The following is a 72089-nucleotide window of genomic DNA, read 5'->3' as shown; positions in this document are numbered from 1 at the left end:
AAGGAGCTGCAAGTCCAAATCAATTTAAGTCATTAAATCTACTATCAAAGTCTCCTAACAAAGTATGTAGCACTGGCACAAGTTCATAAAAATTTTCTCTCAGTGTCTCTTTTTCTAGATTTAGTTCATTTATAGTTAGTGCAACATTCAAAAAGTGCGCTAGTGACCATAGCCTTATCAACTACAGCAGCTATCTTTAACGATCTACACGGTGTCAAAAACTTCATTACTGTGTGTCTACAGTGCAAAGTTGTATCAAGACGATGAGATGCTTTGTAAGGTCAGTTAGAAATGCAAGACGTAATATCTGCTTCGGCTCATTGAACCTTTTTACTGGTGTTCCTTTCGTGAATAATAGGCCCCCTGGCCCAGCAGCTGTTGTGGCTGAGCACGTGAAGGATAATTTGGAAAATATTTCGAGTAGATTTCCCCACCATGCTATAATTCTGGGTGGAGATTTTAATTTGCCAGATACAGACTGGGAGACTCAATAGTTCATAACGGGTGGCAGGGACAAAGAATCCATTGAAATTGTTTTAAGTGCTTTATCTGAAAACTACCTTGAGCAGTTAAACAGAGAACCGACTCGTGGCGATAACATATTAGACCTTCTGATGACAAACAGACCCGAACTATTTGAAACAGTTAACGCTGAACAGGGAATCAGCGATCATAAAGCGGTTACTGCATCGATGATTTCAGCCGTAATTAGAAATATTAAAAAAGGTAAAAAGATTTTTCTGTTTAGCAAAAGTGACAAAAAGCAGATTACAGAGTACCAGACGGCTCAACACAAAAGTTTTGTCTCAAGTACAGATAGTGTTGAGGATCAGTGGACAAAATTCAAAACCATCGTACAATATGCGTTAGATGAGTATGTACCAAGCAAGATGGTAAGAGATGGAAAAGAGCCACACTGGTACAACAACCGAGTTAGGAAACTGCTACGGGAGCAAAGGGAACTTCACAGCAAACATAAACATAGCCAAAGCCTTGCAGACAAATAAAAATTACGCGAAGTGAAATGTAGTGTGAGGAGGGATACAAGACAGGCGTTCAATGAATTCGAAAGTAATGTTCTATGTACTGACTTGGCAGAAACTCGTAAGAAATTTTGGTCTTGTTTCAAAGCGGTAGGCGGATCATAACAAAATGTCAAGACACCCTGTGACCAGAATGGTACTGAGACGGAGGATGACAGATTAAAGGCCGAAATACTAAATGTCTTTTTCCAAAGCTGTTTCACAGAGGAAGACTGCACTGTATTTCCTTCTCTAGATTGTCGCACAGAAGACAAAATGGTAGATATCGAAATAGACGACAGAGGGATATAGAAACAATTAAAATCGCTCAAAAGAGGAAAGGCCGCTAGACCTGATGGGATACCGGTTCGATTTTACACAGAGTACGCGAAGGAACTTGCCCCCCTTCTTGCAGCGGTGTACCGTAGGTCTCTAGAAGAGCGTAGCGTTCCAAATGATTGGAAAAGGGAACAGGTCATTCCAGTTTTCAAGAAGGGACGTCGAACAGATGTGCAGAACTATAGACCTATAGCTCTAACGTCGATCAGTTGTTGAATTTTGGAACACGTATTATGTTCGAGTATAATGACTTTTCTGGAGACTAGAAATCTACTCTGCAGGAATCAGCATGGGTTTCGAAAAAGACGGTCGTGCGAAACCCAGCTCGTGCTATTTGTCCACGAGACTCAGAGAGCCATAGACACGGGTTCACAGGTAGATGCCGTGTTATTTGACTTCCGCAAGGCGTTAGATACAGTTCCCCACAGTCGTTTAATGAACGAAGTAAGAGCATACGGACTATCAGACCGATTTTGTGATTGGATTGAAGAGGTCCTAGATAACAGAACGCAACATGTCATTCTCAATAGAGAGAAGTCTTCCGAAGTAAGAGTGATTTCAGGTGTGCCGCAGGGGAGTGTCATAGGATCTTTGCTATTCACAAAATACATAAATGACCTTGTGAATGACATCGGAAGTTCACTGAGTGTTTTTGCAGATGATGCTGTGGTGTATCGAGAGGTTGTAACAATGGAAAATTGTACTGAAATGCAGGAGGACCTGTAGCGAATTGACGCAAGGTCCAGGGAATGGCAATTGAATCTCTATGTAGACAAGTGTAACGTGCTGCGAAAACATAGAAAGGTAGTTCCCTTATCATTTAGCTACAAAATAGCAGGTCAGCAACTGGAAGCAGTTAATTCCATAATTTATCTGGAAGTACGCATTAGGAGTGATTTAAAATCGAATGATCACATAAAGTTGATCGTCGGTAAAGCAGATGCCACACTGAGATTCACTGGAAGAATCATAAGGAAATGCAATCCGAAAACAAAGGAAGTAGGTTACAATACGCTTGTTCTCCCACTGCTTGAATACTGACTGCTCAACAGTGTGGGATCCGTACCAGATGGGGTTGATGGAAGAGGTAGAGAAGATCCAACGGAGAGCAGCGCGCTTCGTTACAGGATGACTTAGTAATCGCGAAAGCGTTACGGAGAAGATACATAAACGCCAGTGGAAGACTCTGCAGGAGAGACGCTCAGTAGCTCGGTACGGGCTTTTGTTTCGAGAACATACCTTCACCGAAGAGTCAAGCAGTATATTGCTCCCTCCTACGTATATCTCGCGAACAGACTATGAGGATAAAATAAGAGAGATTACAGCCCACACAGAATCATACCGACAATCCTTCTTTCCACGAACAATACGAGACTGGAATAGAAGGGAGAACCGATAGAGGTACTCAGGGTACCCTCCGCCGCACACCGTCAGGTGGCTTGCGGAGTATGGATGTAGATGTAGATGTAGAATACGCTATGTCTTTCTGCAAGTTGAAAAAAACTTTCTCAAACACCTTGACTCCAGCAGGGTACTTCACAAAACTACGGCACATGGACACAGATACACTCTATCTCTTCCATTAAGGACTTAAACTGTCGATATCCCAAGCAGTACGATCTCAGTTTAGTAACGGTCTTTACAGCAACGTCCATGATGGCAGTTATTTTCGCACATTACCAGCAGATTAACACAATGCAGGATGCAGTGTATCGCTGTATTTCCCTGTATATACCAATGTTTCCCCATTTATTTCTTAAAAAATTGTACCTCAGTCGTTTCAGGAGCTCCATCTGAATATCGACGTAAGTTTTTCCCAGCTAAGCCATACTATTTCTGCACAACACCCCAGACGCCAGTTTTCAGCAAGACATACAGGACCACAAGTTGCTGCACGAAGACGTGCCATCTTGGTATCACAAGATGTCAGCCTTTTGCCCTGGTCCGCTAGATCACCAGACTTGTCGCCTATCGAAAATGTGTGAGATATAGTAAAAGGACGGCTGCAGTACTGTGACTCAATGCCAACCACCACAGATGAACTCAGGACCCAGGAATTGGAGCACGGATGACTATACTACAGGATGCCATTCGTGCCTTATACGCAACCATGGCATCATGCATAAAACAAGTTATAAGGACCCTTGGCAGACCCTGTGCCTACTAGGCAACAGGACACATGCTGAACCGAGGTGACTGAAATGCTAATCATTTCTGCAGAACATACCAATGTAGATGCCCTATGAATATGAACGTCCCTTCTCTCGTCATTCATGGTGTTCTATTTTTTCTGATCATGAGTGTATTATACTGACGACTGTAGCTAGATAGGTGAAATATATCAAGTATTAATCATTAAAAAAGTATTCAAAAGCTTGCTTACTTTCATTTTGGGAGATACTAGGTCTGTACACCGGTCTGTTCTTGTTATTTGTGTTTGTCTGTTCTGAATGTCAGGGTTCGGTCACTCTAATGGAGATATCGCCTTCAGTTCAATTTTTAATCGAATATAGAAATTGTGGTTACATTTCATATGCAGGAAACTGTTAAGTAAAATAAGATATAAACTAGATAGAAATAATTCTTTCCACTTACTAATGTCTGGGTTACCTGCCGTTGATTGTCTACAATCAAATCACCTTCCCGATTCTGGCCAGTTATGAAATAATAACTAGATTATTATCGAGCTATATTGTTAGACCCTGCCACGTGAAATGATCAGACTTACGAGGTAGCTGCCTCTAAACCGCGTGAGACAGACTGTGTTGTGTAGAAATCGTTTGAACCAGTAAACCGTGAAAATGAGTAATTGATATCTATGAGTTAATGCTGTTGTTACTCGATACATAAACCCAATTTGAACCGTTTTTCCCTTTGGAAGCGATAAGATTTCTAGACGTTATAGTCTCAATAGTGGAAGAGTAGCGCAATCTTAAACGTATGACCAGCATAGAAACAGTGTTACCAGGGCATATGAGGAACACCTTGACTGAATAAAGAATTAACGAAATTCAAATCAAAAAAGCGCCATCAAATCGATAAGTTTGTAGCTGCCTGAGAAGTACACGATTTTTATTGTATTAAACGTTGTAAACTCAATAAAAAACCAAGGAACATGCCCAGTTCTCTGGATGGGGCAGTAATACAGTTTAGAGTACAAGAATCAAGAAATATATTTTAGATTTCCTTTACACGCTTGAAACGACATTCCATACTTGGACTGCGTCGTATGTTATCCAGAGACGCTCTACATGAAAGTGAATTCTACATTTAACCCTATTTTAAACATAGTTTTGTATTAAGGACATTAGTAATAGTATAGTGAGGTATGTAGCACAATTTTGATATCAAACTGATACGCAAATTATTGAAATTGATCAATTAATAACCTCAACCCACGCCCATCCAGGCCCACCCCCGCCTTCAGCCACGCCCACCCCCACCCCAGATGACATCACAGGTTTTTCTCAGCTGCAGGAGTGCCCCAGTCCCCTCCTACCCCTACCCCGCCTACACCCCGCCCCGTCCACCAATCTACCTTATTGGCGGGAATTTCGAATGTTGGCGGTAATTTCGAATGTTGGCGGTAATTTCGAATTTTCGTGAGAATTTCCTTGTCCCAGTGCTGTGCTTAAATCCCACCCCATCCCACACCTGGGAATTCTTGGGAAATATAAATTGGCGGTCCCCTTTCCAGGACTCGAAACACCTGGATGGAAAACCCAAGTGCACCTCTGTAACTCAATTAAACCACCAGAGGTGCCTGGAACTGACGGGAAATTAAAAATGGCTGTGTCCTTTCCAGGAGTCGAATCCTGATTCTACTGAATGGAAAGCCCAAGTCCACAACCAAACACGGAAACTGTCCAGAAGTGGGAGGGGACGTTAGGTAAGTATACTTTATTTATTTTTGTCGGGAAACTGACGCAAGGATCGATCCTATCAACATAATTAATCACAAAGATTGGGCCTAATTACACAACCATATGCAAAATGAGTTACTGTTCTAATTACGTTTCGAAATTGTCATGAAAAAAACCAGCACTCGTAATGAACAGGTCATAATACAACACATGTCCTAAAAGACTGCAGGGTGCAGAGGGGGTGGTAGTTCAACGTGCAATCTTCTTGATGTATAATCACCAACAGCCGAAAACCAAAGCCTCCTCACCTTCCCTGACGGCTCCCTCTTCCCCCCTCTAGGATGCACAATAGAGCGTCTCGCGCCCCCGCTACCACCATCTAAGCCTCTAAGGCCTTTGCCCGCACTCGGCTTTCCACCATCTGGCCGCCGCCTTAAGGCGACGCTCCTATCCATGCACAATAGCGTGATTAGTCAACTAAACAATAGGAGATAAAAGGACGACCACCTCAAGACCAACTTGTTTTTCTAAAATATAGCGACAGAGCGGCTGTGTCCGGTGACCACCACAGCAGACACGCCTCCTCGCCCTCTCGCCCAAGGGCAGCCCGCTGTTCGGTGATGGAGAACAATTGTATCTGACGTCAACGTATCTACAATCAAGCATCTATTAAAAAAAGGAAAACACATTTGCGACCATAATAAGTGTCCTCTTTCCACGAAAATTGGTACATTCCATTTTCTTTTAGTTTTATGAGAAAAATCGTTATAGTTTTTACGTTCCAATGCAGTCGCAGCTCATTATTTTGTGATATGCAGCGAAGTGTACCACCACCCTTCACAAATGATGAGCAGAGACATGCCCACCCTGTGTAAAATGAGGAAAAAAATTTCAAATACTTTGATGCGAGAACTACCGATCACCATAGAAGGTCCTCGTTATTTGGAAACTGTCATCAGACTGAAGAGAAAGCTAGAATTTAAACTCCAAAGGAAAATAACTCTACATTAAGCAATTTCTTCGAGCTTGTTGAACAAATTACGAAACCTGAGAGCGTCTCTCTCGTTCAGTGTCTGCGAATAAACTGAGATGCTCTTGAATTATAAACATTGCAGGCAATCTTTCACGCCATTGGCACACATATCGGAAAAAAACACATTCATTTAGCGTTTGATAACAAGAAGCTATAATTCAAGAGAACCTAGCTCTTAAGTACACTATGACAAGTACCCTTTTACCAATTCGATGCTATATCCCATAGCGTTTACGAAGCAGATCGTGAGAGCTTATATCGCCCTGTGTAGGGGGCGATTGGAATTTCGGTAAAAGATAGCAGCAAAAAAATAAAAAAAAACCGCTTGTGAAGAATAATTCTGTGGTGCCCTAGCCATCTCTTCCAAATGCGAGGTGGCACGTCATTGATATCAATTTGATAGGCTAATTAATTAAATAGGCCATGAGAGTCACTTCGTATGGCGAGTAACTTTTTTTCAGCAACCGGATTACACTTGACAAGCAAGACAACTTGGAATCCACGGAGGGAACACGATGTTCTTTTCAAGGAACACTATCGAGAAATGACATCTGATGCTGACCACAGAGGGATTTTACAACACACAACATACATTTCGGGTAAGGACCGTGATATTGAAGAACACGATCAGAACGCCTCAGTTACCATCACGCTGCATAAAAAGTGGTTTTGGCTACAGGCACACATGGTTTCAGGCAGAATTGCTGTCCGCTATTTGGAATGAATTCTATCCATTCAACCAAAAAAATTTGCGTGGGATCCGGCAGAGACGTCTTTTAATAAATACAGTCACTGGTGAATCATATTCCTGCCACTCTCGTATCTCTAAACTAGTCACATACGTTTCTCTTTTTTTTCGAACCTATGTTCTAAGGATGCCATACACACCACAACTGTTTTTAGAGAGTCGCTCTGCGTTTTGTAACTGCTCCTAACTCTCTGCTCGCCCTCCCCGCAGCTTAATCCATATGATAGTCCGAATTTAAGTCTGACCTGTACGCAAGTCAGAGAGCGCTATATCTAAACCCCCTGCATCCTGTGGGAAAACAGGACGAGTTGAGTTAATGAGACAGTAGCGTTTATGACCACTCGGTGGAAATGGGAACATGGCCTCATTGCTCTGACAACCATATACAATGTGTACTGCCAGCGTCAAAGGAAGCTTTCCCTACAACACGAGGTAGCTGAAGAGATAGTACGAGAAGTTACGGTGGTGTTTTTTGTTGGGAAAATTAGGAAGACTACACATCATAAATGGCATAGACGAAGACTTTGTGACACATCTCCAAACTACATACAGGTAGTCCGAAGGAGATCTATGTCTCTCAGGGTGCATTCATGTCTATCACCCAATCAAATGTAGCGATCCTATTAATTATACACGTATTGGTTCATTGGAGTAGGTTGTTCGTGATCAAATTCGCTTCCACAGACAGGTGTATAATTTCATCACCTGTACTGTATTTTGACCATATCGAACAGAACATCAATCACACAGGAGTGTTCTTGACTTGCTCCTTCATAAGCAGTCAAATACAGTGTTTTTTCTCGGTTGTAACACACCCAATAAGTGTACACCGCCACACACTTTGTTTTCTGTACGATGACTTAGACACCCATGTCAGCTGCTGCTAAACCGACATCAACACGTTTTGATCCCCTGGCTCTCACAGAAAAGTGAACATCGCATGGCATAAACTATACAGCTACCATACCAGAGACTGGTGGAAATAAAACACAGACGTAATGTTTCTCATTGACAAAAATGAGGAAGAGATAGCAAGGTGTGGAAACTGGAAGAGTTTGCAGTATTGTAGTGCGGTTCCAGCAATTATTCGAAAGATATTACCTGTATAGCTAATCTCATCTTCCCACGAAAGGCTAGCGGATGTCTTGGTGCTAACACTTGTCAGACAGCACAAATAAAAAGAGGTACTTTTATATTATTGGTGAAACAAAATAAAAAATAAAAATAAAAATATGTGTATGGTATCGCAGCATATGGAAATAGGAAGCATCTGTAGCAATGAGTAATGCTTCCAAACCACTTAATTCAGGTGATGACCTCTACATTTAATCCCACGGTCCACATCAACAAGGAGCAAATATCCAGTGTTCGTCAAGGTTCCCTCCATCTCAACGGAGTGGTGTCAGTCTATCTTTATGCGGTAATCAACAGTATACCCAGTGGTCAGTTGGGATTGGAAAGATGCCATTGGTATGGAGCGAGGTGCAGATATACACACTGCTATTGATAGTGAGCTCAGTTTTAGAAGTTCTACCCAGAAGTCAGAGGGAGCAATATCCACCACATTTTGCAACCCGTGTAGAAACGGAGTGAACTGAGTTAATTCTATAGGAGCGTGTTTTGACCACTGGTTGGAAGTGGGAACATGTTGTCATATCTCCACCACCCATGTACGACGTGTAATGTCAGCACCAGATGAAGCCTTTTCTTGCAAGATTGGAGCAGGTGGCCAGTGATCGACGTCGCATGCACAGACCCGTGTAAGTTTCGTTGTCTGTACCTTATTCCACATATTATCAGTCGCAGGAGAGGGACGTTGTTTTGCTGTTTGATACACCGCTTTTTCTTCTGTAATACGCTTTGTACACTGCCATACATTTTTTTCCGCCACGACTTCGATGTCTGTGTCACATTCTAAACTGTCATTAACACGTTTGGTCCACTGACTCCCTCAGGAAACTAGATACCGCACGGTGTAAATCACATTATGTGGTAATCAACCACGTACCTGGACTGTTGGGATGGAAAAGACATCATCGATGCACTGTAATAGTTCGCATCATAGTTGATAGTGCGATCAATTTTAGTAATTTTATCACAATTTCAACACCGACCAATGACGCGGTAGCACGCTCACCAATTTCTGTATCATCGCTAAACAGCCCCTCCACTACCTTGCGAGTACCATCGTGAATGTAAGAAGATGACTGTGCAGTATGTTCACCAAATGTTAATTCTCGAACATATACCAGACAGCTTCCTACAAATCTCTAGCACTTCGATCATAGTGCATGACTTACGATCTATCTCTATGTGGATAGGAGTCACAGGACATTCTCGCATTCTTAGGATAAGGTTAGAGACCGAAAGAGCTCCTCTCATTGTCTTTGACGAACGCTCCCTGCAGCTGACCAGAAGTAGAACGCTACGTTCTACGTTTCGTGTAGAAACAGTGGAAACAGAGGCTGTAACTGCTGTCCCACGCCGAATCAAGAGCACAAGATATCTCCAGATGCACGAATTTCGAGGAGGTTAGCACCCCTTATCAGTGTAAAGCAGAAATGAAACTGTTGTGATGATACAACAGACGGTTAAGAAGAAGAAAGGGGTGGTTTTTATGCATTATGGAGCTCCAGACGGACGTTTTTTGCTGCGTTTTATGTAACTCAACTGCGCTAGCAATTCTAAAGTATTGTTTTAGTGTGTGAGGTCATTACCAAGAAGGTATAAGTAAGAGAGAACATAAAGACATGCACTCCTATGGCTAAAGTGTTCTTCACTTAAAACACGCTATAATGTAGGATAGTTGTTGTTTCCAACCTATTAGTCGTAAGGAATGCAACGGTGTTATTATCCCAATGTAGGAAATATACTTCCAGTACATGACATACATTCTCCTTGCAGATATCTCTGCGACATACTATGGTAATAAATTGTAAAATTAAAACCTACTTCCTCGAAACATCGATTCCTTACGATACACGTACAATATAGCTTTCCAGAGGTGTATAGCCCCCACTACTCACATCCGATCACGGTTCAGAAATTATACTATGCTCGCCTCAGTCCTATAAAAATGATCGTTAGTAATGGGGAATGCCTCTTACAAAAAAGGGACACACGCATAGCAGTCGTGTTCGATATGTGAATTTACACGTCATTTCGCCCTAGCTCTGTAAACAGGAATCTGTCAAGCAGATGTATACACGGACATTGTAGTACCTCACAAACACCTGCCACTTACTTTGAATCACCGTAGTTATGAAACTGAAGAGTCGATTTCATGCCTAAGTTGCGGCAGGAGGAATGGAGTACGTCGCATAAATCTTCGTTCGTCTAGAGGAATGTGTAGAAACAGGATAAAAGTCCCCTGATGACCGAGAGGTTTGCTGTTAACGATCGGAAGTAGACAGAACACGTAGTTGTATGAGAGTCGAACGCAGGTCATGTCACACAACCGATACATCCCGACAGAGCAACGGAAATAAATGGTCAAATGACCTTCAGCAACATGTTCCTCTCTCTCTAGAATGCATAATCAGTCTACCATTAAATCCTACCCCGTTACAGCTCAGTCTCACCCTATCTCTCCACCCACTCTCTGTCATACTTCAACGCAAATGCAAGTATGTTTAGAGGCACATGGTTCTCATTTTTCCAGGAAAGCATCGAAGACAGCAGTCAACTCGCGTGTGTCACTGTTACCTCAGCAGCATACTGTAGAATGTTACTTCGATGAAAAATGAAAGATTGTATTCCCGTTTCCCGGTGCTTCCATCTCCCCATTTTCCCACATTCCTCTTGCTGTCGTATACTCGTTCCCATGTACAAGAATTGTTCTGCATCAATTATTACAGTACATTGATGGTATCTCTTCTATCCCAACAGTCCAGGTACGCGGTTGATTACCACATAATGTGATTTACACCGTGCGATGTCTAGTTTTCTGGCGGAGTCAGTGGAACAAACGTGTTAATGTTACTTTAGAATCTGACACAGACGCCGAAGTCATGGCGGTAAAAGTGTATGACAGTGTACAAAGCGTGTTTCAGCAGAAAAAGCGGTGTCTCAGACAACGAAACAGCCTCTCTCTCCTGCGACAGATAGCATGTGTGATAAGGTTCTCATACAGTACAGGTGACAAAACTTTTACACCGGTCTGTGCAAGCGACATCGATCACTGGCCACCTGCTCCAATGGATAATTATCTGTATGTTTAATACGTTCGCCACATATGCCAAATGCCGGCACCTAGACGGTATTCGTTTTCGACATATCGGAAGAGAGAGATGCGGAAAAATCTATCGGATGAAATTAAGGGAGCTTTTATAGATCGTAATTTTTCTATGCTGAATGACACAGAATAACGGTGATAGAATGTTTGGGTGATAGATGTGAATGGATCCTGAGGGACCCGGATCTGTTTCGATGTTGAGAGTTACTAATTTTCCTAGCAACAAACACCACCGTAACTGTTCATTCTGTGGTCGTGTTGTAGAAGCAGGCTTCATTTGACGCTGACCTTACACATCGTACATGGGTGGCTCTGAGAACAATGGGACTGAACATCTGAGGTCATCAGTCCCCTATAACTTAGAACTACCTAAACCTAACTAACCTAAGGACATCACACACATCCATGCCCGAGGCAGGATTCGAACCTGCGACTCAGCGGTCACGCGGTTCCAGACTGAAGCGCCTAGAACCGCTCGGCCGACCCGGCCAGCTAATCATGTACATGACTGTAAAATTAAGGAACAATACTTTTCGAAACGGAGCTCCGAGACATCCGCCAGCCTTTCGATGGGAAGATGAGATTAACTGTACAGGTAATCACCTTCGAATAATTGCTGGAACCGCTTTTCAATACTGCAAACTCTTCCAGTTGCCTTAGGTTGCGATCTGTTCCACATTTTTGTCAATGAGGAACATTGCGTCTGTGTTTTATTTCTACTAGCCTGTGGTGTGGTAGCTGTACAGTTTTCTGTGAGAGCCAGAGTATCTAAACGTGTTAATGTTTGTTTAGCAGCAGCTGACATGGGTCTCTAAGTCAAGTAGGAAAAGAAATGTACGGTGGTGTACACTGATTGAGTGTGTTACAAATGAGAAAAAAAACCATGTATTTAATTGCTTGTGAATGAGCAACATGGGAACCCTCTCGTGTGACTTATAGTCTGTTGGATATGGTCATCCTAAAGTACAGTTGATGAAATTATATACCGGTCTGTAGAAGCGACTTCGATCACGAACCAATTGCTCCAGTTAATTAATGCCTGTATATTTATCAGGATCATCACAGATGTTTGGATGATAGACATGAATGCACGCTGAGCGACACACATCTCCTTCGGACTACCTGTACGTGGTGTGGAGATGTGTCACAAAGTCTCCGTCCTTCCTCTATGCCATTAATGATGTGTAGTCTTGCTAATTTTGACAAGAAGAAACACCTCCATGACTGCTAATACTATCTGTTCTATTACTTAGTGTTGCAGGGGCGTTCGTTTGGCGCTGGCCGGACACACTGTATACGGTTGGCACAGCTATAACACTATGTTCCCATTATCGCCAGATGGTCAAACACCCTCCTGTCGCGTTAATTCAATTCGTCCTGTTTCCCCACAGGATGCAGGAGGTCTTACATATAGCGCTCTCCGACTTCCGTACAGGTCAGACTTACATTGGGACGATCACATGGACAAAGCTGCAGGGATGGCGGGGCAGAGATTCAGGAGCAGTTGTACAAGATGCAGAGGGACTGTCTATAAACAGCTCTGGAGTTCTCTGTGAATGAAATCCTAGCAGTTAGGGTCGAAAAGAAAAACAAGAAAGGCGACACGTTTCGAGATACTAGAGTGGCACGAATATAATTCGCCAGTGGCTGTAATCATTAAAAGACATGTCTACAGGATAAAACGCAAATATGGGGTTGAATGGATCGAATTGATTCCAAATAGCAGACAGCATTTCGGACAGGATTTCTGCCTGAAAGCGTAACATTATCTGCGACCTTGTGTGCCTGTAAACTCAAGACCGCTTTTTTAGCTGGGTGAAGGTAATTTAGTTGTTATGGTCGTGTTCTTTAATAGCGCGGATCTTACGCGAAATATATGTTGTGGGTTTTAGCATCCCTCTGTGGTTAGCCTCAGATGTCATTTGTCAATTGTGTTGCTCGAAAAGAACATCGTGTTCCCTCCATGGATTCAAATTTGTCCTACTTCGCGGGTGTAATCTGAATGCTGAAAAAGAGAACATTCCTCGCCATACAAAGTGACTCTTATGATTAATTTCATTATTTAGCCTCTGAAATTGATAGCAATGATGTGACGCCTAGCGGTTGGAAGACATGGTTAGGGTAACACGGATTGATTCTTCACAAGTGTTTCTTTTTTTTTTTTTTTTTTTTCGTTGCGGCGATATCTTGTGATGAAATTTCAATCTCCCACCTTCACAGGTCGAGATAAGCTCTCACGATTTGTTTCGTTAGGCTGGAAATCCGAGTTTTGAGGGCCATCAGGACCCTTCTCAGGATGGGCGGGTTTATGATATTTTCTTTCTAGGACTGTCGTCTGAAGGCAATCCACGTATCGCAAGTGACGCAGAGGGGGTGCGTCTACTGCGAGTGTTCGCCAGACACTGCCCAGGTATGGTACTTCAAATGGTTCAAATGGCTCTGAGCACTATGGTGCTTAACATCTGAGGTCATCAGTCCCCTAGAACTCAGAACTACTTAAACCTAACCAACTTAATGACATCACACACACACATGCTCGAGGCAAGATTCGAACCTGCGACCGTATCGGTTGTGCGGTTCCCGACTGAAGCGCCTAGAACCGCTTGGCCACAACGGCCGGCAGGGGTGGTGCATGGGGCTCTGTCACTATATTTTAGACGAACAAGCTGCGCTTGAGGGGGCTGTCCTTTTATCTCCTATTGTTTGGTTGACTACACATGCTGTTTTCTAGGGGTAGAAGCATCGCCTTTGGGCGGCGGCCAGATGGTGGAAAGCCGAGTGCGGGCAGTGGAACTTGAAGGTGGTAGTGGGGGCAAAGAGACCCTTGGTGGAACATCGTAGTGGGTGGGGGGAGGGGTTGGAGGAGGCGTGAGGGGAAGTGAGAAGGCCTTGGTTTTTGGCTGTTTGCAGGGGCGGCCCAAATGGCCTGCGCAGGTAGGCGAATATTTCGTCGTTCTGCGCATGACGTCAGCATAGGAGCACGTTGTGTCGAGACGCCAAAAGAGCTGTTTTACCGGTGTCGTTGTTTTGCTTTAGTTTGTGGTGTTGTTGCGGTGATTTGTAAAAGTGTTGCGTTAAAATGCCTGGGTGTGCTGTAACAGGGTGTCTGTCGTACAGCCAAAAGACAAAAGGCACGGATATAATATAATATTCGTTCCCAAATTAGATCAAACGACGAATAACATTAATAAAAATCACATCAAAATTTTAATTGGAGACTTCAATGCCCAGTTAGGAATGGAAAAGAGATATAGAGACATAATAGGGAAATGGACAGCACAAAGAAGAACAAACAAAAATGGCATAAGACTAGTGGAATTTTGCAGAAACCATGACATGATCTCAAAGTCGACGTATTTTAAGAGAAGACCAAGTAAACTAAAAACCTGGAAACATCCGGACTGGAAAAAAGGAGAATGGCAACTGGATCATGTCTGCATGGACAAGAATTACCACAAGGAAATTTACAATGTGAAAGTACTGAGAGGGACAGATACCAGATCAGATCATTACATGATAAAAATTAAAATTAAATTAACCCCATTAGCAAAGAAAAAGTCCCACCAGAATAAGAAGAGAACCTATGACCCTCATAAACTGATACAAAATGAGGATTATGAAGCACAAACCAGGGATACAAAAATAACAGATGATCTGCAAGAAATAATTCCCAAATTGAAACAAATAGCTGAACAAGTTGCCCCTATAAATCCAAGGAAAAAACACCAGTGGTGGAACGATGAATGTGATGAAGCAGTGTTGGATCGACACCAAGCCTGGTTAAGGCATCAAAATGAAAAAAACAGAAAAATCATATTTGGAACTCACAAAACAAAGGAAGACAACACAAAAAATAATAAGGAGAGTTAAACGTCAGTACCAAAAAGATATATTTCTAATGATAGAAACAAATAGTGAAAAAACAAACTCAAGAGACTATTACAAAATATTTGGCAGACAGTTACAAAGATATGATCCTCCAACATTAATGTTAAAAGATAAAGATAATAACCTAGCCCATAGCAATAGTAAAAATACAGAAATTCTAGCAGAAACGTTTAACAAGTTACTAAATTGTGAAGATCCCCCAGAACTTCTTCAGATAAACACAGAAACCCCAATTAAAACACCAGCAGGAAATATAAATCCACCTACAATTAATGAGGTCTACAGAGCTTTGAAAGAACTCAAAAACTACAAAGCAAGTGGAGAAGATCAAACGTTTGCTGAACTTTGGAAATATGCAGCAGAACCAGTAAAGATAGCATTACACCCAATGCATAGTAAAAATCTGGAATGAAGAGAAATTACCAGAAAATTGGACAACTGCTATAATACATCCATTACATAAGAAAGGAGAAAAATCAAATCCAGACAACTATAGAGGAATTTCCCTTTTGGACTGGACGTATAAGATCATGACAAGAATACTATACAACCGCTGTAAAGATCAACTAGAACTGGAACTGGGAGAATATCAACGAGGATTTAGATCCTGGAGAAGCTGCCCAGAACAGATAATCACCTTGAAGTTAGTTATGGATATCTACAAAAGAAGGCAAAAACAACTAGTCATAACCTTTGTAGATTTCAAAAAGGCATATGATTGCATCCATAGATCTTCAATGATGAAAATATTAAGGAATTTGGGACTTCATCCTAAATTAATAAAAATGATACAGTTAACCTTAACAAACACCAAATCCAAAGTAAAATTTAGAGGAGAAATATCTGAACCATTTACGATTAAAACAGGGTTGAGACAGGGAGATTGTTTATCACCATTGCTATTCAATTGTGCTCTTGAATATGTAATGAGAGAATGGTACAAGAAAAATCCTATGAATATTAAAATTGGAACTAAGAAAGATAAAATAAACCTAAATTGCTTGGGATTTGCTGATGACCTAGCATTACTAGCTAATAATATTCAGGAAGCCACGAAACAAATAACATGCTTACAAAATATAGCACAAAAATTAGGACTCCAGATATCATTTGAAAAGACTGAAAGAATGGTAACGGATCCACTTGTAATAGATCACATCACAGTGAACAATAGGGAAATTAAAATAGTGAAACAATTTAAATACCTGGGTGAAATTATAACACATAAATTGGACGAGAAACCTGCATGGCGAGCAAGAACTAATAAAATGATAAAAGCTCAAAAACTAACATGGTCTACGTACAATAAAAAATGTCTATCAATTAAAACAAAATTAAAGCATTACAAGACGGTGGTTCAACCAGAGGTTACATACGGAAGTGAAACTCTTTTTAAAGTCACCCAGAAAAGCAGAATTGACAAAATTTTAAAAGTAGAGAGAAGAATTGGTAGAACATGCATAAATAAGAAATATCAAAAAGCTGGGCAATGGCGGATAGTTCCAAATGAAGTGGTATACAGAGAACTGGAGCCCATCACCGATACTATACGAAAGAAAAGGATCTCTTTTTGTGGTCACATTCTGAGGACACCAGAAACCAGACTATCAAGGAAAATTGTTGAGAAACTCTGGAATTTGAAACAACAAGGAGGATGGCTTAAGGGAATAAGAGAGGATATGGAAGAACTGGAAATAACTCTGGATGATTTGCAGAACAAAACGCCAAATTTAAAGAAGTTGAGGGACACAGAAATAAGATTTAAACCAAAAATTGACAAACGACATACAATGAAAAGGGTATTTACAGATGAGGAACGACTAAAAGCATCGGAACGAATGAAGAGATACTGGGCCACTCGGGAGGGGAAAATACCAAAGAAGAGGACCAGAAATGATTGACTGAAGTGGTCCAATGAGGCCGTAAAAGCAGAAGAAGAAGAAGATTCGTTCCCAAAAGACGTTAAAGTGCAGAAAGCCTGGATTATGAAGTGCCACCGAAAAGATCGCTTCAATATTGCGGCGTCAACTGTTTGTTCATTGCATTTCACATACGATGATTATCTACGTGACTTGCGAGCAGAACTTCTCAATCTACCACCGAAGAAAACACTTAAACCAGATGCAGTGCCGAGTGTGAATATACCAGGAAGTGCTCCCAGTGTTAGTGGAAATTCAGGCCCTGATGACACAGTTTCTCCGAATAGGGCAGACAGGTTGCAGGCAAGAAAGATGAAGAAAAATGCAATTGAGCACCTGGTTAGTGTCTCCGAAAAAAAGAAAAATAGGCCAGTCAAGAGCGACAGATGACTGTGACACTGATTGTAAACAGATCAGCGAACTCTGTAAACGTATAGAAGAATTAGAATACAGGAACCGCAGACTGACAGCTATGTGTGCAAATCTCAGGTGTAGTGAGAAGCGTTTGAAACTCAAAGTGAAAGCTTGTGGTGAGAAAATAAAATATCAACAAAAGTGTCAAAAGAAGCAAGTGCAGGAGAAAGTGACTCAAATATTAGGCAAATTGTTTTCAAAAACACAGATAAACTGCTTGTTAAGTGGAAAGAAACGAGCAAAATGGCAAAGGGAAGATATTTGTAAAGCGGTTACACTTCGTGCTGTGTCTAGGAAGTGTTATTTGTTTTTAAGAAATCAGGTCGGTTTCCCACTTCCAGGACTGTCATCACTTAAGAGATGGACGTCACGCTCTTTCAGATGCTTTCCTGGTGTGCTGACAGACGTTTTGCAACTAATGAAAGCCCACTCATCGGTATTGACAAAAACTGAACGTGTGTGTGTGCTATCATTCGACGAAATGAATGTAGACAGCAATATTATTTATGATCCTGTTGAAGATCGTGTTGTAGGGCCACACAGTAACGTGCTATTTGTTATGGTACGTGGTTTGTTTTCTGGATGGAAGCAACCCATTTACTATGATTTTGACACACAAATAACAGCTGATCGGTTAAACAGTATTATATGCTCTGTACAAGATGTTGGTTACGATGTTGTTGCGGTAGTGTGCGACCTTGGAACAAAAAATCGATCTGTGTGGAAAGATTTTAATGTGACAGAAACAAATTCCTGCTTTTCCAATTCCCAGTATGAAAAGAAACGAATCTGGATGTTTTCAGATGTTCCGCATTTGTTTAAATTAATGGGGAACCACTTTCTGGATGACGGACTAAAGCTTCCAAGTGGGAAAATTGTTAATAAATCTATTGTAGAAAGACTGCTCGCACTAGATAGGAGTGAAATGAAGTTGTGTCCTAAACTGTGACAGTTTCATCTCAGTGTCAAGGGGAGGGAGCGTCAAAGGGTTTATTTGGCAATGCAACTTATTTCGAGTACCACAGCGAAAGCCATGAAGTGCCTAATACCTGAAGAAGAGGAAGCATAAAATTTTTTTCAGTTAGCAAACGACGCATTTGACTTTATGAATGCTCGGAGGTACAATAAGAATGTGTTATCATGTGGTTATGGGATACATAAGGATGTTCAAGAAAGAATAGTGAGAGAACTGTATACGTGTGCCGAAAAAATGCGCGTAGGCAATGCAAATCACTTGCTCCCATTCCAGAAAGGCATTATGACAACTGTTAGGTCATTATTTGGACTATTTTCAGATCTTCAGCCACTACAAATAACATATTTTAACTGCAAGATTGAACCAGAATTTTTTCTCACAGATCAGAGGAATTGGTCATATCCATTTGAACCCTTCTCCATCAGAAGTAAAATATCGATTACGGCTGTTACTGCTGGGACACAATGCTCATGACATTCCTCTGTCAAGTGACACATCAGTAGAGGCATGAGTGTGACGGATTTTTGACGTCACATCTGTTCACAGGAATTTTGCCTGACATGTGCGAAGCACTGCAAATGATAGATGGTGAAAAAGAGCTACGAGATATTAACTTTCCTGTTCAACCTGCACCAGAAGAATCTGCTGTCAAAGAGGGATGTGACTGCTCTGCAGAAGGATTCCGTTACCTGGCTGGCTACATAGCATATCGTGCAAAGAACTGTGACAAGACACTGGGAACGCCGTCTGCTGATATTTTAAATCCTCCAACAATTGAAAATTATGGTTGGATTGAATTTCTATGTCGCGGTGGGTTTATAGTTCCAACAGATGAGTGGCTACATAAGGTGTCTCAGTTTGAACTAATTTTTAATGAATTTAATGGATTGGATAGTATTTCCAAGGAAAAAAATGTAGTGAAAACAATATGCACAGCTGTCCAAACTAAATTTCCGGAATTTTCGTCACACGTTATAATTCATCCGTATGCGGTTCCTCAATACGAAGCATAAAGTGCAGAAAGCAGCAGCAGCACAGAAGCGGAAATCAAGACAGTGGCACTCTTCTTCTACTGCAAACTTCTAAACAGGTAAATCAACTGTTTTGAATAATATCCTGAGAACTTATTGGTGTTATAAGTAGTTGCTTGTCCTTAGTAAGAGTCGCGTGCTGCGCCAGCCGCTGCCTTGCTTTGCTCCTACAGTGACGTCACTGCGCCAACCTCCCTTTTAAATAACCTTGGCTGTTTGTGACTGCATGTCGAGAAGAACGCACGTTCAACTATTACCACCTCTGTACTCTGCAGTCTTTTAGGACGACGATTTTCCTCATACATGTGCCGCTTTATGACCCATTCATTGCAAGTGATGATTTTTCCATGACACTTTAGAAGTTTAATTACAAGTGTGACACATTTGTTTTCCATCAGTGGTAGCGTGTACTGGCTTCTATTACCTGGGCTGCAGGATAGTTTTTGAGCAGGAATCTGTAGCGAACTCTGACGTGAAACAGTAGTTGCTCCTCTCTGTTCAATACATGCATCGTCAGCTGATCGTATTTCGTACCAAAATGGATAAAGATAGTACCTTACTCCCCTTCCTTATTCCTTCCAGATTGTAGGTGTAGCGTTTCTCTGAGTGTGTCTGTAGCTACTTTCGAGTAGTATTGCGAATTTGTCTCCCAGTAGGGTAACACCAGTTGTATGGTATCATCAGTTTTTAAGCTCTATTGTGATTTTATGCCATCCTTGTGTGGCACAATGCCTATGGTTTTTCAATTAAGCCCGATCTTTGTGATTACTTACATAATTAGGATTAATCTTTGTGTCAGTTTCCTGACCAAAAATAAATAAAGTAGGCTAACCCAACCTTCCTCTCCCGCAAGTGTTGAGGGTGCACTTGAGCTTTCATGCAGTAGAAAATGGTTCAAATGGCTCTGAGCTCTATGGGACTCAACTGCTGAGGTCATTAGTCCCCTAGAACTTAGAACTAGTTAAACCTAACTAACCTAAGGACATCACAAACATCCATGCCCGAGGCAGGATTCGAACCTGCGACCGTAGCGGTCTTGCGGTTCGAGACTGCAGCGCCTTTAACCGCACGGCCACTTCGGCCGGCTTTCATCCAGTAGAATCAGGGTTACAGTCCCGAAAAAGTGCACAGTGATTTTTAATTTTCTGTCAGTTCCAAACGCCTCTGGTAGTTTAATTGTGTTAGAGGGGTGCACTTAGGTTTTCCACCCAGGAGAACCAGGGTTCGAGTCTCGGAAAAGGAACTGCCGATTTTAATTTTCGATCAATTCCCGGGCGGGAGGTGGAGTGGGATGTCAGTACACCACTGGGACAAGGAAATTCCCAAGAAAATTCGAAATTCCTGCCAAAATTCGAAATTCCCGCCAAAATTTGAAGTTCCCGCCAATACGGCAGGTTGCAGGGATGGAGTGGAGGAGGAGGTAGGGGGAGGATGGGGCTGTGACCAACGTGCAGCTGAGAAAAACACGTGTCGTCATCCGGGGGCGGGGGTGCGCGTGGTCGGAGGCGGGGGTGGGGACGGGTTGGGCGAGTGCGGGTTGATTAATTAAATTAATTTTCATAAAAATTTGATATCGAAATTGCGCTACAAACCCCATTATACTACTAGTGACATTATATAATATTTGAATATCTTTTGTATGTTTAATTCCTTACAAACTATATTCGAATATTGTCAAAACACTATGTACAGGTAAATACTTGCCCATCTTACTGCATTGTTTTAATTATTAAAGTTGTGGAAACACCACATAATCACTTTATAATTAATAAAATGCAGTACATTTAGTATTATCTAGTATAGGTTACAGACGATTTGTGGCGTCATTAGTGTCGAAACGCACAAGAAACAATCCTCATACGATTACAGTTTATGAGATTGTTTAAGGTAACCATCTCAGTTATACAAGAGTTCTACATCGACTGTACATGCAGTGTTTAGCTTTGGATTGCGGCTATAATATTACACATAAATGAATTATCTACAGTACGAAATGTCACAAAAGGATAAGTTTTGTAATCGCTTCAGCTGTTCAAATAATATCTTACACTGCTGTCATTTTTCCTGGCATAGAACGTAAACCAGCTAATCAGTATCTTGTCAAACATATTCAACACTAAGTACAAACTATTTGACAAAGCTGTAACAAGAAATGGCTACGTATAGCAGTTACAACCTTATATAGTGGTTGTTGTTCTCTCATACTGCGAACAGAAACTTGTTCTCGGAAAAATTTTTACGCTGTCAGGTATTTCCAAATAGGAAAAGAGGGACACGATGACAAGAGGATTTGGATCGAAGAAACACAGTAAACATGCTCGAGCAAATACATGAATGTACTATTAGGCAGGTATTTCTATGAAATTATGAAGACCAGAACAGGACATTAACTATACGAAAACGTCACTATTTTGGCGAAAAGTGTTAGTATTTAAGACTAACTAAGAGAGTCTTCAAAAAAATATTTTTTCTAGGGGATTAGGTTTTAAAATAGTCATATTAAGCGACCGATAAGAGGAATGAGCAAATTTAATTACGAAGAGAGGGCACTAAAAATATATTTTTATGAAAAAAAGAATTTTTTGAAATCAAATGGCCTGTAGTTTATTTAAATGAAACTTGGATTTGCACACATTGCATTGTTAATAAATTCTGTAAAAGATAGACTACAAATAAAAGTGCTGATGATTATATGATGGTTAACGCTAGAGAGAGTTCCACGTGAAAAAATATTGGAGAGAATGTTGTTCTTACGTCGGTCTCTCTCTTTCTCAGTCATGAATACGTCGGTGCTGGTGATATGAACATAACTTCCGTTTGCCCCGTTTTGCAGCAGAACGTCACGACCCACATTTATTTAATTTTAGGTTTCTGCTTAGATGATATATTCTTCTGGTTTTCTAACGTGGGTTGTCCACTTTACGTGAGGATAGTTTAAGGATTTCGTGTATTTTAAACGGATAGATGAATTCTGCAGTGGATGCCACATTTTGCTCTCTTTATAGCATTAATAAGACGCCACTTAATGGCGAAGAATGAAGGAAGGCTAGAGTAATCAATAAAGAGACGGCACTACCGAAGTTGGACAATTATTGGGGATGAAACTCGGAATTTTCTAATCACACAAACGATGGAGAGTTTCGTAAAATGTGATTTTGGGAGATCAGGCGGGGATTAGACATTCCTTCTTCCGAACACGGGTCTACGGTCTTATCTGTCCTACTTTGCCCCCATGATCGGCACGTAGTACAGATGTATCATCATCGCAAGTATTGCGTCTTTGACACTTGGGAGCTATGTCTGAGGAAGGCTCGGCGATACGCGTCCTTCCAGAGTATTCGTAGAAGACAGGCTGAACGCTGTGTCAGCTGATAACGGAAGGAAATACATAGCTGGGTAATTGGACGTGTCTCCGTCCGAGGCCTGGTTACACGCTCGCTACTGCGTCATCTTCTCCCTCCAAATGATTCATAGTGGGAGAGGAGCTGTTGGTGTTTTATGCATGACAACATGTAGATGAATGTCTTTGCTTTCATAACTTCTGGGTAACGAAAATCATACGGGTATAATTACGGAATCAGGGCAGTCACTATTACACAGATCTTCGGCATCAAACATCAACTGTCATTTAATCTTAAATAACTATGCATTCTGATGAAACTAAGAACAACAGTCGCTTCATTGAAATTCCTTTCTTTATTGAAAACATGGGTCATTTCGGACACCTGTGTTTTTATACTCACGATCTACACAGTTCGGGGTGTTGTTTTGCAATATACTGTCTCTTTTCGCCGATGTTCACACACGGCTAATCAACTAATGGTGAAGTTTCGCTTCATCCCCACATTTTCTTAGCATAGTCACGCATGCGAAAAACTAATACTAATTATTATATTAATATGAATTCTCTATGAAGAAAATCGATGTGCGACGGAAAATAATTGACGTTGAATAAATGAAGGAAGATTGGAGGTTATTCTCCCTTCTACAGGAAGGCCATAAGAAACAGTGTATTGTCTTGGCTAGAAAAAGGAAAAAGGGATGGAAATAGCTTACGTCCTTTCCAGCGAAACTTCTAGACTTCTGTCTTAACCGATTTAGTGAGTTCACGTAATACGTAAATCTGGCTTATCGGATAGTGATTTGGTATTCCTCATTGCTATATAAACTACGAGACATTTCTTGCCAAAATATTTATTGTTACCTGATACTACCACAAGTATAGTAAAAGTTCTTGCCACATAATGAACGTTTTATTAAGACAAGGATATATTATGGTGATATCTTAGACACGATATCTATGTGCATAAAAAATGACAAGTTACACGCCTGACTAAAATAGTAAAACATTATTTAGCCACCTCCCGTCACAAACCGCTTAGCTGAAAAACATCCCAGGCAATATAGTCGTACGTTTTGTAAAATTTGGTAAACAATAGCAGCCGTTTATATACACATGTGGTGTATTTTCTTTCGAACATGTCCGAAAGAACAGATACCACTTTGATACAGCTGCCATTGTGAATTAAGATACAAAGGGATTAGAGACACTGGCTGCGAGCTGGCATTGATTGAAATCAATGAGGAAAGTTAAAAATTTTAGCCGGACCGAGAGTCTAACCTTCTTTAGTGGTCAGAGCATCTGCCAGTAAGCAGGAGACCCGGGTATGAATCCCGGTCTGGCATGAATTTTCAGCTTTCCCCATTGATTACAATTAATTCCCGCTCGCAGCCAATGTCTGTGTTTCCTTAGTGTCTTAGAAGTTGATTAATACGATTTATGGTAATATAATAATTTGTTGTTGCTTATTCTGAAAATTTAAATAAAAGTTTAACGTCATTATAAATCATTGGTTAACTTCTCGTAGTTGGGATTTACAGTCCTGTTAAAAGACTGTAAGGCTGTAACGTAGATAAAAAAACTCAGATGCAAGGTGACACATACACAGATCAGAAGACCTTTAGGGTTTGATTCATGCTAAAGCACAGTCTCCCACATATCACTGATAAATGCCATAAGGCCAAAACTGCATTAAGTAAAATAAATATATTTAAGCCAACTGCGACTATTACGTCTTTTCAAAAATTATAAACCATTGTTTTATTACTCGCAAGTATTCACTGTACGCTAAGTTTAATAGCATACAGAACTTCATAGACTTTTCTAATTCGTACATCAGGTATTATTTAACTAAGACAACTCAAAATATCACAGTACTATCTAAAAGTATACGTATGGTTAATACAGTAAGTCTTTGTGAAACATTTTATACCACAGAATTTGTAAACTAAGCTTTGGTTGACGTTGTATTTATTTTCTACGAGTAATAAATATATTCTAAAACAAAGACCTTGACTTAATTCTGCTCTTGAAGTTGGTGCACACTTCTGATGAACATGTGACAATATTAAACTGTAGATTTTGCATCATCCAAATAATATGAATACTTTTTTCAGATTTACAGATATTATCCTGACGTAATGCTTATTCCAAAGGATAAGGGACAGATGAAGTGTCACCAGGACATCTCACACTGAATGCACTTATTCACTTCTCATGTAGTGAGTAACATATTAACCATGAACAAATGTTGAGCTTTAATACACTCCTGGAAATTGAAATAAGAACACCGTGAATTCATTGTCCCAGGAAGGGGAAACTTTATTGACACATTCCTGGGGTCAGATACATCACATGATCACACTGACAGAACCACAGGCACATAGACACAGGCAACAGAGCATGCACAATGTCAGCACTAGTACAGTGTATATCCACCTTTCGCAGCAATGCAGGCTGCTATTCTCCCATGGAGACGATCGTAGAGATCCTGGATGTAGTCCTGTGGAACGGCTTGCCATGCCATTTCCACCTGGCGCCTCAGTTGGACCAGCGTTCGTGCTGGACGTGCAGACCGCGTGAGACGACGCTTCATCCAGTCCCAAACATGCTCAATGGGGGACAGATCCGGAGATCTTGCTGGCCAGGGTAGTTGACTTACACCTTCTAGAGCACGTTGGGTGGCACGGGATACATGCGGACGTGCATTGTCCTGTTGGAACAGCAAGTTCCCTTGCCGGTCTAGGAATGGTAGAACGATGGGTTCGATGACGGTTTGGATGTACCGTGCACTATTCAGTGTCCCCTCGACGATCACCAGTGGTGTACGGCCAGTGTAGGAGATCGCTCCCCACACCATGATGCCGGGTGTTGGCCCTGTGTGCCTCGGTCGTATGCAGTCCTGATTGTGGCGCTCACCTGCACGGCGCCAAACACGCATACGACCATCATTGGCACCAAGGCAGAAGCGACTCTCATCGCTGAAGACGACACGTCTCCATTCGTACCTCCATTCACGCCTGTCGCGACACCACTGGAGGCGGGCTGCATGATGTTGGGGCGTGAGCGGAAGACGGCCTAACGGTGTGCGGGACCGTAGCCCAGCTTCATGGAGACGGTTGCGAATGGTCCTCGCCGATACCCCAGGAGCAACAGTGTCCCTAATTTGCTGGGAAGTGGCGGTGCGGTCCCCTACGGCACTGCATAGGATCCTACGGTCTTGGCGTGCATCCGTGCGTCGCTGCGGTCCGGTCCCAGGTCGACGGGCACGTGCACCTTCCGCCGACCACTGGCGACAACATCGATGTACTGTGGAGACCTCACGCCCCACGTGTTGAGCAATTCGGCGGTACGTCCACCCGGCCTCCCGCATGCCCACTATACGCCCTCGCCCAAAGTCCGTCAACATGCTACCAGTGTTAAAGACTGCGATGGAGCTCCGTATGCCACGGCAAACTGGCTGACACCGACGGCGGCGGTGCACAAATGCTGCGCAGCTAGCGCCATTCGACGGCCAACACCGCGGTTCCTGGTGTGTCCGCTGTGCCGTGCGTGTGATCATTGCTTGTACAGCCCTCTCGCAGTGTCCGGAACAAGTATGGTGGGTCTGACACACCGGTGTCAATGTGTTCTTTTTTCCATTTCCAGGAGTGTATAATATTAGTACTTATGCAGTACGTTCTTCGAGAGTAAATTGTACAACATTAGTGGTGATGTATCTGAAATCGTCTGTAGAAGATCCGTCACTCTTCGGTTGATCGCATATTTAGGTTATTGGACAGCCGAGAGCCACTCCACATGAAGCTTCACGTCTTCATTTACGTGATGAAAAGTGATTATGGAGAACGTCCGCGATGTAATGACCTTTGGAATGGATAACTCTTCGACCCTTCAAACATTTGCTCGTATCCCGTTACTTTTCCTAGCGACACCGTTGCATGCCCATTGAACAGAGCTATCATTGTCTCTAGCTTATTTGTCATGTTCCAAATGTTAGATTATTCTGGCAATGTCTCCCTTCGGAAATCTGTCTGCTGTTACTAGGTTTTCCTGTGTTGACCCTTCACGTCAGGAACTGGGTTTGTTTCGTATTTAATTACAAGACTTTGAATAACTCTCATCCTTTTATATCAGTGAGTATAATAAATTCACTGCGTCTCGCTACAAGAGATATATTTTTTCGTATTATCAGAGGTACACAAGTACTGTAACATTCGGCAAACTAAAAATATGGCAGGTAAATAGCAGTACCAAAAAATAAAAGTACAAAGAAAATGAAATCATCGTTTTAGAGTCAAGTATCGTCAACAGTAAAAGAGTGTGTACTGCGAACAGCAAAACTGCAGATGTCCACTGTGTTGGTACACCCGCTATCGTGCAGAAGACACGTACCGATATCGGCAACAACATATGTAGCTAAGCAGAATAAATGAAAATCCGCTTATGATTGAGAAAAACCTCCTAAATATAAATTGAAAAAAAAGACAACAAGGAATGTGCTTTACCGAATACGGAATACTCAAAACATATTTATTGCTCAGTTTTTCCCTTGCAGCAGAACGACACCAACAGACGACGTAGCAACTTTTTGACGAGTCATCTGACCCGGACGCTACAGCCTAAACTACCAACGTTGGCCAATTTACCACACTACGACTATAGTTCAGTCAAGGAAGTGAAATAACGGGAAAAATTCGTGTAGTAAAAAGTGTCTCCAAAACCGAGGCTTCCTAAAAAATGTTTCCCAATACAAAACAAAACTACAGTAGACTTCCTACAAAAAATATCATATTCATGTTTTCCACAAAGTGTGTTTGCACCAAACTGATTACAGATTATGAGTTGCTAATAATATAAATACAAGAAAAGCATATGGGCAGATTATATGTAATTCTCTGCAGCCTGTCCTTTACTTCTAGAGGGGAAATTGGTTCTTAGTCGTCCTGTACGGCAGCACTAGTGTTCTTCCGTGAAAGGAGATTTCCTCTGCCACCAGAGCTGATCACATTTCAGTTTACACAATATAGTTATCGACACAGTATAATTATCTCCCCAGAATATCCTGTCCATTTATCGTACGTAAGTTCTGGAGAAGGAAGACTGATCAGGGTACAAAATCAGAAACTGGGGCTATCATTTACTAATTTTAAGACTGGGGTACATCTTTATATTGCATTGCCAAACTCTCTACATGTGGCTGAAACATATCCCACTCGCTTTCAGTTTTTGTACATACATTCTTATATGTTCGAAGTAACATCTTGAACATATATTAGGAACTGAACATGTGGGTAAAGGAATTTGTAGAGTACATGGTCTTTTAGCCGATTTGGGGGGATACTAAGAACAATGACCGATAAAGGTGTTCCTCACCACGTACCTTTGGAACAAAGAAACCACCATCACAGCAATGTTTTGTGAGCATGAAACGGGAAAACAGAGAGGATGAGCACTATACTTTTTCTTTTGTTATATGGACAGAAAATCATGATTTTATCAAAAGAACCACACCGAATATAATGTAGCTTAGGACGCCCATGTTATCACCACTGAAACAGTTGCATCACCAACAGCCGTCCTTGAGAGATTTAGATACATATATTACTCTGTTGACATCCAACGTCTGACAAACATTCGAAATCACTGAACTCTTCTGGACGACCAATTCTGCAGTTCCTGCTCCCGAAATCACGGAAAACCTAAATCAGGATGAACGAACGCGGCTTTGAACCGTCACCCTACCGAATGCGAGGAGAGTGTATACCCCCGAATACTCATCATTCCTCATGGGTCACCATGTATAATCAGTGTAAGTGAAGCTATGTAGAGTACCTGCCATGGGGTCGTTAGTGCAGGAAAGTACCCTACTTCTTTGTGTAGTGTTACTTGTTGAATGGCTTCTTTCAATACATTAATTTTTTTTCTAAATAAAAGATGGGTCTACTCTGCGGGAGACATCGTATACAACGTAACAATATGAAAAGTAACAAAATAATGTGAAGAGACTTGTTTCCTTGTAGTGCTACTTTTGCTAAATAGGTTTCTCCGTCACGTATCTATATTATGTAGTCAAAAAATTTTTATGAGAAAGAAGCACTTTCTTATTGAGAATAACAACTGTCAATTTCTAGTTAATTTCATTTCTTCCAGTTATAGTGCATGGTCTCCATAAGACCAAAACCACTAAGAAGAGAAACGTGTCATATACAGTTGTTTTAATAATGACCGATTTTAAGTCGACAATAGATTTACGAGTCGTTCAGTACCGTAAACAGCAGTTGGAGTTACGAGTGAGGCCAACGACGCGCAGAAAGCAAAGTAAAGCGCGACTCTGCTCGTTGTCAGGATTAAACGAGTGGCCGTTAGTGCATACACAGGAAGGGTGCGAAACTTGCAAGAAGGAACTTTTCAACTTCTCCTCCTAATAACGTGGCCTCCAGTAGATATACAGGGCGATTCAAACGTAACTCTGAATACTTAGTGGGTGTAATGTATGGATCAAAATAAGAGTTAATTGTTGTTTGAAATTGCTTTTTTCTCAAGTTACGATGCATTATGTCATTTGTGGTAGGCGTTACACCATGGGCCAGTACAGGCTTTTGGCATATCGAGTTCGCCTACATATCGACTAATGTTGCCTTGTTGACGGACCCCTGCACATTTCAGTCGGGAGGTAAGAGAGCATCTCAAAGTTGCTTGTCGCGATAGTTGCTTGGCCCGCTAGATCCCTGGATATGAAACCCTGAACTTCTTCCTTTGGGGCCGTCTCAACGAGCTCGTATATGTTGTTCCAGTTGAGAATGTAGATGAATTATAAAACCGAATTTAAAATAGCTGTGCAGCTGTACAGAATGAGATGAACGGAGCCTGCAACATTCCAAGAGCCATATGAAGTTGAGTATATCACTGTCTTCGTTTACACCAACATAATTTTGAATATGTTCTGGGGTAAACGTACCGTACGTAGTGGAGTTCGTGTCATTGATTTGTGAGAAGAATTAATATGGTGTCGTTTGTGTTGCATTATTGATCTCTGCTCTTCTGTATAACTCTGAAATAAAGCAATTTCAGACAAAGAAGTCTTACTCTTATTTTGATGCACACATTACACGCACGAAGTGTGTACAGTTAATTTTGTATCACCCTGTATATTAGTACTCTTATCCAGTTACCCGAAAAATACAAAAAGACAGAAAAATATCAAATGTGCAAATTACAGGCTTTTCTTGATTACGATTCTTTTCCGCACACGGCAGGACAAATACCCGAACCAAAACAAGTTGAAACTTCGAATTTTTCTTGTATGAGGTCGGCCATCTCGTCTTTTGGAATGGCAAAAATAAATTTTCGGTGGTTTAAACTTTATCTCCCACAGTATGTCATTAATAAATACACGGTCCGACGAAGAAAGTGACGCCCCAAGAAAGATGGAGGGGGGAGGGGAGTGACGAAATGAATCTTCACGAATTGTAGGGAATACTGATGTTATTTCAGAGATTACAAAACAGAGTCAAATTTGCAAGGAAGCTAGCAGTATGAGTGCAGTTCGAGGTATGACATTGCAGCCCTTGTGACTTGATTGCATCACTTTGTTCGGTAGGAAGAGATGTCATAATGCCTTTGTACCCTCTCCTGAGGCGAGATAGCCTACAGCTATTGGATACTGGCAATGGGTCGGAACTGATGTCTGAGTTGGTGTCGCACAGGTTCTGTTGAGAACGGATCTTACGATCTTGCTGGCTACAAGAGTAGCTCTACATGACGTATAGAGACACTGTGGACACGCGTTGTCCTGTTGAAAAATCGCACCACGGTAGTGTCACACAAGAAGTAACGCATGAGTGCGCAGTATGTCCGTGACGTAATGCTGTGCCATCAGAACTGCCACAGTCACTGCTAGCCGGGTCCTGAAGTCATAGCTGATGGCACCATGACGCCAGGAGTAACACGTAACACCTCGGTGCCTTTCCAAAACACTTTAGAAACGCGGTATCACCCCAATTCGCCAAAATACTTGACGTAATTGTCATCCGGGGTGGGGCAGAACCACAACTCATCGCTGAGCACAGTGAAGTGGCACTCACAGCAGTCCAGTTCAAACGTAGCCAGTTGTATTTCTGACGACATCCAACGCGAGGGTAATAACTCCCTAATCTGGTTTATACTCGTCTCTGACCACTGGTGTGAGATGACAATAAATGTTGCAGGGAGTCCATTACTTTTCTCGAGTCGCAGGGGCAGATGTGTTGGAGTTACGATGGGCTTGGACACAACACATCGATCCTCCATTGTCGTGGTCAGAAGTGGCAGATCGGAACCTTGACAACGAGTATGCCTCCACTCATGTTCCTATGCAGTCCAACATCAGACCACTATCACACCTCAATGCCCCACAAATCTGATTACTGCACGATTCGGCTAGCCGGCCTATTTAAGACCCCGCAACGAGTCCCATTTCAAAACCTGTCAGGTGTTCACAACGCTGTCGCTCATGAGTACAAGGTATCTCTGAGTATTTAGCAGTGGTCACTTAACATCCAACATGGTTCAAAAAAATGGTTCAAATATCTCTGAGCACTATGGGACTTAACATCTCAGGTCATCATTCCCCTGGAACTTAGAACCACTTAAACCGAACTAACCTAAGGACATCACACACATCCATGCCCGAGGCAGGATTCGAACCTGCGACCGTAGAGGTCGTGCGGTTCCAGGCTGAAGCGCCTAGAACCACTCGGACACCCTGGCCAGCTAACATTGCTCACTACCCTTGTGTATCCTAGCACATATGTATGTTTTTGGATAGGGTCCGCCTTTAGCAAAATACATTTTTTGTTTTTTAACCCAAACATGTTTCACTGCAGTTGCAGCATCTTCAGTGGGCTTTTATTTTCCAACTGTTAAACATAAAGAGTGTTCTTTGCTGTTTGTATTCATGTAGCTACTAGTTTTTAAATCGTAATTACAGATATTTGAAACAAAACACATAAATTACGAATTCATACCTTTTTACCACATGATGTGGTTTTTCCGATGTGTTATGTTTCTACAGTGACCGTTATTTTGCACAGTTTGTCATCAGCAACCACTTATACCTTAAAGTAGACAAATTGTTTAAGCCAAAATTACGATTTGAAAACTTGTTATTTCTGTGTCTGAAGTTATTTAATTCTATGTGTCTATTTACATAATGTTTCACTTACGTTTTCCTTTGAATCATCTTCATCACTGTCGAGCACTATATATTGAGTTGCCACTGTCACTGTCACTGTAACTGTTTCACTGCTTTACCAGCTGTAAAAACAAACATGGCGGGCAGTGGAACAATTGAAGGTGTAAAAACAAGATGGCTGACAGTGGAACAGTTGAAGGTGTTCCAGGCGGTCGTTTGAATCTCTCAGAGGTGTTAGTCATTAATTTTTCCTTTGTGTGTGTGTGTGTGTGTGTGTGTGTGTGTGTGTGTGTGTGTGTATGTGTGAAAAGGGAGAGAGAGAGAGAGAGGAGAAAGAGGGAGAGAGCGAGTGAGGGTGGCATTAGGTTTAGTGGTTTTGTGTGTGTGTGTGTGTGTGTGTGTGTGTGTGTGTGTGTGTGTGTGTGTGTTTGTGTGTGTGTGGAGAGGGGGGGTGGAATGGTTTGGGTTAAAAAACAAAAAAATGTGTTTTGCTAAAGGCGGGCCCTATCCAAAAACATACATATTGTTCAAGCAAAAGGAAGAAAAGAGCTTCAACCCCAAGATGATTATCCTAGCACATGGTAACAGTCATAAACACAAATAAAATTAATATACCCTGTTGTGTGTTCTATCCTTCTCATTCGTTTTTGGTGGAACTTTAAACACCTTTCCACCTTTCTCCCTGGTGGCTTTTCTAAGTGCAACAGAGAATTGCAACTCTACATCACATTTCTGCCGATGATATGTATGTGTATGAAGTCACATAGACATCTGACCAATTCATCCAGATGCTTCATTTTTTATACTAGTTGAAGAACCCAGACGACATGTTCGGACGTGAGTGTTACGCCGTACATGTACTCACCCTCTGCGTTATGTGAAAGTTTAGAGCTGACATTCTCTGTGAAGGTAACAGAGAGAAGTGTAGAAAAGTGTTTAACGTCCCATCCAAGAAGCAATAATTAAAGCTGGAAAAAAATTTATCATTAGACAGTGGTGCAGCAAGAAATCGGCTGAGGCACCTTCGAAGGTAAACCCCGAAATTTGTCTAAACTTCAAACCTTAGAGAAATATAAATCGTAATGGGTGATACGAATCTCAGTGTAGCGTGGTGCTGTTTATAGGATGCTGTTAAACTTGTGCTTCGGAAGAAAACAGGCAGTTACTCTGGCAAAAGAAAACAGTCTGCCACCATACCCCGTAGGAATCAACCCTCAATGATATGCACCCTTTGACATGGTACGCACCATCCTGAGTCGTATGAAGGGGCGTGAACTCTTTCGTACACTGTGCTAAGCACTAATCAGTCAAAAGGAAATTAAGAATCGTCAAAAATGTATGTCATTTTTAAATAGTAGCACAATGTATTAGCAGCTGCGACTGACGAGAGAGGAACACGGAGGGGACACAATCCGCACCCGAAAATAGAGCACACAAATGTTATTGCGGTAACAACAACATTAACTGGAAAAGAAAGCAAAACACTACAGCCTATACAACCAATGACTGGTTTGAGAAGAGAGCTAGACAGAGATGAGGCACAGGAGACAAAAGAGAGGTTATAACAGTCAACGTTCACAGAATCCAGCTTCCTATTAAGGGATGACGTGCTGAGCAAGACACATTAAATGACAGCGATGATGGAGCAGGTGCAGACATCAGATGCACTGATGCCTCTGGCGACTGCACTGTCTGACGCTATGTCGGTGGTACCACAGTAGTGCAATCCCTAGATGCGTGTCTGAAAGTAACACCGCCACCGACCAGAGTGGCCGAGTGGTTCTAGGCGCTACAGTCTGGAACTGAGCGACCGCTACGGTCGTAGGTTCGAATCCTGCCCCGGGCATGGATGTGTGCGATGTCTTAGGTTAGTTAGGTTTAAGTAGTTCAAAGTTCTAGGGGACTGAGGACCTCAAAAGTTAAGTCCCATAGTGCTCAGAGCCATTTTGAACACCGCCAGATATCATAGAAACTATGTAGAAACTATTTACACATGGTGATGGTTCAAATGGCTGTGAGCACTATTGGAACTGCTGTGGTCATCAGTCCCCTAGAACTTAGAACTACTTAAACCTAACTAGCCTAAGGACATCACACACACCCATTCCCGAAGCAGGATTCGAACCTGCGACCGTAGCAGCAACGCGGCTCCGGACTGGAGTGCCTAGAACCGCACTGCCACCGCGGCCGGATACACATGGTGATCCTGTGGCCATCAGCGACTGTTAACACAGCGTATGTGACAAAGAGGTACACAGCATTGCGAATAAGCACATGGATAAAAGACAACGAAGAGAGTTAATTCATAATAGCTCTGTCCTGGTTCTAATGTTGCGATGACAGTGAGCTTTATATCGTTCTTTCACAAATGTGGGATTGTCTGCAAGCAATATACCTAAACGACATCACAGATAGCGGTTCACATTACTGCTAATAATTTTGGAAGTTTAGGCAGCTATAGGTTACATTTTATAAAAAAAGTATGTTTCAACCTTTCTCTTTATTTAAGTATGAATGACCGGTTTTTGAAATTAATTAATTATGTATATATGTTTTAGATATCTGCCAAGTATTTTTTGATTAAGCTTATCACTTCTGTAGACTTTCTATGCCCTGTCCAAACAATATACTTGATTATGATTAACTGTGAGACGCTAGTGGAGAACACTAAAATACAATAGCTTCCTGCAACATGTTGAATGGTTTCGAATAATACACTGCCGGAAAAAATTGCAACACCATAAAATAATTGATGTTGAGTAATGAAACTTCACGGATACATTTGTCTAAGTAACATATTTAAGTGATTAACATTGCGGGATGAATTGTCAATGTTGGTGCAAGATAAGCAAGCTACTGACAATTTAAAATACTGGTGCATTACTAACCGGTTTAACTGCAGGAATGCTGACTGCAAGCATGCCAACGTGCAGGCATTGTGTTCACAGGTGCCGGATGTCATTTTGTGGGATGGAGTTGAATTTCTGTAGCATTTGGTCTTTCAATACAATGACGGTGAATGATGTTTGGGGATAACTCTGGAGTTGTCGTTCGATGATGTACCATATGCGCTCGATTGGAGTCACATATGGTGATCGAGCAGGCCAAGACAACATGTCGACACTCTGTATAGCATGTTGGGTTACAACAGCGGTATGTGGGAGAGCGTTATCCTGTTGGAAAACACGCCCAGAATGCAATTTATTAATGGCAGCACAACAGGTCAAATCACCTGATTGACGTACAGATTTTCAGTCAGGGTGCCTGAGATAAACATGAGAGTGTTCCTGCTGTCATACAAAATCGCACCCCAGTCCACAGTCCGCAGCTCGTGGTCGTGCGGTAGCGTTCTCGCTTCCCACGCCCGGGTTCCCGGATTCGATTCCCGGCGGGGTCAGCGATTTTCTCTGCCTCGTGATGACTGGGTGTTGTGTGCTGTCCTTAGGTTAGTTAGTTTAAGTGGTTCTAAGCTCTAGGGGACTGATGACCATAGATGTTAAGTCCCATAGTGCTCAGAGCCATTTTTGAACCCCAGTCCATAAGACCTGGTGTAGGTCCTAGGTGTCTCCTACGTAGACAAGTTGGTGGCATTCCCACAATTGGCCTCCTTCAAACCAATACATGGACATCTCTGGCACCGAGAAAGAACCACCGTTCATCAGAAAACACAATAGACCTCCACCCTGCCTCCTGTGAGCTCTGGCTTGGCACCACTGAAGTAGAAAATAGCAGTGGTTTGGTGTCAGAGGAAAGTGCGCTACAACGCGTCTGGCTCTGAGCTGTCCATGAAGTAGCCGATTTGTAACAGTTCGTTGTGTCACTGTGGTGCCAACTGCTGCTCAAATTGCAGCTGAAGATACAGTACGATGCACCAGAACCACATCCCCAAATCGTTGGTCTTCCATCTCGGTCTTGGAACGTGGCCGTCTAAAGCCCTGTATCCTACCGTACATTCTCATAACCGCTGCTGCTAGGAATCTGTATGGTGACTGCACTCCAGCCACGTCCTACTGCAATATTACGGAAGGAACATTCACCTTCTAGAAACCCTAATAAACGACTTCGTTGAAATTCAGTGTGGCGTTGATTATAGCGTCTTTTTCGCCTTAAAGGTATTATGGACTAACATCAACTCAACACGTCCAATCTCAAAGATAAGTTGGGCAATCACAGTGTGTATTTAAAGCAAACATGATTTACGTCCTCACACTAACTCCATTCGGATGCGACTGGCACGAAAACTTAACAGAAATGATCTTTCGATGTAGAAAGACGCCTATCAACTCCTGCTTTGTGTTGCGATTTTTTTATTCCGTCGGTGTATAAGTACGAGTAATAATGTGGTGTGACAGTCATTTCTATTACTCAGCCTCACACTAACATGAAGTATATCTTTTGTATAGAAAAACCAACTACTGATGATATTCACATCGGGTTGCCATCTTCATGTCAGTAAGCCGTCCTACTAACTCGTCGCAACTGAAACCAAACATGCCGCAGCGGCTCCTTCATACACCGCCTGGAGGTCCACATCGCGTGCGCGAACACAACTGACCTCTAGTGCAAAGCACAACAGCACACCAGTGGTGAAAACTCGAGAAAACGATTAATCGGGCTCAAACACTAACTACACCTTTTGATGACCGAAACACAGACCGTTTCTTTAATGTCAAACAAAACGGGGTTGCAGAGTTTACTTAAAGGATGCCCCGTATCTCAGTCTATAATATAGTCAGATAGCTGGATTTCGATAGCTTCTTTCACTACACAGTCTCAATAACGCGACGCAGGGGCAACCACTTGGGTCCTATCATACAACAGTTTATGTCCTTCAGTAAGAAAATATTCCGCAACCGCCGAATTTTCTGGCTGAAATAAACATGTCTAGGGATCGTGCTCCACGCATCGATCGCGGACCGTACGAATCGTTTGTCCAATATATACTTTCCCGCAATGACAGTGAATTTTCTAGACAACGGGCTTCATAAAAACCAAATTATCCTTCATTGAGCCGAGCAGCGCTCTAATCTTAGCTGACGAACGGAATATACTTTTAATATGAAATGTAAAATACTTCCTATTTTTGAAGAGCGCTTCCAGCGACAACTAGGAACGCCACCAATTTGCTTGTACCTTCGGCTGATTCACACGAAGGTGCAGTCTGTAAAGCACGACGAATCTGCTTCTCGCTATATCCATTCTGCTTGAACACATCTTTTAGATGATCCAGTTCTTGTGTCAAACTACCTGTATCTGAGATGGCATAAGCTCTTTTCACCAACGTACCTAGGACCCCTTTGCGTTCCATGAAGATATCGGTCCGTATGTAAGGGATTACGATAAACAGTCCTGACATGCATCATCCCTCCTGCAGACCAATCAATCCAAAACCGAAAATTTTCCGTCGCTTTCAGCTACCATCGCGAACTTAATATTGGGATGCAGACAATTAAAATGATCTAGGAAACGACTCCGAGTATCTTTACCTTGTGGCCAAACCAAAAACATATTGTAGGCGTATCTCCAAAAAAAGTTGGTTTTAAGAACACCGTCTTCAGTCTGTGTCCTCAAAATCTTGCTCAAAAAAATTGGTAACTATGGGGGATAATGGACTCCCATTGTTCAATTAACTGCAAAGAATCTTCAAGAGGAGTTCTAGTGGACCGCCAAAACATTGTGTCAAGATGTTTTTCATTCACTGACTCTTACCGTCTTCCTTTCGTTCATATTTTCTTAACTCGAACGTTCTATGACGTCTTATCGGTTAAACCATCGTTAAATAAAAAATTAGCTGAGTGACCGACATTGCTTGGGTATGTATTCCTTCCTATCATTTATTGGTCCTTCTCCTCCTTTCTCCTCTCTCTGTCCATCTCACCATTCACCCCCTTTCTGTCCATCTCTTCTTCCCACGTCTCACTGTTAATCTCCTTCTCCCCCCTCCCTGTCCATTCTCTGTCCATCTCCTCATTTCACATCTCTGTATCCATCTCCTCCTTTTACCTTCCTCTGTACATTTCGTCCTCTCCCTCTCTCAGTTCATCTCCTCCTTCCCTCTCTCTCATTCCGTCTCTTCCTCCTCCTGTCTCTGTCCATTTCCTGCATTTACTTTCTCTGTCCATCTCTTCTCTCGCTGTGCGTTGGTCCCACTCCCTCTCACTGTCTCTCCATCTCCGCCTGCCCCTTCTCTCCCCGTGTTATCACTCTCACCCCAATAGGAACGTGGTGGTTCTTACACCCACAAAGTTTCTTTCCAGATCGTAGCTAACATGTGTTCCAAATTTGGTTGAAGTCGTTCCATGGGATGGCTTTGCCCGCGCATGGGTATGTCAGATATATTTCACTTGTATTTAACTCATTTCATACGTATTTGTTCATATATTTCACCTGTATCTCTAGTTTATTCCGCCCTACAGTTAAATGTTGATGCAGCGTAACGCTGATGACGTCGTAACTCCTGAATTATGTTATGGACAGTCATATAATTTGTAGATAGATTCACAGGTATACGTGGCTACAGCTTGCGAAATGTGTTGTGATTACAGTTAATAGTAAGGAAGTGATAAATTAAAACGTCATACATGATATGGCTGTTTTTCACGCATCTGAGTGTTCAGTACGCCATATATCCAGAAGTACGAGGCGCACAACGATATAATTTTGCTGGAACATTTAGTAGTATATGTGAATAGTCTGAAAAATGTGTCGAGAATAAATTTAGTAGCAAAGAAGCAATAAATTAAAACTTTATGCTTTATACTGCAGTTTTACTAATCTACAGCGAAAATGTAGTAAGTGATCAACTTATTTCGTTTCATCATTTTTTGAGGGTTATCAGCGAGAAGAAGTTTCAGAAAGGATGATAATTATGTATCAAGCTTGTTGCAAGTCACTACGTGCTCTCATTCTCAAATACTCTATGACTGAAGTATGGTTATCCACTCGTCTTGGGCTAAACTGCTTTTCATGTGTCATTCCCACCCTTCTGATAGGTAGTTGGCTCTTACCCCACAGCGATGATTTACAACGGTAAGTGGTATGTGTATCATGTTTGGATGATATCTCTCTAATGGTTTACGAGAAGATGTGGAACATACAACCATACATACCTATGTACGCCAATTTTTGTAAAACGTATGGATGTATGACACGTACATCACACCAGTAAAATTTCCTTCCTTTGCAACAACGTGATAACTCTATTAATCGTTTTGGTATAATAACCTATTCTTAGACACACGGACGTTGAAATCTGTAATATAGCAAAATTACTATCGCCAAGTCGTCAACCACAATCGCTTCTTAGAAACTCTTTACCAATGTAAGATATCGTCCAAGATTCTACTGGTCATTAATTATTATTATTTAATTAATATTATTAACTAATATGCCACTTATAAAACTCTGTATTTTCATACTTCTTCCTAGAGCCTCACACTGCTGGTACATAATATGTGAACACCAAAGGACAACCAGAAAAACGAACTTGTATCAATCACAAAATTTACAGCACTCTACAAATAACATATATTATCTACAAAGTGTTAGAACCTAACATTTATAACACATAGTTGATTGGAACGGAATTTCTATGAACTTTAAGTCTGATTTTAACTAAATAACTGCAAATACACAATAGCCAGACGTAGTACGTTTCACCCTGCCCCCTCCCCCCTACCAATGACTTTGGTTGTGGTACCACCATCTAAAGAAGTTAGTATCTTCACAGTCAGAATACTCAATGTAATAAAATGATGCTCATTGAATCGGACGCCATCGAACAGCTCATTACAAAACTTTAACTTCATTCAAATAACAATTCTGTTAATGACTTACTGAAAATATTCTCATTTGTTGTTGATTCTAACGGCAGTGACTGGCGGCTTCGCAGTAGTTGATTTCTTTTCCTGACTATAGTTCAATAAATTCTGGGGAAATACCGCCAGCCCGTCTCAGCTTCAGCATCGTCAGCGCTTGGACTAGGAAACAAACCAAACAAATACCAGTTTTAGTTAACAAACCTGACCATTCCTAAGAATAAAAGAAATTATAGTATCTATTGTATCTTCACACCAACGACTTAGAGGACTCCAACATTGCTACAAAAATGTGTTTAATTATAATAAATATTTGAACACATGAGACTTGTATTTTGCAAAACCTTAGCTTCACATTAACGACCCTCCTGATAATGAAATATTCGTGAACAACGCTCTGTTACAGAGTAGTGAAAATGAAATTAACGCCTTTCGTTAAGGATGAAACTAGCGATAATGGCAGTTGCTCGGATCATAGAAAATCCCCTTAAAAAACTCACACAACACTTACATCTATACAAACGTACATGTGCATAAAGCTATATCATTATAAACAAATGGATGCTTCCTGAACGTTGATTAATAACTCACAGTATAAGGAAACACTAGCAAATGCAGACCTATTAAGTCAGTCTTAAATAAACACAAATCACTACAATATATACGTCTCCGAGATCTATATAAACACATTTTACAAAACAGTCCTTTTCAGTCCTTCTAGCAATGCCAGTTTCGTTACTCACAGCCTTTCCACCTTATTCACTACGTGCCGAAATCACAGACATTCAGTTCACTTACCTATAATTTACCTTCGCTAACATATTCGTTTAAGTATTACAACTACATAGCCTTTATTGTCAAACAGGCCTGGGAACGACCCCATTCTGGTGAAGAACGTCATGAAAAATTTTTTGTGTATGATTCATCTGTCTTGTTGCAGTTTCAGTAGAGCTTCTCTTTGCAAGAATTAGGTTCATTGTCTATTAAATTCAGTCCTCCAGTCTACCAGTTCATACTATATACCTCGTTACTGCAGCTTCCATGCAGACGACTTATTATTTAATGAGTCAAATCAGACAAAGCACGTACTGTCAGACGTATTACATCTTTCATTTGGTGTAGGATAATGTTTACATCTTAAATTTGTCACACAACCTAGTTCAGCTGCGAGATAACTCTTTGCTGCAAAGCATTCTTATCAATATTTCACTTTATTAAAATCCTCAGAAACAATTCTGAAAGTAACTGAGCACAAATACCCACAAAACAGTCAATTATCTTCCTACTCTATTACATAGCAGTACAACATGAACACTGTTATGTAAGTACTACTACTACTACTACGATTTACTACTCACTTACAATACTATACAAAGAACTTCGTTGGATAATTCATCTTCTAAAATGTAAGAGCCATTGATTCAGGTTCAGCATAGCAGCTTAGATAAAATGCCTGTTAGATATGGTTTATAAGAGAAGGACAAATATTATCGATCACTATAGAGCCACCTGGTAGGTGGAAGTCAAATCGGCAGACCGAATTCCTGTTGCGCTTTTAACGACGATGTATTATGAACCTTTCGTAAAACATATGGAATATCACTTATGTTACTGTCCTCACTTTGCAGTACAGTTGTATCAATCTATCAGTAAAACGTAAATATCACACAACGGACGTCTGAAATGCAAAGGCTACAACTCACGTATCAAAACATTTGGAACTAATAATAATTTACCAACAACAACACAGTCTTTTGACTATAGTTGGCACAGTGTGAGCAAACCATTTGTAGCTCTGAATTAACATAAACATTCCCACCTTGATAATGCTCACTACTGCCTCTGCAATAAGTATACCTCCAAGAAAATACAGCTTCACATTCACTCCCCTTCTTCAGTCAGGCACTAAATTTCACTGTCGTGACAATTACATTAAGTCACGTTCAGTTCTCGACGAACATTATACCATCTTCTCTCATAATTCTGATCATACCCTAACTAAAGAGACAGGCCAAGAATTGAAATAGCACCCACATCATACACAGGACAGTAGAAAGAATGAGACTCCAGATTAAGAAAAGGAAGAAATCCCACAGCCAACTCCAGAATTCCATACTTGCTGATTACATTTCTGTATAGAGTAGCAAATTATCTAGGAACTGTAACTGTTTCTCTTAATGTAAGGCTTCAAATCTCTTATGTTTCTGAGATTAGTCTCTTCCACCAATTTGTTATACATCAGCGTATAGTCATTGTCATGCTGTTTACCATTCACATCCAACAGACCATGATAAACCACTCAGATATATTTCGTTATTTCAACATTTATTCGCTTGGGTTTTTCTTTGATCTTTAATATAACTAAGTCTCCTACTTCAAAATTGAATGTTTTGCCTTTCTCATAAAGTTTCCTTTTTCCCTCTGCGGGCTTTCACAATTCGTCACAATTCACCCATTACCTCACACCTCTCACACTTTCTTGTCATCCTTTGCTTAGATAGTTTCTTCGTTTGTCCAAGGAACAGTTATCCATTCACAGGAGACTCTATCTTCTCACCAACAACATTACATGCTTTTCAATTAAACGTACTTTCACATGGAGTAATTCAATGTCATCATAACACCATTCATTAATACATTTCTCAGATACATGAATATAGCTAAATCAGGCTGAATGCCATTGGGAACAGTATGCTCTGCATATCCAGTTTAATTCCGTCATTATTGTTTCATGCATGTAGCTTTGTCGGAAGTACACAGACATACGGATACCTTCTTTTCAAATACTTCTCACACTTTGTAGAAACACATTGTGCTCCTTACGGGAGGAAAATGCCACTGGACACTCTTGTATTGGAATATACCTAATGAGATACGACTGGTATCCCTTTAACTAATACTTCAAAAGAAATTTATCTTCACACTCCTTAACTGTTTCACGTGCCTCTATGGCTACTAACCTCACGTAAAAGCATCGCCAATGAGGTTACTATTGATGAACGATATCTTCTTCTTTTCTGTTCCAATAACTAGGTAAGATACCTCTAAAAACTTTCAAAAATCTACAGAGTAAAATGATCACATTCAGCCAAACATTAAGAAATTTTCACACCTAACCAGAACATACTCCATACTTGGAGTACATGACGACGACTCCAATACACTGACACACTGCTCTCTAATTCGCGTATTTTCTCTCAGCTCTTCAGTATATTTGAATTATAGACCTTCATCGACTGCAGCACATCGAGTCTGCACATGAATCAACCAGTTATCCAGAGATGACTTAAAATCGGTGCACTGTTCCTTTGATTTTTGTATGCGCTACCACAATCAGAGCCAACCTTTCTCATTTACTTATGACAATGAATCTCCATTAGTTGAACCCTAACGTTAAAGTCACTTTTCAGCTTTTCTGCATCAAACTCTAGCACATCACCTCAAAAATTAACGCTTTTATTAAGTTACTTTGACTAAAAAAATAAACTCCAGTTCAGATTCTCGCTTAAATCAAGAAAACTTTTGATCTGAATCTTGCTTGTTGCTGAAAACTCTTATGTAAGTAGTCGGAATCTTGCTTAGTGCAAGAATCATCTTCTCTAATCCCAGTAAACATTTGCTTCCAAGCTAATAGGACTGATTGAAATTTCATGTCCTTGATGGCCATACCCGCACTGTCTATGCTTGATTTCCCCACCTCTTTCATTGTCTCTGCTTCTGCTTTAAGTTACTGCTCACCACAATTATATGATGCAGATCCCGACTCCCTTTTAGAATCATGGACTGGCACACCAGAGGGATGCCCCACTGTGTTTGACATCAGTTCAGGTTTCGAAAACTATCTACTCATACACACAGCAGGCTCCATACTTTCTACACACACAACAGAGATAGCTTAAAGATATACGAAAAGTTCATATTCTTTTACCTTTGTCCTAATTTCAGAGCCCGAAACAGCTAATTCATTTTTCAACCCAGAATCAATTCGCCTTATTTTGTATCTTTCACGCCGTACACCAAGAAGTTACGAACGTGAGAGGTGCTATACTCTCGGGTTGTAGCAGTCTAGTTTTATTGCTTAAATGCTGGTCTCGAGAAATGGTGCTATGTTTTTGTGACACTTCGACGCGTAAGCACATTGCTGCATGCTCCTTTCTATTTTTAGGCTGCATGTACCAAAACTGCAACAAGGCGATAATTTGACGCCATTGGTGTTGGTACAATAAGTTATTCAGTTATTCTTAGACACGTGGACATTGAAGCCAGTAATGTAGCAAAATTTCTTCCACCACGTAGTCAGTCACAATTGGCTCTTGGTTTTGATAACCGCCTCTTGAAAACTAGTTATTTATATCATTGTTATCATCAAAGGTTCTTCTGATCACTAAACTACATTAATATTCCCTTTAGATAACCCTGTGTTTTCATACTTCTTCCTAGCTCCACCACAATGTTACTGTAAGTATATAACATCAAAACAACTAACTACCACCAGAAAACTAAACATACGTCAACCACAGAGTTCGCAGGACTCTACAAATTACAGATGTTACCTCACAGAGCTAAAAAGGTACATTTATTACACGTAGTTGATTGTAATGAGTACATATTATAAAAATAAGTGTACAGTGTGCGTCCCGTTAAAACCCAGAGACGAGTCCCGGTACGATCAAGGGAGTTACATGGCGTGGTAGCCGTCTATCCCCTATCCATGAAAAAGGTTTCTGTCTGTATCTGAAGGACGTGCTTTTCAAGATATAAGGGCTGGTAAGTTTCGGAAGTATGTGAGTATTCAAAGTGATACAGTGACTGAATATAAATCGAAAATAAAGTGTGAGATTTGTGTAAACTGTACTTAGTGTCTATCTTAATAAAAAAAAGTTGATTTGATTTATATTTCTGAAACAGAAGAAAAGCGTGAAGCACGTTAAGATCCCAGCAAACGAGAATGACCACCGCCAGAAGCAGAGAAACCAAAGAACAACGAAATGAACGGATTGAAGAATTAAGAATAGCTGCACAATCTTATAATAATAGGCTATGAACTGAAGCCAGCCATGAAAATATAACCCTACGGGAAGCGCGGCCGAGGACTAGCAAACAGTACAACCTAACAAATGAAGCATTCCACTATGACCCGATGAAAGAATATAACAAACACAAACACGCAGTAATCGGAAAAATGGAAAACGTCAGGCAATTTTGCAACCCAAAAAAATTCACCTTAGGGAAAGACCAGGAGTCTGTTGCATGAATGGAAAAATTCGATTACTACCACTGGAAGCACCTCCGCCCGAATTTTTACATTACATAATCGGGGAAGCACCAGAATCAAGACACTTCCATCCAAATATACAAGCGTACAACGCCTGCTTCCAAATGACTTAGATCAACACTAACAGAGATGAAATATATATATATATATATATATATATATATACTTTTTTCATCCACGGACAAACCTATCACAACATAGGATCATTGCTATCACTACCCAACGAAGATCATAAATTTCTGCAAGCATATTTCATCGGACATGAAGGATAGGAATTGATCAACGGAGCATAAGTATCAGTGGATTGAGACGAGAATTAGTTCAAGACGTACAGAGGACCTCATACAAATACAATAATCTGATTCGCATATTCAAATCAGCACGAGACCGAATGATTTGATGACTATAAAGTTGTAATTCGAGCCCAAAAAAACACAAAACATATTGAAAACAGCACTAGACCTAATGATTTCTGAAGACTATAAAGTTGTAATTCGAGCCCACAAAACACCATTTGGAGACGATCGATTTAATACACTTCAGATAGACGAAGTTATCTTAGTAATCGTGGAAAATGAAAACACAGGCAGTTACAATTGTACAACGAAGAAGACAAGGAACACAACTCATTGCAGAGACGCACCAATCACAAGATGCCCTCCAGTATCCATTATTACTTCCGCACGGAGAGGAACGACATCATTTTAATGTGAAACAAATCCGAACTGAAACAGGCGTAGATAAAAAGAAAAAAGTCACTTCCAAGGTGTTATGTGCTTACCGCCTAATGATCGAAGACAATGAAACGTGCAACCACTCTCTCAACAGGCGCCGTTTATATCGACAATCTCTGATAGACACGTATGCAAAAATAGAAGCGGAGCGGATGTTTTACATAAGACTGAATCAGAAGAAACTAGGAACGGAAGAGTATATCCATCAACTAGACGCAATCATACATGACGGCTGCGCTGACGACATTGGAACAATGGTAATCTTACCCACATCACACATAGAAAGTCCAAGACACATGCACTAATACACCAAAGATGCTATGACCTACATAAGAAAATATGGAGGACCTGACCACTTGTCGTGGCAAGAAATCAAAGAACAACTAAGATACGAACAAGCTCCATCCATCGACACGACATCATAGCCCGAGTTTTATGACAAAAACAAATCAGATTTATTGAAGTCATCATAAAATACAACATCTTTGGGACCGTTAGATGCTAGATGTACACACTGGGATGACAAAAACGAGGACAGTTTCACTCACACAATAAAGGAAATTTGAAAAATTTGTACATACATATATCGCGGATAACAAAATCTTCTTTATAAACAAGTTTTGCAAATAGTGAGAATACATTTTCAGTAATTTTGTTATGTCTTATACCTTAAAGTTTATTCTTTTATTCCAACTGCCACACAATCTCATATCATCTCCCTGAGCGAAGCCGGGCGTCCCAGCTAGTATAATTAATAAAATGTTACGTCCCATTTTTAACAAAAAAAGAAATAAACTGCAGATATCATATTGCTATACTTGGTACATTTCACCTTTAACTTCAACAGAAAACTAGGTATGGACTCGGGTGTGAAGTGCCGAAACATGTTTCTAAGGAAATTTCCGAGAGAAATATAATGAGCTGCTCATAGATTTCGATTCATACATGACGCTCGACGACTAATGCAAAAGCGATCGACAGTATAACTGTGACATTAAGCTGTTACGACAGTGCGACAATAAACGATTTAATACGGCAGACGTAAAAGTAGCAAAGAATCCAATCGGTTATAGGAAGGTAATTATTTACATATGGCACAGAACCCTATGACTGAGTGCATAATAAGTAAGCGCACAGTCTGGAGGGGCAGTGTCAATTCGTTGCCAGCTGCTACTACGTTGGTAGTAGTTGTGCGTGTCGTGCATTTGTTCCTTCAGTGCACCAGTTAGGTTCGGCTGTGAAGCTACGATACGACAGCTATTACCTTTTTCAGAAAATAGTGGGTTAAATAGTCGTCTTTCACAGTTTTCCCCATCAGCCATTTATGGGCAAACTTTCAGATCCTCTAACTACAATTACAACAAGTACATCATCAAAAAACCGCACAACGGATGACGGCCTCCGAGACAAGCTAGTGCATTATTGGTCATGTCTCTTAATGTAAATAAATGTAACTTACGGCGCATTAATAGGCAGAAAGCCCAACTGCAGTTCGATTACAATATTGGCGACAAATCAATAGAAACCGAAACAACTGTAAAACGTCTAGGAGTGTCCGTTCATATGTGAAACGCCCACTTAAAATTGCTTGCCAGCCCGGTTGGCCGTGAGGTCTAACGGATTTGTGTCGAGGTCCGGTGAGCCGGTCAGTCTGTGGATGGTTTTTCGGCGGTTTTCCATCTGCCTCGGCGAATGCGGGCTGGTTACCCTTATTCCGCCTCAGCTACACCACGTCGGCGATTGATGCACAAACAAGTTCTCCACGTACGCGTACACCACCACTACTCTACCACGCAAACAGAGGGTTTAACTCGTCTGGTGTGAGACGTTCCCTGGGGGGTCCATCGGGGGCCGAACCGCACAATAACCCTGGGTGCGGTGTGGGGCGGCGGAGGGGTGAAGTGGACTGCGGTAATCGTCGTGGGTTTGCGGACCACTGCGGCTGCGGCGGGGACGGACCCTCTCCGTCGTTTCTAGGTCCCAGGTTAACATAACATAACATAAAACTGCTCGTAGGAAAAGCAGAAATTAGGCACCAATCAGTGCATTTTTCCTAAGAAAATATAATTCAACCAGGGAAGTAATGGGTTATGAACCACTTACTGATCAATATTTAAATATTTTTTCGTTAGTCTGGGACCCTTAATCGGTACAATAGAGAAGTTCTATAGCACATCAGTGTGTTGGCACATATTCTTTTAGTACGCGCGATATCGTTACGGTAAGCTCGTCGAACCTAAGGGGCAGATATTACATGAGGTTTGTTTTTCGACGAGAAAAGGTTTGTAGTAAAAATTTCGAGGAAGTGCGATCCACGAAAACTTACTCAAATATTACTTCGTTACATAAACATTTCGCGAAATGAGCATGGGCATGAGTATCAGACGAATTAGAGTTCATACGGAGGTTCATCGATGATCTTCCGTCTAACACACCATTCACAAATGAAAGAAGGAAGTGAGGGAATGTAGAGCAAGTACTACTGCCACTCACCATTACGTGGTCTCTGGAGAGTCACTGTTGACGTGTATATAGAATGCTCAATTAAGTTAGAGAATGATGTACAGAATGTCCATCCTGAGAGTGAATTTCCAAGAAAACGACTGAATTTCGCCTACTTCGACACGATGTGCAGTACAGAGCAGGAGTGAGGACTAGGACATCAAGTGTAACGATTCATGTTAGCAAAGGGCTTATGCTTAGTAGCAATGTGAATGACGACCTGAACTGTCCACTACAGCATCTACATCTACGTGATTACTCAGCTATTCACGATTCATGTTAGCGAAAGGCTTACGCTTAGTAACAATGTGAATGACGACCTGAACTGTCCACTACAGCATCTACATCTAAGTGTGCCATACCGCGTAATCGAAATTTAGCGGTTTGTTTTAGTACTCATGTGAATAAATTCACTCTTTTCTTCATTCATGATCAATTGCCACTTTTCGTACCACGCGGTTTCTTATCTATATCATTATGCAATTCTTTTTGGTCATCTGATGACTTTACAAGACGGTAATGGACAGCACCGTCTGTAAATAATCTAAGAGGGCTACTCAGATTGTCTCCTATGTTGTTAATATAGATCAGGTACAATAGAGGGACTGTGACACTTCCTCGGGGAACGCCGGATATTAATTCTGTTTTACTCGATGACTTTCCGTCAGTTACTATGAACTGTGACCTTCCTGACAGGAAATCGCAGAATCCAGTTTCACAACTGAGGCGATATTCCATGACACGCAGTTTGGTTAGAAGACGCCTGTGAGGAGCGGTGTCGAAAGCCTCCTGGAAATCTAAAAATATGGAATCAATTTGACATACCCTGTCGATAGCACTCATTACTTCATGAGTATAAAGAACTATTGGTGATTCGCAAGAACGATGTTTCCCGAATCCGTGCTGACTCTGTGTCAATAAATCGTTTTCTTCGTGGTAATCCATAATGTTCGAATACAGTATATGTTCCAAAATCCTACTGTAAAACGACGTTTGTGATATGGGCCTGTAATTGAGCGGATTACTCCTATTTCCCTTTTTGGAAATTGGTGTGACTTGAGCAATTTTCCAGTCTTTAGGTACGGAACTTCCTGTGAGCGAGCGGTTGTGTATAATTGCTAAATATGGAGCTATTGCATCAGCATACTCTGAAAGGAACCTGGCTGGTATACAATTCGGACCAGAGTCCTTGTCTTTATTCAGTGATTTAGGCTGCTTTACTGCACCGAGGATATCTACTTCTGTGTTTCTCATCTTCACAGTCGTTCTTTATTGGAATTCAGCATGAAAATCTCGCTCACTAGTACAGTGATGGCACTACATAAATGAAATATTTTTATTTTAGTATAAATAAGCAATAAATTTACTCAGTACTCAAACTGATTGGATGGATACGCTGGATTAAACAACTTTTTCAAGTAATATGGTTGAGTTCCTTTCAAACTGCATAACCGTACATTATATACTTTTAGATAGTTAAGCGTACACGTAATTTAACTGAAAGATCCCTGTCAAGCATGTGACAAAATTTTAACCTCACATGAAATCAGCAACAATGTCGAACTATACCATCGTCGATTACAGTTATATTAAATAGGTAACGAGATATACATCCTACGGTACAGTGATGTTCATTGAACGGGATGATATAACTATGAGAATACACTGGCAATCTCTGTGTATAAAAGGGGGAATGCTGACTGACTGACTCATCATCGCCCAGCCCAAACCGCTTAAGGACAGAGATTGGAAATTTATGGAAGGTGTGGTTCTTATACCGTAGGCGTCGTTTATGAAGGGATTTTCCGAAATTACAAATCTAATAGGGTGAAATAGGGAACGAAGCATTATTAGAAAAACATCGCCATTAAGGTAATTTTGAAGCTACACCTACGAAAATTGGTATTTGATTTCTTGGTCAGAAATAGAGAAATATGTGTTTCAGCATTTTTGGAAATTAAATGCTATGGGGGAGAAGCAGTGGTCGAAAGCACTTTTTTTGGGAAATATACTATTTTTAAAGTTACATCTATGAACACTGGTATCTGGCTTCTCGGTTACAAATAAAAATATACGTATGTCACTGTTTTTGGAAACAGAACCTCTAAGAGGGTGAAATAGGTTGACTTTTATGAAAGTATTATATTAAGAAATCATTGCTAAAGGTAAAGCTACGAAAAGTTAAATACGGATTTTCAGTTGGAAATAAAAAAAAACATGTTCCATTATTTTTGGAAATTCAGACTTTAAGGGGGTGAAACAGAAGATGAACATTTTTATCGAAATATTTCATTGTGCAACCATTCTTGTAGCTAAATCTATGAAAATTTCCCTCTGGGTTCTCTGTTAGAGATAAAACATACACATGTCACTGTTTTTGAAAATTCAAACGCCAAGAGGGTGAAATTGGGGGTGAAACGTTTTAGGAAAATATTTCATTGTGAAATCATTTTTAAGGCGAAATCTTTGAAAGTTGGTTCTTGGTTCCTTGGTTACAAATGAAAAAAATGTGTTTCAGTGTTTTTGGAAATTCAACTCCTAATGTGTTGAAATAAGGTCATACTTATCCACTGACTCCTAATCGCCCAGCCCAAACTGCTAAGGATACAAACAGGAAGTTTGGACTGGACGTGGATCTTACACTGTAAGCATCGTTCAAGAAGGTATTGTCCAAAATTGCATTCCTAAGGGGATGAAACAGAGGATGAAAGGCCTTTGGAAACTATGTCGATACTAAGGTGTTTTGAAGCTAGAACTACGAAAACTGGTATTTAGTTTCTCAATCAGAAAATAAAAAATAAATGTTTCATAAATTACGGAAATTCAAACACTAAGGAGGAAAACAGTGAGTGGAAGTTATTTTTTTGAAAATAAATAATCACTGAAGAACTACTGAAGGGTTTTTAAGGCTACATCTATGAAAATTAGTATCTGACTTCTCAGTCAGAAATAAAACAAACACATGTTTCATTCCAGAATGAGATTTTCACTCTGCAGCGGAGTGTGCGTTGGCAGAAGTAAGGCTGTGAGGACGGGCCGTGAGTCGTGCTTGGGTAGCTCAGTTGGTAGTGCACTTGCCCGCGAAAGGCAAAGGTCGCGAGTTCGAGTCTCGGTCTGGCACATAGTTTTAATCTGCCAGGAAGTTTCACATGTTTCAATGTTTCTGGAAATCTAGTTCCTAAGGAAGTGTAAAATGGGATGAAAATTTGTAAGAAATTATTTCATTATATTAAAAAATTTTGAAACTAAATTTATGAAAACTGGTATTTCATATCTCGGTTAGATATTAAGAAATATTTGATAGGAGATTAGAGCTGCTACAGACATATCTGTGAAAGAGCGCAGAAGGCACGATTAACAAAAATTTTAGACTCCAGCTATCAGAATCGTTTCTTTGGTCAGAAGTACATTCGGAAAAGACAGTGCTTATAATGCCTTAATAAGCGTGAAAACCTTAGAAGGCATTTCAGTTTGTGAATAACATAAAACTTCTATTAAAAATAAACAAAAAAAACATCTCTGTAGCACATACAGACTACACGAGCGAAGCAGTGGGCGCTAAGCTATTGAGCTACGTGAGGCCTTGAAACCATGAAATGTTTGTTCGTCCATTCTGTACCATCTACACAAATCTATTGTTAGGAAATATTTAGCGTTCAGTGAAGAGGTTAAGAAAGATTTATAATTTGCATACGCAGCAAAATCGTTATTCTTGAATACCACCATTCATTATAAATTATGGGACAATGCTAATTAACCTAAAAGGTTTAAACGTGTTTTTGACTCAAATCTCGCAATCTTTCAATATACGATCGAGAGCATCCCATCTTGCCTTTATACTCTCGACGATCAATCTGGAATGTTTTAGTAGGTAATCAATATCCTCATGTAAAGGACAAATAAATAAAAAATAAAGACCCAAAGGTGCCCTTGAATATAACAGGTAAGGAACACCATCTGAAAAATCTCATATTCGGTTTACTTGGAGAAAAGGCTTTAGATTTAGTGCAGTGCCCCCTCCGCCGTTCCCGTAACCACTCCCTTCCGCTACCATTATCACTCGTAGCCCCTTGACTCATCATATCAAATCCTCGGTGACGGTTATCGCCTGACAGAGGCATGCGCGAGGTGTTGAGAAGCGAGCGGTGACGTGTTACGAAGCTCGCATTCCATTTCCTGACATATTCGGTGGGCGGAGACCTCCCCTCCACAGCGCTCCGTGATGTATTTAGGCGCGCCACACGAGCGGTGGCCGATTCAGTTTGCTAGTGACCGGAGTAGTGTTTCGTGTGCTCGCGAGGACAACTAGGAGTACCAGCATGAAGATTATCACTTGCTTGACGGTCATCCTATATATTGTTGGTGAGTTTCAATTCCGTAACCATGCTACTTCACCACGGACTTGGTTACCAATTTTGCGTTGTTTATTAATTTAGAGTGTTGATAATTCGTCTCTGTTTCATTTTGTGTTCACATGTTACGAAATAATTTATTTCTGGGAAAATAATAGTTGGTCAGTTGGAAAGTTTTCGTGTGTTTCAGATAAATCTTTCTTCCCAGTGGAACCAACAGGTTCTTTGCCACTTTCGTTTCACAATTAAGAGATATTGTATCGTCGTACCCACTCATAATAGCAACAACAATAATAATCTTGAAATTACATTAACAGGCCCTACTTCATCGTATGCTGTTCCTAAACATATTATATGTTCCGTTATTGATTTCATAAAATTTTGGTTTACATCTAGCATGCAAAGATGCAATGATAACAGATTTCAGTACTTCGTTTTCTGTATAAATATACTGTTGCTATATTGAGTGTCTATTTAACCCTTGGTTTCACTGTCGTTTACCATTACAGCGATCTACTACAACTCGTTCTGATTTGTTATGTGCTCAACTTAGCCCAGTGTTTGTGTTATTTTTTGAAATGTGCAATCGAAATGTGAAATGGTTTCGCAGACGACGCCCATTCGTAAATCTTGTTACGTTCATGATATATGACCTGTCAGTAAAAGCAGTTGTGTGTGGGAAATTTCAGTGACATCATTAAGTTTCAACGTGCATATGATTAATTTCCCTAATCGTTTATGTCACGATCTTTCATTTCTCTCAGCTATGTATTCATGTTATCGTCAACGTCCACAGACGTTCGCTCCTCATCTGAAACACACACTCACCAATCGAAACAAACGCCTTAACGTTTCCACTGACTTTAAGCTCTGTGCAACGTGAAGGCACTATGTATAAATTATTTCGCTATCTCTATGCTGCTCATAGCTTTTTCATGTTTCTTACTCAGCAGTAACACGGTGAATCGTCCACCTGTGCGGAATAGTGTCGCTGCTGATGTTGTAGTACATTCTTCACGGGTCAGGATTTATAGCACCGAATTAATTCCTACTTTCACTTGACACAACCACTCTGTCAGTTGTTCTTTAAATAAAAATCCAATAAACTTTGGATACAACCCGTAACTTCAGCTGCAATCTTGACATTCATGTTCGGCGAACTTCACGGTACAATCCTTGCACTTCGTTCGATGTTGAACCGTCATTGTTATTTTGAGCTTGCTTTGCACGTTTCTGTTGCACATTTAAGCATCGTCTTTCCCTCCAGTTATCACCGTAGCTTGTTTATTTTTCACCTGTCACACATCGTGTATTTCTTCACGCATACCGCGCATAATAAGAGCTTCACCAATATGTTTCTCGTTTGGAGACAGAATATAGATTAGGGTATATTTCTCTGCATGTATAGACACATTGATATAGACACCTCCAATGCGTAATGTCCACTTATTCCGTTTTTTTAGGATACAAGACACAGATATTGTGTACTGGGCTTTTGTTTCACCGTTTGTCGAACGTACTTGCTATAAACAACGCAAAACGGCATTTAACGATGTATATATTCAAATGATTAACAGGAATTTATGATCTAAAATAATCATTAATCATAGGGGTACGTTATGAAGTTTTACAGATACTCTTGTGTGTAGGAGCCAATAAATCAGCATCTTAAGGCTTCAGTCATCTCTGTTGTTAACTACTTTCTACAGTATTAAAGGTGACAACGAAAGAACGCCACTTGCGAGAACAATTTCATCAAACCGCTATCTGAAATTGGACTCGTATTTCTAGGAGGCAAAAATGATAAATTTTATGACATATTTTCAGTTAAGGTTAATAAGATAATTAAATTTTTTGTCAGGAAACAAGATTGTTTTGAATCTTTAATCAGTTGCCCTATGCGACTGTCACTTGTTTTTACAGTTGAAGAAGTTTATATTCAGTGCACACAGCAATGTAATATGCATCTATCTCTGTAGCTGATTTGATTTAGGCGATAATGCTATACAAGTAAATGCTACGATTTGTTTCTCAAACACTGACACAATTTTCCAAGACGATAATGCACCAATCCATACAGTTGGCTTGTGATTCGATGTGCACGCTGGAGAAATAACTAACATTCTTCGAAAAACTACTACAAAATATTGATGTCCGATATCAGAGCGAACTTGTTACACGTCTGCCGCATCTCTTTTCATTCATGACAAAAATGTCTTACACAGTGCATCAAATGCCAACGAATTGTAGTAAATTTCTCAGAAAGTATTTGTAGGTTCTGATATGGCATTCAGCTATGAATCGTTATTTCATTTCGTCGTATATTTGTTTATGTTCAGTATCTTTACACTAACCTGTGAGTAAATGTAACGCATCTGTCACAGAGATTCAGTTATGAAATTGTCTAGTTGTATAGTGGTCCCAAATGTGCTCTCCCGGACAGATATCACTGATGGACACTAGATTTATAATCACTCTTTTGTTTCAGCTTTACCGATAACAAGTCAGCTGTCAGCTGAAAATGCGACAGGTACAGCTGATTCTGTCCAAGAAGAGATAACAAATCAACGCAAAGTGTAAGTTTCGCTTTTGCCTTTGTAACTCTATGTTATTGCTCTCCTACATTTGAAACACGTCTAATTATTATTTTTATTTAATTTTTGTGTTAACTGAGATAAAGCGTCTAGTTAGAAAAATTCAAAATTTGATAATTTTTTGTTTCCATTGTTTCAGGGACATGACCACAGCTGCTAAAGAAGATGAAGGTTACATGATGATGTCACATTTCACAAGTCTTGTTAGTAACGAGAATTCTACGCCTGAACGCGGTGAATCTACTCCTACACTGCCAACGAGTATCCAATACAGATCGACTACTGGCGCTTTTTCAGGGTCCCTGAAGCTCGGTGATGATGGAAAGACTGACGCTACAGCGGTTCCATCGGTCCCCGAGTTACAGCCTACCTCCACATCACCGTTTGCACTACCGAGTGGCAATGAAAACCTCCTGCAGCAGAATACGGAAGACACTGGGACTGATTATGGACACGTGCACACCTTGCCATCGCAACAAGGAGAGTTAATGCAGCGTAATGATAGTAAAAATTACGAAGATCCGTACGTGAGCTTCGTACCTCATACTGAAACCAATAGTCAAGCACCCACTATCTCACCATCAGCGTCGCCCACAACACCTGGAGAAGTTGAGAATCACGAACAGCATGATGGCAAATCCCAGACCACCACATTACAGGACAACTATGAAGATGGTATCACCACTCCCCAATATGTGCCCTTCACACCTCCTGCTAATATCAAAAACTTCAAGGAGCAGGGTGGAACCTCACCAGCTAAGGATGTTGAGACATCCATGAGATCACCATCGACATCATTCATGACTCCAGATGAAAATGAGGTGATGTGGCAGAATGGTGAGCCCAACGGCACAAAAGTTGAGGCCAGTAATCACAGTGATGCAGAGACCACTACAACCCAGGATGTGGACTACATACCACGCAGTGATACAAATAATTTGAAGGAGGATGTTGATGAATTCAACGGTACTAATTCCTCGTCGTCTCAGAAAACTGGAACACCCACCATCTCACCATCAGTTCTTGGTGCTGAAGACGGACTCAAGCAGAAGAACGTTGAAACCACTGCTGAAACATTTGAGGCTAACTATGATGTTGCAGGGTCAACCACACCTCACTATGAACACATCACATCACACACTAGTACTAATAATCCCAATGAACACGATGGGAAATTCATCACTTCTACTGAATCATCAGCTCAAGAAACTGGAATAATTGCCACTTCACCATCAACGTTGTCTGTTATCCCGAATAAAGATGTTAGTGGCACGCAACAAAATGGGGAACCCAACGTCACAACATTCGAGGTCGAATATGATTCTAAAGTGACCACCACACCACAGTATGATGATTTCATACTGCGCACTAGTACCAAGAATTCCACAGTACAGGACAATGATTTCAACACTGCCACGGTCTCGTCAGCACAAGAAATCGTGACTACTACCACCTCCCCAACAAAGTTTTTCACTGTTTCTAATAACGATGTGAGTGACACGCAGGATAAAGGAGAAAACACCACAGCAGCATTCGAGAGCGAAAATGATGCTGAAGTGAGCACCACACCACAGTATGTTGACTTCATACACCGCACTGTTTCCGAGAAGTCCAGTGAGCAGGATGATGATTTTAGCGCTATACCTGCCTCATCAGCTCGTGGTGTTGGAATGACCACCACCTCGCCAGTAAAGCTATTGACGATTCCTAATGATGGCGAGGATCTTACGCAGAAGAATGTTGAATCCTACGCCACAACACCGCAGACCGACTATGATGATATGGAACCTACTACACCCCCGGCTGAACTCTTTACACCACCCACTGGCACCAAGAATTTCATGGAAGAGGCTGGTGAACTCGATACTAACATGCCTTCGTCATCTCACGACATTTTACCAACCAGCACCTTACCCTCAGTGCCAGTGGCAGAGCAAGCAGATGATGAAAATTGCACACAGCAGGATTGTGATTGCGTTGGCACCACAGTTGCTGTGTATCCGGAACATAACCTTACCACCATGTCACCACTAACGCCAGTCACCGTGCCTGCGGATGGTGGCAATATTATAGAGCACAGTGGTGGACCAAATATCACCTTGAGTCCGGAACCTAATAAAGATGAGTCTACTACCACACCATCGTTCCCACAGCCTGTTAACGATAGTAATATCACATTGCAAATCATTAAATGTAAGGGCACCAACCTTGGTACCAACCAGGAAAAGTCCTCCACGATGTCATTTCTAGCGATTTTTAAAATACTGGCAGGTATTAATGATGACCGCACGCTGATGTGTGACGAGCCAGATGTCACAACGACTCCGCCAACTAATGAAGAGATTTCATATAACACAACAGCGAAACAAGACACTACAACTATCTCTAAGGACGAAGCAGTGGATGACAACAAAACTAAAAGCCATTATCCATCATACACTGGATCTTCTCCTGACGAATTACTAATGTTGTATAAACTACACGTTAGAATGCTCAAGACAATGGCTATCACCTTAGGGGCGGTAGTAGCTCTCATTTTGATCAGCATTGGATTCAAATTCTGCAGGAAACATAGACGAGGCGACCGCACAGCAGTTTCTCCTCACACTGCTGAACCTCGTGAAGCAGGTCAGCCTTCCACATCTCAGGCTTCTACTTCCGAAGAGCCCGTTATAAGATTTCGAGATTTGCTCTCTCGTGAAGAGAATAATTAGTATGGTGTCCTCAAGTATGTGGGCACCTGGTGTCAGCACTTCAAGTGATAACTATTTTCAGTGTCTCGACCACCGTTAGTTGAACAATTTCAGTACAGTCAGTTATGTCAGTGACGGCATTCGCAATTTTGATGAGTGTAGCGTAACTCGTGATAACCATTTACTATTTACTATGTTATCAGTTAACTGGACATACAAGGTTTACGATCTGAACTACGTCCTGGTGAACACGACCACTGTAGTGCAGCTTTCATCCTCGAGAGTATGTTTACGGAATGTAGTCTCTGATGATGTATTTGAAATGTTAATGAATTTAATTTCGAAATTTCCGTCGTTCCTGTTGTTGCATATTAAGTGAATTCACTGAGCATTGATGGGATAATTATCAGGGCGTTGTTAAATAAAGACTTTTTGTGGTGATTCTGAATTTACAGTTGGCATTTACAGTGTTGATTTTCTGTCTATTGTTGCATTTTAAACTATAGTTATGAGTATGGACAACATTTTAAGTTTGTGTTGCAATTCTCAACATGAAAAGTGTTATTATGTGAAGCCAACTGAACCTTTAGACCATAGATACTTTGAAGCTTGATATTTGTAGTTGCTAGTGTATTGAATGGCTAAATATTTGCATCACACACCGCACAGAACCTATAAAAATAAAATGTCTTTGTTTGCTAAATTTATGTATTGTACATGTAAGAAAAAATAAATAAAAAAGCATTAAAATTATTTCTGAAGTATACAATCATTCACTTACTTGAAATTCTATCTAAATAAGAGTTCCGCTGTAGCTACTGTCGAACATAATCTTGTAAGCTGTCGATGAATATAAATTGACTAAACACTGCCACAATTCGTCATAATGGAATCTGTGAATAGTTTCACGTCTAGGTTGTTAGGAAACATTCTTCAGGCAATAACAAATACCTTTTAAATGTTTATTAAGTTGTTGTTACATGTAAATAAATGATATAACTCTTCAGTTAATAACAAAACCGGTGTTGAAAAGAAGCTTCATATACAATAGTGCTTTTATTACATACTTCTTGTTACATTCAAACTGCTTCATAATTGCTCCTTGTTAGAGTTTTAAACTACATTCGAAGACAACACTCAATTAAAGCTGTAATTTGTAAGTAAATTAAAAACTGAGCTAGTAAGACCACCAGGTGATGGGAGGAAAATAAATCTGAAAACATTTTAAAAACTTAATGACCAATGGCGAGGCTCACTTCATATTTCTGTTTATTGGCTTAATTAAAGAATGAAATTATTTTAATGTGTAAGAGAACAGCAGTGAAGTAAATCATTCTGATAAGAAACAGTGATGCTGTACTACAACCACAGCGAATTATATGTCTTTCTGAATAACGGGCATATAATGCAAGAACAAGAGTCATCGGTAATGGTAAACTGTTAATAACACTCAGACGAGAAAAGTACACAAATCTTGTAAGCGTGGTGTACATGAGTAAATGTGTGCGGGGGGGGGGGGGGGGGGTGAGAAGTTGAGATGAGAGCAGGGCGCTGAGAGGAACAAATGGACCGAGATGGGATACTGTTCCCGACTGCATTGTTACTATCGAAAATTACGGAGTTCCGATGAAAGAACAGCGATGCTAAAACTGAAAATTGCTCGTACAGAGCTGACACTAACTGTATGATATTCAATCTGATGGTACAATATCCTACATAGACCTGGAGCATACTTCCAGTAGCCACTGCTTGGCATTTTCTGAATTAATTAAAGCAAAGGGAATAATTCTTTATTGGATTTTACTTAATGTCTGAAACAACCACGTTCCCAAAATGAGAGCTATCGTTTGTTGACGGCAGTTATCAAACTAAATTTCTGCTTTCTATGCAAAGCAGAAATTCAGCTTGATTATTTAGTTGCATAGAAACGTAATTTTTGTTAGATGCGTACCAAACTACCAGAAACTCGTGAAAATAATGTAATTGTCTCCATTCAATGGGAAAGATCATTAGTCGCAGCCCAAAGAAGCATGCGAAGGTGAATTAAAAGTTATAGTCTAATCAGTAAGTGTAAATGGGTTAGCTAAGTCAGCTGCACTTGGCAAAATATTGACATTGTTGTTTATTTAAATAACTGAGATCAAATTTTATCTCTCCGTGGACAGTTTTGACGCTAGTTTTCTTACTTTTAACAACACTGCATCAGTAAATTATCTTTGTGGACCAGGCAAAAGCTATGGAGAACTGAAGTATTTATCGAGATATAGCAAACGTAGTACATCTTGTTAATCTACGCCAGACATCTTCCTTTATTTTGGAGTGGAATCACTGAGTCTTAAATCAATCTTGAGAATCCGAGACAAGGCAGTTGTAGACTTGCGGCCATACTGGTTCAAAGAGTAGTTGTTCTAGTTATGTATTCCACTTAGTGTAGCGTCCTTACGTAAATAAACCAAATACTTTACTACCCTAATGTAAATAAACGGTTAACTTGTTCTCTCAGTTTTGTTGACATTTGCGTTACGTAATGGCCAAGTCCTTTTAGCCTAATCTCGTAACTACACTCCTGGAAATTGAAATAAGAACACCGTGAATTCATTGTCCCAGGAAGGGGAAACTTTATTGACACATTCCTGGGGTCAGATACATCACATGATCACACTGACAGAACCACAGGCACATAGACACAGGCAACAGGGCATGCACAATGTCGGCACTAGTACAGTGTATATCCACCTTTCGCGGCAATGCAGGCTGCTATTCTCCCATGGAGACGATCGTACAGATGCTGGATGTAGTCCTGTGGAACGGCTTGCCATGCCATTTCCACCTGGCGCCTCAGTTGGACCAGCGTTCGTGCTGGACGTGCAGACCGCGTGAGACGACGCTCCATCCAGTCCCAAACATGCTCAATTGGGGACAGATCCGGAGATCTTGCTGGCCAGGGTAGTTGACTTACACCTTCTAGAGCACGTTGGGTGGCACGGGATACATGCGGACGTGCATTGTCCTGTTGGAACAGCAAGTTCCCTTGCCGGTCTAGGAATGGTACAACGATGGGTTCGATGACGGTTTGGATGTACCGTGCACTATTCAGTGTCCCCTCGACGATCACCAGTGGTGTACGGCCAGTGTAGGAGATCGCTCCCCACACCATGATGCCGGGTGTTGGCCCTGTGTGCCTCGGTCGTATGCAGTCCTGATTGTGGCGCTCACCTGCACGGCGCCAAACACGCATACGACCATCATTGGCACCAAGGCAGAAGCGACTCTCATCGCTGAAGACGACACGTCTCCATTCGTCCCTCCATTCACGCCTGTCGCGACACCACTGGAGGCGGGCTGCACGATGTTGGGGCGTGAGCGGAAGACGGCCTAACGGTGTGCGGGACCGTAGCCCAGCTTCATGGAGACGGTTGCGAATGGTCCTCGCCGATACCCCAGGAGAAACAGTGTCCCTAATTTGCTGGGAAGTGGCGGTGCGGTCCCCTACGGCATTGCGTAGGATCCTACGGTCTTGGCGTGCATCCGTGCGTCGCTGCGGTCCGGTCCCACGTCGACGGGCACGTGCACCTTCCGCCGACCACTGGCGACAACATCGATGTACTGTGGAGACCTCACGCCCCATGTGTTGAGCAATTCGGCGGTACGTCCACCCGGCCTCCCGCATGCCCACTATACGCCCTCGCTTAAAGTCCGTCAACTGCACATACGGTTCACGTCCACGCTGTCGCGGCATGCTACCAGTGTTAAAGACTGCGATGGAGCTCCGTATGCCACGGGAAACTGGCTGACACTGACGGCGGCGGTGCACAAATGCTGCGCAGCTAGCGCCATTCGACGGCCAACACCGCGGTTCCTGTTGTATCTGCCGTGCCGTGCGTGTGATCATTGCTTGTACAGCCCTCTCGCAGTGTCCGGAGCAAGTATGGTGGGTCTGACACACCGGTGTCAATGTGTTCTTTTTTCCATTTCCAGGAGTGTATTACATTAATGACCATAATTTATGATCCAAAATGGCTGCCACCATTCCTGTTTTGTTTATGAAAGTTTAATTTTAATTAAAATAATTTTTGAGTTTGAAATGACAGACTCCCCTCTCTGAGTCATGTTGCGCATTCCTATTGGCCCCAACCACCACCAAACCTCCCCCCTTCCCCAACACACTACCACCACTGCTTTGAATATTCAACATGATGAGATGGAGTTAACATCTGTGCTTTGTACCTACATCTACATACACACTCCACAAGCCAAGATATGGTGCATGGCTGAGGGTTCCTTGTACCACTGCTAGTAATTTCCTCTTTTTTTTTTATTACCAAAAAGAGCGAAGGAAAAACGACTTATTATATATATGCATGTGAGTCCAAGTCTTTCTAATTTTATCCTCATGGTCCTTACGTGAAATGTACGTTGGTGGCGGTAGAATCGTTCTGCAGTCAGCGTCAAAAGCCGGTTCTTTAAATTTCTCAATAGTACTCTTCCAAAAGAGTATCACCTTCCCTATAACGCTTCCCATTTGATCTCCTGAAGCATCTCCATAATATGAGTTGCTAGAACCTACCAGTAACATTTCTGGCATTCCGCTTCACTGTCTTCCATTAATCCAATCTGTTGCTGATCCCAAACACTCCAAAAGTACTCAAGAACGGATTACACTAGTTTTCTATTTGAGGTGTCCTTTACACATGAAACACACTTTCCTAAAACTCTCCCAATCATTCGAGATCGACAATTTGGCTTCCCCTACTGCTGTTGTTACATGCTAAATTCGTTTCATATTGCTTTGCAGCGTTATGCTTGGATATTTAGTCGATGCGGCTGTGTCAAGCAGCACACTACTATTACTATATTTGAACATTATGAGTTTGATATTCCTACCCATCTGCATTAACTTACATTTTTCTATTTTTAGAGCTACCTGCCATTCATTGCACTAACTAGAAATTTGGTCTAACTCATATTGCATCCTCCTACACTCTTTCAACGATTATACCTTCCCATACATCGCAGAATCATCAGTAAACAGCAGCAGACTTCGGCTTCCCGCTGTCTGCCAGAGCATTTATATATATAGAAAACAACAGGTGTCCTGTCACATTTCCCTGCTGCACTCCTGATGGTACGCTTGTTTCTGATGAAAAACCGCCAACCAGAGCAGCATACTGTGTTCTGTTGCTTAAGAGGTTGCAAGCCACTCACCTATTTTGCATGCCTATGCCATCGTTAGCAGTCGGGAGTGTGGCACAGCGTCAATCGTTTTACAGAAAGTTAAGAATATAGAATCTACCGGTTGCCTTTCATCAAATGCTCACAGGATCACAGGTGAGAAAAGGGCCGTTGCACGAGAGATGCTTTCTAAATCAGTAATGATTTGGGGACAGAAGCTTTTCCCTCTCAAGGAAATGTATTATGTTAGAAATGAGACTTGGCACTTTGTCCTTGGTGAGAGATTCTCGATAAATCCAAGCTAAGTAAGAGACCATTGCTGTCAAGTACTCTTTGTAAAACGGAACTGGGATTCCATCAGGACCTGGTTACTTATTTCCTTTCAACTCATTCAGTTGTTTCTCTACACCAACGATGCTACTTACTGTATCATTCATAGCGGAGTGTGTGGGATGGTCAAAGGACGGTAGGTTCGTACACCGATTGACCAGCACCAGAAAGTGTCAGCTGCAGCAGTAACAAACGCAGGAGCAACGGACCTGAGCCACTGTTGCCTGGAAGGACAGAAAAAAGGAGACTGTTATTCGACTTTTAGCATAATCATTCCATCTTCTCTCATTACTCATTACTATTATTATAACTTATATCTGTTTCTGATTTGTTATTATTTCTCCCAGAGTGCAGTTGAACCTTGATGATTACGATCCCACAAGATTTATGGGAGCCAATTGAGCTTCCACAGCACCTGTCTCATTTATCATGCCTCAGATTTCTAACACCTGATACTTCGTTCAACTCTGAGTCTGCGACACAGCAGTGCACTGGTGATATATCAGAGCAACAGGTCATAAAACAACTCTTTTTCCATAATTATAAGGTCCTGAGCTCCTGTTGCACCGACACTGGCACCACTCATTTCGGGGGTGGGGTGGGGGAGGGGGAATTTCAAATGGCATAACTCACCTAATAAAGCGATGGTATACTCAGTAACGTGCAGTGTGAAATTCACATATAATGTGAGTGGGTGAGGATGTTCTCTAGTAAAGGGTTCAATGCGGTCTTATTGACTGAAAACGCGGAATTTAGTGCCATGAAGGCTGTGAATTTTTCATTGAATGGAGCTACCAATTTTTGACCTATTCTTTAACAAAAAGAAAGGAATTTGAAATTAGAAATGGCTATATCTGATAACCAATTAATTTCTTGTTTATTCGCTAGCTATATTTTTACTATAATTCTTCTTTTCTACAGACACTCGTAACATTTATTAGGAAACACAGAGATATATTCATCTCTGGTAGGAACTACAACAATAATGACTTAATACTTTTCACACCAATGCTATTTAATAATCACTGGAAACTCTTTGACACTAAAACTAGTATGACCCTTGGTCAATCTTTTCTAAAATCTGTTATAGTTAACATTCTTTGATGTAACTATTTCAATAGAAACGTTTTTACTGTTATCATTTGTGACATTGCTGACTCAATACTTTTTTCACATGTTTAATGCAGATGATTGGATATTAAATATGGATGCCTCATTCTTCTTTAATAACTGATGTTTTTTATGTGTGAGACGAATAAAAATGTATCTAGCACTAATAATGCTGGAACAGCTTGCAGTGAAATAAAAGTAAGTAGTTTTTCAGTACATACTCACATACGCACATCCTGAGATTGTAGCCAGCCCACACATACACACACACACACACACACACACACACACACACAAACACACACACATACACACACACACACACACAACGCACGCACACATAAATGCACACCTACTTACACGACGGCAAATAGTTCAAAAGCTATTCGACATACATTCATGCACGTGCAAAATATTGTCTACCACATGGTCTCGTGAGCCAATGCTTTTTTGGAGCACTATATACAGAGCATCTGCTCCAAAACACAGGCAAGCCTTGTAGTCAGCAACAGTGAGAGCCACTGAGGCCACACAATGCACACCCTTCACCTGTCATCAGGTGGCACCTCTTGCTGTAAAGTATCTGAACATTTTCGATATGGCTCCTACAAACTCCAAAACCGCCACACCTTCGCCTGGTCTTTCCTTAGGGCGATAACGTCCACGTTAGCACTTCAGGTCTGAGAAGTAACATTTAACAAATTCATAATGAAACTGGTCCATGCGAAGTTTTGAAAAGTCTAATATGCACGTACTAACAGGACAAGGTTTAGTGAATTCTATCGAAACATTAGCTTCTTCTTAGCGACTAACCCTTGAAAGAACATTTCGGCCCATCTAAAAGTTAGCCAGACGATATAAACCTCTGTGCTGTAACGCCCGTCCCAGAGATAAGCTATGTAGAATTCACTATGATTTCTTAAATTCTCTATTGTATTTCCGAAAATAGCATTATTCATAAACTTAAAAAGAATTCTAAGTTACACATCACAAGAGACCTCTGTTCAGTATTTACATTACTATAGTCATCCAACCAGTGTGATTCTAATCAGTATCACTTGAGAAACTGACACACTGTTGGAGATTTCTGTAGTGCATAGTATATTTCTGTTTCACCCCTAAGTCGTCATCAGTTTCGGGATGGAATTGTTGTGTGGAACTAGGTGCTCCAGACATAGTGGCAATTACCATGCAATGCAAACTATTGGGATATCTCAATTCTGCTTCCACGACTTATGCTACACCACAGTCCAGTCTCACATACATGAATTTATTTAGTCTGACCGTTTTACTATCGGACAGCCAAAGAAACCTTCCAACAGGCAAAGAATATTGCATAGCATGCTCGAATAAGTTGATAACATCCACATACAACATGTAACTTAAACTGTCAAATAAATTAAAATGCTCACTCACTTGTGGGTTATTTGCCTTGGCATGGCTATGGACAAATTGGCGAAGTGCCCCATAGATCCTATCATTGAAAAAGAGCTGCATGTCGACATCGGTAAGTAATTCGATGTTGTTACATGTCATCTCCAAGATGGCGCCCAAAAAATCCCATGCAAACTGTGATAGAAACAGGATCTAGTATATATTTGCTCATGCATTCATTCCAGAATGTCTCGAAAATATCTGCTAGCAAATGTACAGTATCACTTGAGAAACTAAGACACTGCTGGAGATTTCTGTAGTGCATAGTATATTTCTGTTTCACCCCAAGGTCGTCATCAGTTGCCAACATGCCTTACAGGAGATATCGACGTCGTAGTCGTACAACAGTTTACAGAACCATAGACAACGTCGAACTTACTACAACAGCTGGGGACAAGAAGAATCTCATTCCAGTGAAGAGTGTTGCAGCCCACGCTCTCCTCGATGGACCATGTGTATTTCATGGATGTTCTCTTAATTTTAGCTTGGATTTTAACGATACATTCTCACATGGAAATGGATGGTTCACCGTTGCCATAGCAAAAGGTGTTAGTGGAGTGTCAAGTGTTCCTGGACTTGAAAGTCTTAATGATAGAGATGTCATTGCCTATCGTACCTACCATATGTTCGAACTTGCTAATAAAGACTTTGGTAAATCTGCTTGTGATTCTACGTCTCCCCTTGTATTGTATACACGTAACAAAAGAAAACTCAATCCTAATGAATCTGTATTTATTTGGATTAAAGGTAAAGGTGTTTGTGAATATGTAAAGTTTGTTGGTGATTGTACTATATATTTTCATAAATAAAGATCTTATATGTGCTCAGATGCAACTGCATTTTTGCTGTAATTACTTTTGCAATCCAGTATCGACCATGGAAAGCACAAACATTGTTTGAAACTCTGGACCTTCATAAATCCTTCGTAATGGCTGTATAATTTGAAAACCTGACATAGCTAGACGCCCATTGCGTGCTTCCATAAATTAGAGATTCTGAAATCCTATCAAATATCCACAATATGCCCATACTCTGACCTGTTATGACATTGCTTGTAAAGTTACTCGTAAATGTGACTGTCATATATGGTACACAACACACTGTAAAAGTTGTATGGGAGGCAATGACTTGACCCTCACGTTGTGCAACAGGAGTGAGGAAGCTCTCGAAATCAGCTTTTAGAAAAAGGGGCACAGCTCCTGCTGGTGGAAATACTAAGTTTTCAAGAATTTGTTTTCCGCAGTGAGCATTTCGACAAGTACAGGTTCCAGGCTAGAGCAGTCTAAAAGATACATTACCAAAAACTCACTCGAAGTAAACGAGATGAGGCATCTAGTACTACAATGCTGTGTACCATGATGTTTACACTTTAGAGAGAAGCATAAGGAGGGCATATTCTTGACCCATACGTGGTGTTGTTTGTCCCTCTTGGAGAATAACAACAAACCTACGTATATTTTTTTCATGCCTACTGGGGAATTTGGTAAAGCACAGCGGTATGTGAGTTAATGTTCCACTTCTTACTTCTGCGCATCATCAACGTACTTTTCTTCTTCAGACATGTATTCATCTCTCTTCAAGCTGTAAATGAGAAATGAACTATGCAGGCTCTGCCGCTCAAATTTAGGTACATCCTGCAACTTGACTGGAAGTCAATGGTGTCCAACTTATAAAGTCCACAAATATCATCCGCCTTCTATGTGCTCAGGTGCAACTGCATTTTTGCTGTAATTTCTTTTGCAAGCCAGTATCGACCATGGAAAGCACAACCATTGTTTGAAATTCTGGACCTTAATAAATCCTTCGTATTGGCTGTATAATTTGATAACTTGACATAGCTAGACCCCCATTAATAAGTCATAGACTTATGAGGGCAAAACTGAGTTGAAGTACAGGGTGTTTACAAATGAATATCGGGATTTTAATGGTTTATAATATTTACTACATTAAACTTACAGTTATAAATGATATGTCAAATGAAAGAGCAACTCAAATACTTTTACCATGAACCTTATAAATGTTCAATGTGAGCACCATTTGTCACACGGCACTTGAACTTTACTGTACCCAAGCGCTGGATAGGCCGCAAGGGGCTCAATGAGAGGGCTATCTTTGCATGGCCTCCACGTTCACCCGACCTAACGCGATGCGATTTTTTTCCTTTGTGGCTTCATCGAGGACCGTGTGTACGTGCCTCCGCTACAAGCAGACCTCCCTGACTTACGAAACCGGATTGAAACACCTGTTGCAACAATCACTGAAGACACACTTATCAACGTTTAGGAAGAACTTGGCTATAGACTTGATGTGTGCCGTGTGACAAGTGGTGCTCACATTGAAGATTTATAAGGTTCTTGGTAAAACTGTTTGAGCTGCTATTTCATTTGACATATCATTCATAACTGTAAGTTTAATATAATAATTATTATAAAGTGTTAAAACCCCGATATTCATTTATAAACACCTTGTATACGGCAGAGTGCCTTACCAGACCATCTTTCCTCAATTTTGGAAAAATGACCTAGTATGCCACTAGGAATAGTCACACAACTCATCGACTGAGTCGGCCAGCGATATCAAGCCATTTTCTACGCAAATGTAGAGATTTTATTTATCTTGCTCGCCATTACCGTCTTCTTTATATGGTATATTATTTGACAGCATAGTATTGCACCACACATAATGGCAGCGTACTATGGATCGTACAGAACTTTCGGGAGTTCACTTTCCAGGACAGGTAGACACATGTTTTGGAAAAGTTGTGTCTCAGTCGCCTGCATTAGCGTTGCCTTTGTGAACAAACGAAATCCGGTACCCAAATGCGCCTGCAAACGTGGATGACTAGATCAAGTCAGACCTCAAATTTTAAAAAAAATGGAATTTAGTATTTTGTAGTGTATTTCAACTTAAAAAAGTACTGATGAATAATTTTATTAATAAAGTCATGTATACAGACTTTAATATATTTTTTAAATAATTCGCACCAAATATTGTTAGAGGTGTACCTTATTAGGTGATAATCAAGAGAAAAGCTGTCTCCATAGGCCTCTGTGTACAAGGAACTAAGACGGGTCAAGTGGCAGTATGAAGGTAGCAGCTTCCATGGCTATTTTTCGTCACTAACAGTCTGAACGAGGAGTTCGTTATATAAAATTCCTATGAGATGGAGACTGCAAATCCTTCCAAGCTGTTATAAAAATCAAACCCTACGATAAATCTATCACAAGCTTCAACGTGTAGGCCATTAAAAAAATTATGGGAGCTCGCGTTCGTCAGCTGAAATAGACATTTAGTAACACCAAAATATCGGATTTTAAATACGCTGGAAAGCTTACTGCTAAAGTTACTGATGAATTTGAGCAATCCTGTGGCAAACAGTATTAGAGAAAACATATGATTTGGGATACATGAGAAGAGTAACGTGGGCAACATATTTTCACAGGATGTCCACAGACATTAACCCTGTATGTAAATTTCGACCACCTGCACCAGATAAATGGTGCAAGTATAGAATAGCAGACGCAGCTGGTAAACTAGATGCACTAAGATATAAACATTCACTACCAGAAACAGTAACAGAGGTCATTAAGACAATGTTCAGACATTTATCAAATCCTTTTTGCAAAAGAAATAATTTCATGGGAAAATATAAAATAATATCGAGGACTTCAACAAAATTTTGTGTACTCAGAATCAAAAAATATTTTATAATCACAGAAACTTTAAGATAATTGTGTGTGAAGCTGTGGTTGTGATTCTGGAAGGATACAAATCCTGGATCAGCTGGGAATAAATGTAGGACAAAATACAGCAAGAACATTGGAAACTTAGGACCAGTTAACAGCGCAGACTGCTGAAATATCTGCTCATCAAATGAGCTTGAAGACAAGGAAGAAGAGAAGAAGAAAGACGTTAGGGAAAAACGAAGGATCAGACTACTACGCTGGATGATTTTAACCAGTTTTTGATGAAGATGTATGCGTTTCAATAGATTTTCTGTTCTAATATGAATTATCTCAAAACTGAATTTTCTCACGGTATAATACACATATAAAGGTAAAACACATCAAAAATTATTCATATAGTGAGGCTGATTATATGGGTATGCAATTAGTGTTTTGAGAGTGACGTAATTGATATTGTGTTGTATACAACGCGGTTCTTTTCTTTTTCTAACAGATGTAGGGATATAAAAAAACAAAACCCCTAATATGTATACCGTCTCCATTATAGATCAATGCAATAAATACATCCAGAGGTTAATTTGGTAAAAATTTGGTAGTGGTATCGTCAGTAGTTCCAGAAATAGAAGTTTAAATGTTGACAGAAATTAACGTTATCTGTATAGTGGGCCTAATTTCACCTTATCAGGGGTTCACCTAACCTAGTGCGGTCCTAAAATGATGGAATGGGCAAGGGAGCTGCCTCCAGAATGAGATTTTCATTCTGCAGCGGAGTGTGCGCTGATATGAAACTTCCTGGTAGATTAAAACTGTGTGCCGGTCCAAGACTCGAAATCGAGACCTTTGCCTTTCGCGGGCAAGTGCTCTACCAACTCAGCTACACAAGCACGACTCACCCACGGTCCTCACAGCTTTACTTCCGGCGGTACCTCGTCTCCTACCTTCGAAACTTTACAGAAGTTCTCCTGAGAACCTTGCAGGACTAGCACTTCTGAAAGAAAGGATATTGCGGAAACATGGCTTAGCCACAGCCTGGGGGATGTTTACAGAACGAGATTTTCACTCTGCAGCGGAGTGTGGAAGGTTCACAGGAGTGCTTTTGTAAAGTCTGGAAGGTAGGAGACGAGGTACTGGAGGAAGTAAAGCTGTGAGGACGGGGTGTGAGTCGCGCTTGGGTAGCTCAGTTGGTAGAGCACATGCCCGCGAAAGGCAAAGGTCCCGAGTTTGAGTCTCGATCCGGCACACAGTTTTAATCTGCCAGGGAATTTCAAGGGAGCTGTTGTTAGTCGGTTGGTGACTAGCTAGCTGTTGACAGTTGAGATGAAGGTGGCGTTGATTGCCCCAATCTCATGGAATGCAGCATTGATGGTCCCAGGGGAGGTTGAGGCTCTGGATGTGGAAAGCACAGCATTGACAGCCCAAGATGTGGTGAAGGTACTATACCTGGAGATGTTGATGGACCTGGTCGTGGCATTTGTGGCCCAGGACACATCACTGACGCGATATAGTACACTGTTGTTGCCATCACAAAGTTGCCTCCAAACAGCACGCAGCTAAGACGAAACGACATTGATAAGTGTCTTGTGTGTGTGTGTGTGTGTGTGTGTGTGTGTGTGTGTGTGTGTGTCTGTACGTAAAGATTTCGAAAACAAGAATCTTATGCAAGTTTCAACAGCAATAACTTCTGTTACTTATGCAGAAATTCATCTGTGCTCACATTGCTCAATACGAATGTGCTGCCTCTTAGCAACGTATCTATATCCTCCTCCTCCTTCCCTACGACGATATCATTATCAAGGGCGCAGAGGAAACAGAAACCTCTCACAAGTAGTGAATGCTACGGTAAAAGCTATTATACAATAAGAATAAATTACTTACACTTCTCCCCTTTCTGATGATGAAGTCCCATCCCCGTCAGCTGACAGAAGGATGTGGTGTTATGGCCTGGTATGGGTCATTCCACTCAATTGATGATGATGATGATGTTTGGTTTGTGCGGCGCTCAACTGCGTTGTTATCAGCGCCCGTACAATTTCCCAACCTTTGCTCAGTCCAATTTCACCACTTTCCTGGATGATGATGAAATGATGAGGAGAACACAAACACCCAGTCATCTCGAGGCAGGTGAAAATCCCTGACCCCGCCGGGAATCGAACCCGGGACCCCGTGCTCGGTCCACTCAATTTCCACTGCCACAGCCTTTAACCATTCCCCATGGCTACGCCGTTATCAATAGCGTGAATTGTTATTACCATAGAAGAAAAAAAATCAATAGTTAGTACTACTCGTGAATGTGATCATCTAAGTTGGAAAACCAGCAATGTGAGTTGTGGATGAAAAATGACCAAAAGTAGCTCAATGTCCTGAACTGTGTTCCATGCAGTCCACATAACGTAAATCTCTTGCAGATATTC

The 72089-nt window shown here is 41.0% G+C and overlaps 1 protein-coding gene across 1 annotated transcript; it reads left to right on the top strand.

Annotated features, from left to right (window-relative positions):
* Nucleotides 1–14160: 14160 nt before the first annotated feature.
* Nucleotides 14161–57967, top strand: LOC126184283 (dentin sialophosphoprotein-like). Its single transcript, XM_049926660.1, has 4 exons — nucleotides 14161–14173; nucleotides 18983–19246; nucleotides 55148–55235; nucleotides 55393–57967. The coding sequence occupies exons 1-4, from the start codon at nucleotides 14161–14163 to the stop codon at nucleotides 57965–57967; spliced, it is 2940 nt and encodes a 979-aa protein (XP_049782617.1).
* Nucleotides 57968–72089: the final 14122 nt, after the last annotated feature.

This window comes from Schistocerca cancellata, chromosome 4 (assembly GCF_023864275.1).
Source record: "Schistocerca cancellata isolate TAMUIC-IGC-003103 chromosome 4, iqSchCanc2.1, whole genome shotgun sequence".
NCBI classification, from domain to species: domain Eukaryota; kingdom Metazoa; phylum Arthropoda; class Insecta; order Orthoptera; family Acrididae; genus Schistocerca; species Schistocerca cancellata.
The sequence above is the reverse complement of the archived record's forward strand: the minus strand, read 5'-3'. Positions and strand labels throughout refer to the sequence as shown.

Bases quoted from the DNA above. Each gene is read 5' to 3' on its own strand.
- LOC126184283 (XM_049926660.1), top strand. The intron at 19,247-55,147 runs GTGGGTTTATAG...CTTTTGTTTCAG, and splicing joins GATTGAATTTCTATGTCGCG to CTTTACCGATAACAAGTCAG. The intron at 55,236-55,392 runs GTAAGTTTCGCT...CCATTGTTTCAG, and splicing joins ATAACAAATCAACGCAAAGT to GGACATGACCACAGCTGCTA.